The sequence below is a fragment of the Rhodamnia argentea genome, chromosome 8, assembly GCF_020921035.1.
Source record: "Rhodamnia argentea isolate NSW1041297 chromosome 8, ASM2092103v1, whole genome shotgun sequence".
Classification (NCBI taxonomy): Eukaryota; Viridiplantae; Streptophyta; class Magnoliopsida; order Myrtales; family Myrtaceae; genus Rhodamnia; species Rhodamnia argentea.
Genome location: NC_063157.1, coordinates 28,205,491 through 28,277,579, shown reverse-complemented (window position 1 = coordinate 28,277,579; position 72,089 = coordinate 28,205,491). Strand labels below are relative to the sequence as shown.

The window sequence follows — 72,089 nt, the reverse complement described above, 5'->3', positions numbered from 1 at the left end:
AAGGACTGTATTGCAAATACTTAAAATTTCGGGGATCGTATTGCAAATACTTGGAACTTCGTGGACCAGTATTGCAAATACCAAAAGAAGATGAAGAAGGGAAGATGATGAAGGGAAGATAATGAAAAGAAGATGAAGAAGGGAAGATGATGAAGGGAAGATAATGAAGGGAAGATGAAAATGGAAGGTGAAGAAATGAAGATGAAGAAGGGAAGATGATGAAGGGAAGATAATGAAGGGAAGATGAAAATGGAAGGTGAAGAAATGAAGATGAAGAAGGGAAGATGAAAATGGAAGGTGAAGAAATGAAGATGAAGAAGAGAAGATGAAGATGGAAGGTGAAGAAATGAAGGTGAAGAATGAAGGATGAAGAACTTTGCCTATAAAAGAGAGAGCTCTTGAGAAGAGTTTTAGAAGGGGAAGTGGAAGAGAATTGAGAGAGAGAGTAGAAGAGAATTGAGAGAGTTTTTTAGGGAGGTGGAAGAGTTTTGAGAGAGTTTTTTGAGTGGAATTTTTAGAGAGGAAAAAGAGAGTTCTTGAGAAAAATTAGAAGAGAAAATTCGAGAGTGAAGAAAAGAGTTTTAGTCGAGCATCATCTTCGACGAGTCCCGACACATATTTCGCCTCTCGCCACCCAACAACGCCATTGCTTGCCATTTTCGACGACAGCCGCGTTCTTCCCGCTCCGAGATCTTGAAGGGAACTATAACGTGTATGTGAGTAAGTTTTTGTGTAATAGAAGGTAATCCTTTCCATCTCGATCTACAAAAATGTAATCGTTTGGTTTGAACATTTGTTTGTTTATTTTAGACATGCTACGTGTTCCAAATTTTAGCATTATTACATGTTAATTTATTTCTGTAAATACTCGTGCTTGGCTGCGTTTTCTTTCTTTCTAAATCATCCATGGTGTATATCGCACAAAGTTCAATGTTTTACATTCTCATAAAAAAGAAGATAAAAAACCAAAAAATTGCATCTTTGAATTTCAAGTAAAATCCATCAAAATTGCCAAATCAAATATTTTTCATGAAAATGGTACCGAAAGGGCGTTAGAGTAATCTAGCGTAACCAAATCCCCCGAATTCAAAATCTCCGGTTCGCGGAAATAAGATAGTTTTCTCCCGCTATTTTATTTAGGTTTCTAATCAACCTACCGAAAATGATTAGTGGCGACTCAAATTCAAATCACATTGCATGTTAATTATTTGAACCTTAAGTTGCGATTTGGTATGGACTTGGGAGAGTCCGAGTTAGGTTAGTTAATTAATTAACCTGATAATCCATTAGCCCGAAAATTAACTCGTTTATTTTTCTAGGTCGCGACAGCTTGGCGACTCTACTGGGGACCCAAAGAGGACTTAGGCCAGATAATTTCATGAAAAGAAATCACTTGATTTGGTAAACTTTGGTTGAATTCTCATTCTTAGGTGTTAAATGTTTTTGCAGATTGGGAGTTATAAGGGGAGGAGTGATTGGCTAACCCTTTGTTTTGCGAGGCTTGGTGAATTGGAATTGTGATTTAACTTTTGAATCATTGAAGCGGTGTTTGCCTTTAATTGTTGTGCATGATTTATCGTATTTGCACTACACTGCACACTACCCGTGATCGGACTCCGGGTCACACTAATAGTTTTAAGATGGTATTTAGATGGTTCTTTAACCTTGGCGATAAGGTTTCGCTAAAGGTTATCCCATCCGGATCCCGAAAATTTTTCCAAAAAATGGCTCAAGGGTCGTTCTCATACACGTGAGGCTACGATGCATGAGAATTGCCCTTGTCGACCGAACCAAGCCGATGTGATTGGACCCGACTAGTCATGACTATTGTACGCGAGGTTGCGACTAGTCATGATGACTGTGCGCGAGGCTGCGACATGTCGTTTCGTTCATCATTTCACTTTGCAAAAGCCTTTTGGATAGATAGAATAAGATTTAAACTCACAATTCATGCGCATGTCTTTGTGATTGGCATTTTCTTCGTATGAGAGGTAATTTCTTGTCTCTTGTACCCTGTTATCTCATTTTTATTTTGAGCCGGTCCATGGTTTAGGTTGATTGTTTAGAAGTTTCATTGTCTTATTTTCAATTTCGCACTTTGCTTCCGTAGCTTTTACAATTTCATCAGTTGTCCTCAATTTTGATTTGGCTTATTCCTGTTGTGCGATTTTTACTAAATTCTACGATCGAGCTTTGAGTAAGTGCCAAACACGAAAGTTGTAGACCTATGTTTCAACTAATATCTTGCAAAATTTCAGAATTAAATTCATAATTTAAGATGGCCCTTCGTTTTTTCAACAACATGCGGTTATAACAGTTTTCTGAACGTGATTTTTTTGGAAAGACACATTAAACTGATTTGATCCGTGCATTTCTAGTCCGATTGGCCAACATAAAAGTTGTTCATCATCTTCTCAACTACAAGCTCGTAAAATTTGGACATGTTTTGATCAACGTACGAATTAATACGAATTTTTTCGTAAAAGCGGACAAACTGAAAATTACATGTTTCAATCCTTTGGTCATAATCACTTTGTTCATTTGAGTCTAGAGGGATGCCATGGGCCGGCTCGCTATTCTTGCTCCCTGTACTAATTTTGGGTTTGTTACTGCGTACAGGTAATTTATCAAGGATCCTCCACATATTACTCGATCGATCGCGAAGAGGATGGCCGATATTAACGCCGCCGTTAGTGCTGCCCTAGATGAGAAACTTGGCTCCTTGACCGAGCGCTTTGAAGGGATGATGTCCCGAAAGATGGAAGAAATTATGGCCGCCTTCACCGCCAAACTTCAATCATCCGCCGCCATCCCGCCGCTTCTCGCTCTAGTTCCTCCTACGGACAACTTCGGTAAAGCCCCGGAAGCTACTCCCTATCCGACAATGCCGGTAGAGGATGTGATCATCACAGCGGTGAGCTCGAGCACGCCGCGGTAGTCCCAATCCCTCAAGCCAGCCCCGTGGCCCCGGGATTGAATGGTGATACGGCCAAGCTATTGGCCCAAATGGAACAGAGGATCCGAGAGGTCGAGGGGACTCACAACATACCCCGTCGACCTGTCTGTCTTTTCAAAGATCATTGTGCCGTAAAAGTTCAAGATGCCCGACTTCGAAAAGTATGATGGAACTTCCAACCCGGTTCAAGCATGTCCGGAGTTGTCACAAATGTCGATTCATGGTGACAAGATTAATGTCTCTCCGAACGAGTTGCATCGCTTATCCGAACCATGGCCGTTTTCTATGTGGGACATTGATGTTATCAGCCCTATCAATCCTAAAGCATCCAATGGGCATCGATTCATCTTGGTAGCAATTGACTATTTCTCTAAATGAATCGAAGCCGCATCTTATTTAGCGGTCACAAGACGAAATATCGTGAAATTTATCCATCGAGATATCATCGCTCGATATGGTTCACCCGAAGCCATAATCACCGACAATGGCTCAAACTTGAACAACAAGCTAATGGACGAATTGTTCAAAGAATTCAAGATCAAACATCCGAACTCTTCCCCATATCGTCCTCAGATGAATGGAGCAAGAGAAGCCGCCAATAAGAACATCAAGAAAATCTTAGCGAAGACGGCTGAAAATTATCGCGATTGGCATGAGAGGTTGCCATTTGCACTTATGGCGTATCGGACCTCAATCCGGACATCTACGGGGGCAACCCCGTATTCTCTTGTATATGGAATGGAGGCTATTCTACCGGTTGAAGTGGAAATTCCTTCCTTACGTATACCGTCTCAACCTAGGCGATGCGGAAAACCCTAAAGAAGTTAAGATCGGGGCAAACCTTTCCAAAGAGATGACCGAGCGCTTGATTAAGCTCCCGAAGGATTACCAGGACATTTTCGCCTGGTCCTATGCAGATATGCCCGGTCTTGACCGCTCCATTGTCGAACATTGTTTGCCAATCGATCCTTCGGCTAAGCCAAGAGTGCAAAAATCAAGGCGACCGGACCAAAGTTGACTGGAAGATCAATACCGGGAAAACCTATCGAGCAAAAGGTACCCGGCCACTTCCCAATCAAGAATACAGGCCATACCAACCTTCCGCTGGTGGTTCTAGCAGCAGACCAGTTGATCATCCCTACAAGTTCCCGAGCAACGGCGGAAGCTCAAGCTCAAGGAGTCAGATCGCTCATGGCGAAAACAAAGTGGGAAATCCGTCGCCAATGTTAGCAAGTAACACTACCCAATTCGAGTATCAATCAGAAGATTACTTTGATGATGAGCTCACCACCTTGATCGCCCGGTTCGGAGTCAAGGACCTCCAGAGTTGTGATCCGAAGCAAGTGATTATGGATCCTTGAACAACGATCGTTGGTGTATGATCCAACACAAAATCAGACGATCATTGGAATGGCCAAGAAGAGAGGTGGAACCAATCTCGCATGAATACTTCTTTGATTCCATGTATAGTTCCCCCGCGTGGGATATTTTTTTTACTTTCTAGCCGTCTAGAATTTGCCTAGAGTTAAAGGGCGAATTTTCTCCTCCCTTATCAAATGCGTGAGTTCCTTGTTAAGCTAGGCCTCGTAGAAAATCAATTTGTGGACGACGCCCCGAACGCCCGTAAAGAGAGATTCCGAATAGCCTTACTTGGGAGAATACGAGTAAAAGGCCAAGCGGACTCAAAGATGGGTAACTCCGTATCGTCCCAATTGGCTCTCAATCATTTCAAACTCGATTTAAGCTTATTTCATTCTCGACAGGAGATTGCCAATTGTTTTGAGAACAATATAGCAAAAAGCGAACCAACCGTGGACGCCAACATCACCACAACCCTAGTGGTTGGGGGAATGACAAGGGTCCGAGGCGTCCCAAGTTCGATCCCGGATTTGGCATCAATGTACAAAGATTAATAAAAACCTTTTGCTTCGCAGTCAATGCCGATTGAAACTCAGCCCAGATGGTTACAAGACCGAGAGATAACATCCCGACATACAATCCAATCCGGATGAGTTGATCCTTTCAATTCAAAGTTCACAAGAAATTCGTACAAGGGTAAAGCGGTATCGTTTCAACTCGTTTAGAACATGAGAACGTACATTGATGCTTTCCCTTTTGATTTTTACAGGGGGTCACCGCCTTTCCGGATACGGAAGTATCCCTTCTCCCCGAGAAATTAATGAAATGAGAAATTCCCTGAGCCTTTGACAATCTCATGTCTCGAACCGGATAATGAAGTTTTGTAACTCATTTGCATGAGCAGGGGCAACTCCCAATCCATGCCCCTAAGAAGTTTCTTATGTGCTTGCGAATTCCCATCCACCAAGATAAAAAGTTGCTGCATTTTATATGCTCAAAAACACTCATACATTGCATAGTTTGCGCATGATTGTTCCTCATGTTTAATTTACCAACTCTGAATAAGGAACATGAACTACATAAGATACATCGAATGTACGGAATGGGGCAGGGCAGGATGATGAAAGGCAATCCTTTCCCAAACACGTCCCATTTTTTCAGGAGAGTTGAATGATGGCTAAGTTCCGCATTTCACAAGGTAAAAGGTTTTCGCAAAAGGTACGATAGCCGAAATGACAGAGGCATTCGGTTCTCTATCCCAAACACTACAGTGTGATCCATTGATTACCCCTTTTGAGCGGTGGTTTCATTTCTTTACCCTCGTCAAGAATCACCCCACATCGGGGGTCCGGATTGTTAATTCCAAAGAAGAACACGAGGTAAATGGTTAGAAATTTTCTTCCTCGGACTAACATTAATCTTCGGGTGTTTCTTTGCATTTATACTCGAATTTTAATTCAAGTGCCTTAGGATGATGAAGATCATTCACTTCTCTATCCTATACACTTCATTCTTTGCATAGCCCACTTGAGCCCGCAAATTCATTTCTTAAACCCCCGTTGGTGATCATTTGCTCATTCCAAAGGCGAAGATAGCATTTTCCCAAGGATTAGAATTGGAGATGGTCGAGTCAACAGAGAATTCCCGAATGATCATTATGCTTGTTGTAATTCCCGGTTCAAAGTCATGGGATTGTAAAAAAAAGGAGAGGCAAACTCAGCTTAAAGGAGAAGGGCCCGCTCTAAAAAAAAAATAAAATAAAATAAAAAAAAAGCAAAATAAAGAGATGTCGAAGAACTCTCAAAGAAAAAGGAAAAGAAATCTCTTCTCGAAAAAAAGAAGAAAAAAAAGAAAAATGAGAGTCGGGAGTAAGAAAAGCAAAGGCCGATCTCATATGAAAATTTCAAGCATAGGAAAAGCAAAGTGCCTACCAAAAGTAAGGCCAATGCACATTCATTTGTAAAGTACTTCTGAATTTTGAATGTACATTTTTGCATGTTAAGTTGTAAATTCCATGTACATGTTTGCATTGTGACTCTTGCAAATCCTTGATGACACTTGTTGTGAAGAAGACTCCCCAAGAAACCAGTTTGCAAAGTGCAATTTTCAGTAGAAAAACTACCATCCCTCATTCAATGATGGTATTCTTTCTCAAGACATTTCCGAAGACCAAGATCGGTGACTAGTCGGCGATGATCACCAACGTCAAGCCCCTTCTCATTTAATTTCCGAGCCAAAACGAGCATTTTCGTTCCTCGCTCCCAATCCTAGCCTACGTTATAACCCTCCAAAGTCTCTTCCGATTAGGGCACTTGAGTTAACGTGGAGTTAAATGATTTTAAGCATCACTCGAAGAGGTTCGAGCAAGATTATTTCTCTCTCATTTTTGCAGGGTTCTTGACTTGTAAATCCGGAGCAGATGATGAAGAAATTCATTTCAAGCAGACCTTGACTCAATTAGAGTCCCCTTTGTAAACCTTTGACCTAGCTCTCATTACGGTCCTAATCAAGACCTCCGGATCGACTCGGTCCGTATCAATTGCGAGATTACTTGGATCCTTATCGAATGCGATGATGGAAAGATTGAGTGATTTCTCTTGAATCCTCGCAGACAGATAAATAGCTTTTCTCGAGAGTGAGAGAAAGCCCTTTCGGATCGAAGTCCCCCATTCAAATTCACATTCGAGGTATTCGTAATGTGAGAACCTCCCTGGACAAAATTGGTAATGCAAACTTGACAGAATGGTTATGCATGAACCATAGTATGAGTGATTGCATTATACTCATTGTTGAATATGTTTGTGTGTGTTACCTATGACATTCTATGATAGGTAATACATTCCCGATGTTCGAGTTCCCTCCCAAGGTCTCGAAATTCATCCAAGGATTATTGAATGAGCAAGTTTTGCTGGCAAATGCCTACCAGGTACGATACAAAGAATCCGCCGTTCCTTGATTAATCGTTTGGAGAACCCGGTAAGTTTTCCGAACCCCTTTTCAAATTAACAACTCTTCTCATGATAGTTGTTATGATTCAATTCGAGCAATATGCCCCTTTTGTACTTATCGATTCCATTCGATGGTGCTCCTATCAAATATTGTTCAATTCAGGCAATATGCCTCTTCCGTCAAGTCGTGTAGACATATGCACCGGCGATCTTGACATCTTATCAAATCATAACGACGTAACTTTTATGGTTTCAATCTCGGGACGTGAAGACATATGCACTCGGCGATCTTGACATCTTATCAAATCATAACGACGTAGCTCTTATGGTTTCAATCTCGGGACGTGAAGACATATGCACCGGGCGATCTTGACATCTCTTCAAATCATAACGACGTAGCTCTTATGATTTCAGATCGATCACGAAGACGTATGCACCGGTGATCTTGACCTTTAGTCGGCTCATAATGACATAGCTCTTATGATTTTCGGCTCCTTTATCAAATCATGAAAACATAAGCACCCATATGTTTGATCCAAACCAAATCATAACGACGTAGCTCTTATGATTTTGGTTCCCCTTTATCGAATCGTGAAGACATATGCACTGGCGATTTCGACATTTAATCAACTCACAACGACGTAGCTCTTGTGAACTTGATCCCACTTCTTTCGACTCACAACGACGTAGCTCTTGTGATCTCAAACGACACACATATCTTGCGCTGTCTTGCATTAGGGAGAAGTCTCCGATAACGGATAGGCCAAATACCTTAAAATCCTTGCATCCGCAAAAAGAAACTTGGAAATTAAGAGAACCATTAGCTTACGAGAAATTTGGTAAAACAGGTATTCTTGTATGCGATCCATGTGCATGTTTCTCTAACATGGAAAAGAGGAATTATGACACATGTTATTTACAGTCTTGCATATCATGCATCACTTCATTACATTAAAAAAAATGGGATTAAAACTCCCGCCAAAAAAGTTCATCCATAATTTGCACTATCAAAATTTAGGATTCAATTTTGTCTTTGAGCGGAACCTCTACGAGCCTCCACTCAAAGAGGGGCAAACTAGTTGACGCCTAAATTTTGATTAATCTATTTTTTGCATAAAAATTATAAAAAAATCATCTCACATATTTATTTTTAGCGTACATTGCATTGGCATATAATCGGGCAAGCGTAACACTTAATTTAGCATGCGTCTAGACTAGGCACGGGATGGAAAAATACACCGAGAAGATTTGAAACTTCAAGGACTGTATTGCAAATACTTAAAATTTCGGGGACCGTATTGCAAATACTTGGAACTTCAGGGACCGTATTGCAAATACCAAAAGAAGATGAAGAAGGGAAGATGATGAAGGGAAGATAATGAAAAGAAGATGAAGAAGGGAAGATGATGAAGGGAAGATAATGAAGGGAAGATGAAAATGGAAGGTGAAGAAATGAAGATGAAGAAGGGAAGATGATGAAGGGAAGATAATGAAGGGAAGATGAAAATGGAAGGTGAAGAAATGAAGATGAAGAAGGGAAGATGAAAATGGAAGGTGAAGAAATGAAGATGAAGAAGAGAAGATGAAGATGGAAGGTGAAGAAATGAAGGTGAAGAATGAAGGATGAAGAACTTTGCCTATAAAAGAGAGAGCTCTTGAGAAGAGTTTTAGAAGGGGGAAGTGGAAGAGAATTGAGAGAGAGAGTAGAAGAGAATTGAGAGAGTTTTTTAGGGAGGTGGAAGAGTTTTGAGAGAGTTTTTTGAGTGGAATTTTTAGAGAGGAAAAAGAGAGTTCTTGAGAAAAATTAGAAGAGAAAATTCGAGAGTGAAGAAAGAGTTTTAGTCGAGCATCATCTTCGACGAGTCCCGACACATATTTCGCCTCTCGCCACCCAACAACGCCATTGCTTGCCATTTTCGACGACAGCCAAGCGTTCTTCCCGCTCCGAGATCTTGAAGGGAACTATAACGTGTATGTGAGTAAGTTTTTGTGTAATAGAAGGTAATCCTTTCCATCTCGATCTACAAAAATGTAATCGTTTGGTTTGAACATTTGTTTGTTTATTTTAGACATGCTACGTGTTCCAAATTTTAGCATTATTACATGTTAATTTATTTCTGTAAATACTCGTGCTTGGCTGCGTTTTCTTTCTTTCTAAATCATCCATGGTGTATATCGCACAAAGTTCAATGTTTTACATTCTCATAAAAAAGAAGATAAAAAACCAAAAAATTGCATCTTTGAATTTCAAGTAAAATCCATCAAAATTGCCAAATCAAATATTTTTCATGAAAATGGTACCGAAAGGGCGTTAGAGTAATCTAGCGTAACCAAATCCCCGAATTCAAAATCTCCGGTTCGCGGAAATAAGATAGTTTTCTCCCGCTATTTTATTTAGGTTTCTAATCAACCTACCGAAAATGATTAGTGGCGACTCCAAATTCAAATCACATTGCATGTTAATTATTTGAACCTTAAGTTGCGATTTGGTATGGACTTGGGAGAGTCCGAGTTAGGTTAGTTAATTAATTAACCTGATAATCCATTAGCCCGAAAATTAACTCGTTTATTTTTCTAGGTCGCGACAAACCTATTTATAGAACGGGCTTCGGGAAGTTAAAGTTCACCTTACCTATCCAAAGAAGGTTAGCTCAAATAAATAGTTATACTAGTGAAGAGAGAGTGTTACTCTAGGCTGAACTTACACTTCGGCCTCCGGAGTACATTCTCCGGATTGCACGGGACAAGCTCTCGACCTCGGCGCTTGCATGTCGATCAGAACTTGCTGAATGAAGTGAAAATATTGTCGACGAACTCTGTCACCGCGAATGACACTTACGTGACTTGGCTCTTGCTAAGCACTTGGCATCATATCTGTCCAAACAAGGTTAGCTCGAACAAATACTAACACCAATGAATATCCGTGATATGTTTGCTCACAATCGAAACCCGCCGTGATAATCGAATCAAGCTCAACTCCGGGTCCCCGCATAACCGAGGACTTATGAAACATATTTGGAATGATGAGTATATGTCATTAAATGCATGAGCAGATGAGTTAAGTCTACTCGCCGAGGAAGCTACTTGGTATAATATGGTACCGAAAACTTCTCACTCGGTTAGCCGATATCGCCGGCCTTTAAACTCCATGGGGAAAATTAATTAATGGGAGAGATGTTGTTCCCGAAAATAATAATTATTTTTTTTACCTTGATTCAGGAAAGACAACAATTTTGCTTCATGAAAAGGATTTATTGAGCAAGCTAGGCAAAAATCCTTAACTTGAAAGGGCTTCTCACGCACTCTCGTTGGGGGATATTCCGTTGATCCCAATCGCTCACTTGGAGGTTTCTGGAACAAATACTCTCGAGACCTCGCAATATGTTCATGTCTAAGGTTTCGGACATATTCGCAATGCATACATTATTGATCAATCTGAAAGGTCTTTCAAGGACCGTAATGTTGGCTTGGTCATGGGCTTACACAAAGGGTTTCTTCCTTTTTTTTTTTTAGGTCACACTCGGGAAATATTTGAAATTACTATCTTCACCGGGTTTACAAGTCAAGAACCCGGAAGATAAAACAAGAAATGATTGACTCCACTCCTTCAAGCGGTAGCTTCTTTGTAAAGTCTTCATGTCAACTCGAAACATCCCAATCGGAAGAGTCTTCGGATGGGTTGTAATGTCGATTTGGGAAGGCTTATAGGCTCTGATGATTTTTGATTTTTTTTTTTTTTTTTTTTTTTTCAATGGGGTTTATGAGTTGGTGACCATCCTGGTGTTTTTACCAATCTCGCTCAATCTGGGGAAAGCATTTGACTCCGGGGTTTACAACCCGCCTCGAGAGTCCAATGAGCTGTTTGTTTTTGCTTGGCAAGAAAAGAGTTTTTCTCTATTTTCTGCATTTGTTTCTGTTCAAGGTAAGCTCAATGCTTTTCTGCATTTGGCCTTTTCCTCTCCGGGCTTTGGCCTTGCTTTTACTAGGCACTTTGCTTTTTTAGCCCTTTGATTTTCATTTTCCTTTTCTTCTCTTCTTTGCTATTTTCATGAGCTCCCCGAACTCTCAAGACATTTGACATCGATACCGATTTTTTGGTAAATCACATGTCTTGCCCCAATTTGGGGAAATGATCACCACTCCGGTTTAGAAATGAATGATTTCGTGCTCAACTTGGCTAGCAAAGGATATTGGTGTTTGGGTAGAGAAAGAAATGCTCTTCTTCATTTTGGGACGCTTCAAGCCTCCATAAAGATTCACCCGAAGTTACACACAAAGGTTAATGCAAGTGAAGGCAATTAAATCTTTCTTACCTTTCTTCAACTGATTTTCAACTATAATCTCCCGCATTTGCCCCGATGTGGGGTGGTTCTTGACAGGGGTATTTTGAATTTCTCCTTTCTCAAGCTCAAAGTGGCTAGCAAGGGATATATTGTGTATGGGGAAAAAAAGGAATTGCCTTTCATCACTTCGACCCATGTATACATTGCGAATGGATCCTCTGTCCCAAGACACGAATTTCGTTCTCACTTCACTCGGTCTCGTAATGTATCGGGGGTGTGTTTAGGTGGGGCTTGCCTTTCATCCTAAGCACTATCACTTGGCAAGCTCAATACCTCCGCTTCATTCGGTAAAAATCATCTCATCAGATGAACCTGCAGGAAATTTCAATGCAAGATGCGTGTATGCATGAATGGATGCACCAGTTCAATGAACGTGGATGGTGTTTTTTTTTTTTTTTGGAATGAGCTGAAGCATGAACTCCAACTGTACTAAAGATGAGATTTTTTTTTTTTTTTTTTTTTTAATGCTTTACGGATTGAACATTTATTACGGCCTAGCTAGGGACGAAACATTTGAGCAAATATGCGTCCCGCAAAAGCTTTAGGAAAGGGATACTTACCCGATCTACTCTGGCAGGCTGATCCCTTTGTGTCCGCTTTTCGGGGATTGATGATGATAGCACATCCTATACATGGAGATAGAAGTCATTATTGTGAGGATGATAAAACTTTTTGTCTCTGACGCTTGCTGGAGATGTATTCCCTCCGGACCGAGGATATACATCCTTCTTCAGGAATCCCTAGGGAAAATTTGCACGATGGTCCTGCTGGGGATAAATCTACATGACGATTTTCCTAAGCAACAAATTACTACTATTCCGGGAATCTCCTCCTTTCGGGGAACATAATCTAATTCCACATCCGAGATTCGCATGAATTGAGAAACTTGCTAACTTCGTCTCTCCAACGGGGTCACGATCAAATTGGATGCTGGATTTGATCACTTCTCATTCCGCATTGTCATTCAAAATAAGACGCCTATGTCCTTACCTAGGAATTGGCGTAATGCCCAGATTCCTCATCTAGGACTTTGCTGAATGCCTAGATTTCGTATCTAGGACTTTACAGGAAGCACGACATTTAGGGAAGCTTTCTTCTTGGAGGGCTTCAGTGAGAAGGATACTTACCCGATCCATGCCTGAAGGTTGATCCTACAATCTGTAAAGGAAATCACGTTAGTGAGTATCCTTTTTGGAAATGACAACTTGGAACGATACAACGTTACGCTTTTGTCTACACTTTTTGGGATTGATGGTTCCCCGCTCGTCCGAGCTCGTCTCACCATCCTTCTAGCAAACCCCTTTTTCACCTTTCCGCTTGTAGCTCTCTCCTTGTGAGGGAGTTTCTCATATGATTTCTGTTTTCCTTTAAGGGACCTACCCGTGGCGATGCGATCCGGTAACCCCGTCATGAATAGAAAGAAACATATCATTGCCTGAATTTTCATGAATTGAAGACTGGAAACGATACAAGATTACCCTTCATTTGGGTCAATTTTCATACGGCTGAAACCGCATCTTAGCTTGACCTCAAAGGTCACAATAATGCATGAACGGCTTAGAGGAGCACGGAGCTGCTAACATCATCCTGCAGCTTTATCATCTTAAGGGATAACTTTGAGGATATGCGATGTCTTCGCTGTATTCTCGCCTTTGATGAAATGCTCGATCATCTACTGGAGAATTGACTTCACCCCCAATATATAGTGGTGAGCGGATCCAGTTGTTCCAATCATCTTCACATGTGCACAGTGTTAGAAATCCTGGTTGCACGGGTGAAAGTTGCACTTTATGGTCTCATGAACTAGAGATTGCCTCTGTTTAGGGGGTCTACAACCTTTGTTGCCATGGTCTAATTCAGTGTTTAAGACCTACATGAGCTGGAACTCACCGATTTTGCTTCTCTATTCCGTTGTGACGAATAGTCCAACCCTTTATCTTTGTTAGCTTAGCTAACTTCTTGTTGTTGAAGTTCCAACTCTCATTGTTAGGAAAGGAAACTTCTCGGGTAGACTGGATGTTGATTCGTCTTGGGCTCGGCTACACAGGATGTTGATCCGCGTCGACTAGCCGATTCTTCATGTTTGCTCTTGTAATGGCTTCATTTGAGCTTCTTGGGTAATTCTTCAAGTTGCTTGAGGAATGAAAAATCATCCGGGATGCCTTGATTCCCTTTTTTTTTTTTTTTTTTTTTTTTTTTTTTGCCGAAGTATCATCCGAGACCCGAGCGAAGGCGTTCGAGCAAACCTATTGACTTCGAGCGTCCACATTTCCTTGCTAATCGTAGGCTTGTTTTTCCAATGTTTGCATCTCCCGTCAGAGAGTCAAAAGCATGTCAGATGTGTGATTAAAAGGGATAAACCGGAATCGATACCGAGCTACCCTTCGCTTTGATTTCGTCCTTTAAGGTGCTTTGCACCTCCCCTTTTGTTAGCTTTTCCATTTAGATGTTTGGCACTTTTCCTTTACCGGTTTCACCACTTGGCGGTAATGGTTGAATGGATCAATAGCGCCCAAGGTTCAAGTATTGTCCGAGATTCCGCACCCATCCAGGTTAACTTCTTTAAACTTCGTTGAGAACTGGACTGTTGAAGCCATCATTATGAGGGAACATTGATTTGGGTCGTATTCTCGTCTGTTTCTGCAAAATAAGGGAAGTGCAAAAAGGTTTTTATTAATCTTTATACAATATATACATTGATGCCAACCGCGGGGATCGAACCCGGGGCGCTCGGACCATTGTCACTCCCCATGCCACCAGGCCACGGCGCTGTTGGCGTCGTTGAGTTGCCTTGCTTTTTATTTAAACGCTAACTCTCGGATGACACGACTCTTGATGCTACGTCGGACGGCCACGCATTGTACTAATCTCGAGTCGGTTGACAATTCCCTATCAAGAATAAAATAAACTCATGTTATAATTGAAATAATTAAGGGTAAATTGGAAACGATACAAAGTTACCCTTCTTCGAACTCGCTTGAGCTTTGCCATTCCCGACTTGAAGTTACTCAAAAATCCCTTTTGTGGCGCTTGGGGGGGGTATTGCTTCCTAGTTGAACTGCCGCATATTTGTTTGATGAGGAATCCATGCACTCGACGAACGGATAGGGAGAAAACTACCCTCATGCCTGGATTTCCACCTTTCCATCGTTGGGAGAAAAGGCTCGTCAGCTACTTTGCCACATTGTGATATGACCTTTTGATTGTAGCTCTTTTCAATAGATTGGGTGACTCTGACATTCTAGTACCAAACTTGATTGGTCAAGAAATGCGTCTTTTGAATCCACACGTCCGCCGACGGAGACCCGCTTTGCCCTCAAGGATTGACCGCATCTTGGGCATTTGCCCCGCTTAGATGCACTCTAGAAGAGGCGTAAATATGCTTGACGGCTTTCCATGCTTCCCGGGCTCTCTACTACGCGGCTCCGGCATTCTTTAGGGGCTTCATCACCTCCTACTCGATCTCCTTGGACAACTCAGGCTTTGTCCTTCTCAACCGATGCTTCTTTAGTATCATATATTGATTGGTTGCCAAAGCACCGCATAATGCCCGGGTTCAGCCTTGGCGTGTTGGTGTAAGACCGGGCGATCGCATCTTAGATTCCTTGAAGAAGATTGACCAATCTAGCGGCTTCTGTTTTCTTGCAATTCGGCCCCGATCTTGGCCTCTCTGACATTGTCTGCATTACCCGGACTTATCGCCACTGTCAACTCTGCTGTCGATGGTTTCGACTCCTCATGGTAGTTTCATTTGAACTTTATCTCATTTGGATTCTCGCTGTCACTATCCGAATTTGAAAAACTCCACTCTCACAAATCCGAGTCACAGGTGCTCTCATCACGATCATACATGATGTCATGGTTGATTTTATATGCTCATCGCTTGGGCCATTCTTTGTTTTCACCTGCGTGGGCAAAAATAATGTGTTAGCTTGCATTTCGGATGAATTCAACTTTGGGAGCGAAATACTCCTTTCTATCTTGAGTAGACGGCTCAGCTCGATCGTCTCTTCCATGTAGGATGCATTGTCACTATGATTGAGCATACTCATTTATCTGCAAATTGAGAGATAGAACTAGTCATTTCATATTCTCAATTGAGCTAAGTTTGAAACGATACACCTTGCTACCGAAATTGAATGATTCTTTCTGATCCAGATTTGTTGGCGAGAGTCATCGCATCTAGAATAGGCTCTTCACTTTTGGTGAATGTCTTATGGCTGAGTATCCTCATTCTAAAACTCTCCGCAGATGTCGTAGCACACGGGATGGGTTTCTGGACCTTTGGCCGTGCAAAACTACGGTTGCGTTGGATCGTCGTCGAGGTCTTCGTTCTTGAGGGCATTGATGCTGGATTATTTTTACCAATGGGATGTGGTTCGCGGCATGACAACCGCATACTTCATCTTGAAATCGGGAAGTCCAAGGAACTTGAACGAGATGACATCGGTCCAATTATCCTTGAACAACGCGATCCCCTTGGTGGGGACTATGGATGGACTACTTCAGCTCCTCCAGAATCTTCCTCTTGGGATTCAAGAAATCAGCAACGTCATTGGTCATTTCCTTGGAGAAGGCTAAGGACCGAGGAGGGAACTTCTACGGCTCGACTCGTTGCTCCAGCTCCTTGGTGGTATCAACAGAGATAATGACCTCATTGTGGATTGGTGCCAATTTCTCAAACATTTCGGACTCCACTATCGTGGCCGTTATCATGACTTTTCCATTTGTCATCCGCAAGGAAAGATATATAACATGTCATTCTGAAAATGAATTTAGATGATCATTTGGAACGATACATCTTTTTCTCCGCATCAAATGATCTTGTCACGTTAGGCGTCCGGGGGTTGCCTCAATAACCGGGTCCATTGCCCCATTTGACTTTTGAAACGGTCTTGGGTGATTGCATCCCGTCAAGCTCTTTTAACAAGGAGGATTGATATTATTCACATGGATAAATGCGCATGGTGTCATCCATCGGATCATTTGGTTTATGTTAAACCTTTCTTCGTTTGAGTTGGGTGACCATGACATTTCATGTTCATGACCTATTGTGCGCTTTCTTCTAATTAAGAACTTCCCGCATGGTAAATACAAAACAGATCAACTGTTTGCAATGATTCGGACTAAGAACAGGAACGAGATATATCATTTTTATCCTCTTTCGTCCTTTGTCTAAAAGGTCTTAACACCAGGTGCTCCATTGAGTCCATCTAGCGATCCTTTTTGAGTTTGAGCAATCTTCGAATATTTTTTTTTTTTTTTTTTTTGCTCGGCGGTTGAGGTCACTTTTCCTCAGTAGGAGGGCTAGCCATCACATTTGAATCCATGTTCATCACCTCCAGGCAGGTGATCATCTGATATCGCTATCTTGTCCACGTTTAGTTCGTTTTACTGCACATGCAAAAAGGGGACGATATCTAGCATATAATTTAGAATGAGAGAGATCAGGAACGACTTCCCTTTTATTCACACATTGGCACGATTGCTCCTCCATAGTGACTATCCTCTACTATCATCATAATAGGTCTGTCTTTCGAGGAGCTACTCCAGATTGGTTCCTCTTGTCCATTTCAACGCATCTTTCGGTAATCGACTTTGGCTTGAAAAGCAACGGGGAATGAGACTTTCCCTTCTCGCCGAACTAGATGATAAGTCATCGACTCGTTTGGAAGTGTGGCCTTCACGCTCTCCGCCCAATTACGTAATGAACAGAGGTTTAACATTTCAGGCGTCACTTTGCGACACAATCTTTGCATAGTCAGTCAAGAGAATCTCAAAGAATGATCTTTATTCATATCCTACGAGGGAAAGACAATAATGTTAGCACTTGGAAAGAGAACTGATCTTTCAATGATATCGCCTCTTATATGAAAATGAGGTGACGATACCCGCCCCGCAATCTCAATCTAAAGGCATTCGGTACTTCGCTACAATTTCATTGCAAGAGGAGATATCATTAAAAGATCGTTCACGATTATCGATAGGATGCCCATTCAATTTCAAAAATTTAACGCACACAAGATGACACCAATTTTTGAAAATTTGCTTCAGGACAATCTTTTTGCAAAAACGATATGAAAATTATAACAAAATGATTTGTTCATTTGAAATTTACTCTTCAAACTCACTACAAAAAGTGATCGCCAAAATTTTTCAATTGCGTACTTATATCATGCAAGACACTCAATTGATTTTCGCGAACTATCGGAAATAAAATTTTGAGTGGACCAAGGAAATCTGAAATCAACTCACAAGGGTCGGTGAACGGTACTGCTAATGGCATTGACATGCACATGCTAACAGTGAGGTTCGACACATAAAGGGTAGAGTAGACTAATGGCTAAAGGCTCCCACCACAACGAAATGATGTACCGCCCCCAAAAATGCCGACAGCATAATCGGGTCGGGGCACATATTCCGAGATGATGAGCGGGATCACAAATGATCGTGCCAATTGCGGACTTGCGTATGGCCCAATCTATTTCTGACCCCTCCTAAGGATTTCCTAAGATCGCAGTCCGGGTTTAACCACTGGATGTGTGTGCAAAAAGTGTAGTGTATGAAAAGCATGCATAGCGGGGTATATCAAACACCGCTTCTATATACATATAGAAAGCATACATTCCTACGACTCCCCGCAATACGTATATGTCAACAATCACTCTGCCCCTTATGACTCCCAAACCCGCAAGAACATCTAATCACAAAATTAGCAAATTAACCTGATTTTTCTACTAAAACAGCAAAATTGTGATCAAGTTAGGAAATAATCAACTGGTTATTACGGCCTAAGTCTACATAGATTTTTCACCTATTTGTCCCCAGCGGAGTCGCTAAGTCGCCGCGACCTCGCCTTCGGCCTCCCGCGGAGGGTCCGGCGGGGTTTAGAGGTATTGCCATAAATCAATGGCGTGGACTCTCCCAAGTCCTACCTCGCGTGACATTGGATTTCTTTTACCGATTAGCAAACTAAAATGCTATTAAGAGTCGCCACTAGCCTATTGGGGTCGGCTAGAAACCAATCGAGACATGGGAAGGTTATCTCGATTCCTACGCAACCGGAGCTTCTAGGTTCGGGGGACTTGTTTACGTTAACTAGATAATTAACGCCCTTTCGGTACCTAACCACTTGGTATTCCCTAAGGTGACCACACATTCTCGCATATCATTTTAAATTTATCGTGATCTAACCAGGTACTAAATGATCATGCATAATGTTTTTCCATTATTTCATGCAATTACCTATTTATCCTTAACCTAGCATATAGGGAAAGTGATTAACAGCAATTTTTCAAAAGACAAGTTGTTTTTAAACACTCAATCGGTAAATATGCCAAATAAAGATCGGGATAAGCACATGCGCAATCAAATCTATAATGGCGATATTTAAACAAACAATTTCGACTCGAAAGTCGAATTACAACGAAAGATCGATCGATTGGACATCGGGCCTTCAATCAACGCCAATTTCAAAGCTTAAAACTCATAATAGGGGTAAAAAAGGTTGAAGAAAACATTTTTCTAATTTTCTGAAATTTTTATGATTTTTTTTTTAATTTGAATTTTTATTTATTTTTTGAATTTTTTATTTTTTATTTAATATTTAATATTTTTAAATATATATATTTTTAATTAAAATAGACCGGTCCGGCCGGGTTCTCGGACCGGACTGGATCAGTCGTCGGGCCCGGTCCCGGCCTCATGGGGAGAGACCCAAACCTAGGCCTGGTGGACACAAAAGGGCTCAGCCCAATTTCTTTTATTTTAACCGAACCGGGCTCCATATTTCTCCTAGCCCAACTTTCCTTTTCTTTTTCTTTCATGCCAGCCCATTCTCCCCTCTTCAGCCCAACTCCTCTTCTTCTTTTATTTTTTTCACGCCGGCCCAATCCTCCTTCTTTTCCCCACGCCAGCCCAATCTCCCTCATTTTTTATTTTACTAGCCCACACGACAACCAATGTAAGAAGAAGCGTAGAGGGACTTGCTGGTGCTGTTCACCATCTTCTTCATGCGACGTCTTCTCTTCTTTTCAGCAACCGGGACGGCGACTTTGCGCTTCCGGCACCGACGGCGACGCCGCTCTTCAACACCTACGACCGTCGCCCTCGCCTTGTACCGCACCGCCTGATTTACTTGTCGTTGCAAGATCGGGATCCGATCACCGCCGCTACTAGACCATCGACATGGACCTTCTCGCCAAAACGTTGGGTTTGTGTATACGTAACCAAGATCATGATGCCAGGATCTACCAGCCACGCCACCGCCTCGGATCCGAGTCGCCACTTGCACCGCCACCGGTTCGAGCTCGTGTGCCGCCTTCACTCCGTCGACTACCGTCTTCCGCTTAGCCGCTGCATCGCCGGGATTCGATCAACGACCCGCCACCCCGCCGGACTTCCCCGGGCGCCAACCGGTTCTACTCGAGTCGGCGTCACCATACGTTGACAATTGCGTCGCCTCCGCCCGAGCTCATATCGTTTCCGTTCAACGTCGCATTACCTCAGCCCGAGCTCGCGGTTCGGAACTCGTACGCCTCAGCTCGAGCTCAAGTCAATCCCGTTTACCCTCGCGTCGCCATCGTTCGGACTCGCGTCGCCTTCGTTCGGACTCGCGTCGCCGAAGGTTCGGACTCGCGTCGCCGGAGTTCGGACTCGCGTCGCCGGAGTTTCGGACTCGCGTCGCCTTCGTTCGGACTCGCGTCGCCCCTCGGTTCACGCTTGCGTCATTTCAGCCTAGGCTTGCATCACCTCGGCACCTATCTTCCACCGGCGCTTGAGCTCGCGTCACCTTCGGGAACCTTCGACCGCAGCTAAGATCGTCCAAGGTGGGTCACAATCGTCGTCGGACCTCTAGCCCTCAACAAGTCATCGCGAACATGTAGGACGCCCGCCACCATCTCCGATCGCCCGGACTCGCAAACCACGCCACCTCGCCGGTCCCGCTTCCATTTTCATGAACCTTTATTTCCACAGAACAATGTTCCAAAGAGCCTCCGCAATGTGGTGTTCGAACCAGCCCGACCCCGTTGGGGAATATTTTGCAGGTTGGAAGTCTTCACCAGCGATCTCCCAAACACGATTCCTATACCAACCTAGTGGCTCGCGCACCCGACACGGATCGCGGGACCGACATCGTCCGAGCTTCAGCGACCTACGCTCAAAATATCGCTTCTCCCAAGTAGACCTCAACCTATTGTTTATATGCGTTTCACCCGGACCTCAAGAACGAGACCCGCAATGGATGATCGTCCACCAAAGGCGTGTCGAAACCACTCCAGTTATCAACAGCGCGAGAAAAACGGAATCGCCACTAGACCAACCTCTCGGCCAACCGTATGCACGAAAGCGCGCACAAACACGAGGAAGGCAACAAGATCTGGTCGCGGACATGCTATGCGAAGAGGGGTGCATTGACGAGTGAGGACGTGGGTTCTTTGTAATACATCCATACTTAAAGGAAAACAAACCGGACCATTCATCATATGAGAACAAGAGGCCTAGCTAGACAAAAAAGTGCCAACTTTACGTGAGATAAAAACAACACAAAGAAGTGAACTTACCCGGTTGGCGAGCTAAGGAGAAGTGAACTCCACGGGACTTCTTGAAGCCTTTTCCGAGTGCTCCCCTTTTCTTTCCCCGACCGAACCCGCAACTCCAACTCTCTCTCCCTTTCTCTATTTCCTCTCCATTGTTTTTTTGAACCGAACCCGCCAACCTCTAGCCTCGCCCTCCTCTCCTTCTTTTTATGTTAGTCTTGCCTCCTTCCCCAAGTTTCATTATGTGGACAAAGCGTGAATTCCGGTTGATGTAGACAGGGTTTAATGAGAGACCACGTGAGGCATACGGTGATAATGTGAGTGACGTGAGTGTGTGCAGGAAGAAGTGATGTAGGGGGGGTGAATCAATGATAGAAAAGCAAATGAGAGATGTGGGCATGTGGGAATAAAAAGGGGAGATGGGTCGACCGAAAATAGCAGGGGAAGGTGGGTCGGCGAAAAATAAAAATGGGGAGATGGGCTATCCATTTGGGGGAAAAGAGAGACCAAATGGGCTACCCGCGTGGGCCTACTCCGCGAGAGAGGAAAAGAAAACGTGGGCCGAGTCTATCACGGGCAAGCTTGACCGGCCCGATCCGATTTTATTTCTTTTTTTTTTTCTCTTTTTTTTTATTTAAAAAAACGAAATAAAATAATAAAATAAAATTTGATTTTTGATTTTATTTTGATTTTTTTATAGTGCAGCAAGAAAATATGCATATTCAATAGCTTATCATTTCATTCATTTTTTTTTCATTTCATTTTTTTTTCTCTTTCTTTCTTTCTCTTTTTTTTTTTATATATAAAAAAATAGTTATAAATATTTTTTATTTTTCTATTTTGCAATAAGATGAAAATAAATTAGAAGTATTCTTATTTAATAATAATAATAATAATAATAATAATAATAATAATAATAACAATAATAATATGGAATCGCCCAAAATTAGGTGTCAACAATAGTCACTCAAGCTAATTGCTACCGGAAATCGCTAAGGTGGTGATCCACAAGTTATCCATGCCAGTGTGCCTTGTAGGATAGCCGGTGATGAGTGGACGCCATGTCAGCGACTTCCAGCAGTAATTGGCTGCAAGGACTACATTGACATTCCGCGCAAATCGATTTAGTACTACATTAACAAAATTGAAAAGTTTAGGATTGAATTGATATCCTCATAATAAGTTTATGATTTATTGGGTAGTTATTCACGTGGAAAAAGTGAAGAACCTTCTTGTGTTACGTAAGACTTATTTCCGAGGGACATGTCAAATAATTTGTGAGAATTATAGAACTTAAAAAGCACAAAAAGGAAGAAGGAAAAGACACCTTCGTCTTTGTGATAGAAGAGGCGAAACCCTCGTACAACTAAAACACCTAAAATGAGTTGGTGCTGCTTCATCACCTCCTAGCTCACAAATCGACTCAAGAGGAAAATGAAAGAACAGCATCCGATTTCGATCCGCTGCCGTAGTTCGCGAGTCGATCGCGGCTACTTGATTTCTATCTCCCGCTCGTCACGGAGAAGTCGAGTGACGCCTCTGAGCTAAGTCCAGTTTTACGTGCTTGTCATCACCAATGGCTTCATTTGGAGTTTCCGCAACGCTCTCGGAATCCGAAGCCGGACGATTATCGTTCTGTTTGGCCTCCGGCAGCGCATGTTAAGGCCATGCTAAAGCGGGCAAAAGTCCGACGGGATAGAAGATGCGAATTCTCACGAGGGAACATGAGGCACACTCTTCCGATTGTAAGCGATTGAACGCAAACTTTATTTAGAAATTCAATCATAGACGGATTTCCGATCTTTATGATTTTTACAATCAATAAGAATAAAAACGTACCTTTGTCCATAGCAATTCTTGAAGAACGATCAATGCAGAAGACAAAGACGATCAATAATCCGATTTCTCTCCCTTGACCCTCTATACTTTACGTTAACTATTTGATGGAGGTTAGAAGACACAAACCGACGTCTATTTATTAAACGTCATCTTACAATGGGTTGAAGAAAAGACCGGATTCAATTTAAATAAAGCTATCAATAGGCACCTCTTCAACAGACGTCATCCATCAAAACATGTGAAGAGTTGTGTCTATTTATTTATGCCTTTAATAACCAACACAATTAATTATAACATGAAATAATTATTAAACCGTTATTATAAAATCATATGAGCCACATTTATTTTACATTCTCCCACTTGGCCAATATGAGTTTCCTTTCATGGTTTAATATATACCTTAATGTGCACAATAACATCATGTTAAAACTTTCTTTAATTGGCTATCACATAATAACCACAATAAAATAAAGAAAACTAATGCGAGTCATAGCGGTTGTGTGTCATTAATCGATACAGTCCCTTCTATGTACTACGACTATAGCTCTCTACTCATCATAATTTATAAATAAGAAATATATCAATGGTCCAACTATAATGTCTCCGTTAGAGACTATTCCGTCAAACATTCATTTACTTCCATCATGTATACTAAGTAGAAAACAGGATAAATCAAAAACATACATAAATGAGTTCAGAGTGTCAGATACATAAAATAAATAGAGTCATAATACAACATCATTAGTGACGTCTAATAATGTTCATCCTTTCAACATGTTCATTAAATAATTTGGGCGGCAATCCTTTTGTTAATGGATTTGCAATCATAAGATTGGTGCTAATATGCTCAATTGACACTCTTTGTTTCTGAACTTTTTCTTTAACAGACAAGTATTTGATTTCCATATGCTTAGCACCCTTAGAATATTTGTCATTCTTAGAGAAGAAAACCGTTGCGCAATTATCACAGCAAATTTTCAGCGGCCCGGCAATATTGTCGATAATCACAAGCCCCGAAATAAAGTTTCACCGCCATAATCCATGAATAGTGGCCTCAAAGCATGCCACGAACTCAACCTCCATAGTGGATGCAGCAATAACCGATCGCTTCGCACTTTTCCATGAAATTGCACCTCCAACCAAAAGGAACAAATAGCCAAACGTTGATTTCCTTGTATCGGCGCATCTAGTTAAATCTAAATCTGAATATCCAACCACCTCAAGATGATTGGATATTTTATAAGTGTGCATGTAATCCTTCGTTCCTTGCAAGTATCCGATAACTTTCTTTGCAGCTTTCCAGTGATTCAAACCTAGATTACTTCGATACTTGCCCAGCATTCCGACAAGAAAAATGATGTCCGGTCCGGTGCAAGTGTGAGCATACATTAAACTCTCAACAACAGATGCATAAGGAATACTTTTCATTTGCTCTTGTTCCAATTCACTTCTCGCACATTGCATAAGGCTAAATTTGTCCCCTTTCTGAATTGGAACTATTCTTGCTGAACATTTGTTCATATTAAATCTCTCTAGAATTTTATTAATATAGGGCTTTTGAGATAACCCTAACAATCCTTATGATCTATCACGGAATATTTCTATTCCTATCACATACGTTGCCTCACCCATATCTTTCATCTCAAAATTCTTGGAGAGAAATTTCTTGGTTTTATTTAATAAACCAAGATCATTAGCAGCAAGCAAAATGTTATCAACATACAAAACTAGAAAGATAAACTTGCTCCCACTGACATTCATTTATATACATCGATCAACGATATTTTCCTTGAACCCAAAAGAGGTTATAGTATCATTGAACTTGAGATACCATTGTCGGGAAGCTTGTTTAAGTCCATATATTGACTTCTTTAATTTACACACCATGTGTTCTTTTCCTTTAACTGAAAAGCCTTCAGGTTGGTCCACATAAACATCTTCCTCTAAATTTCCATTAAGAAAGGTAGTTTTCACATCCATTTGATGTAACTCTAAATTGTAACGAGCTACCAAAACCAAAATAATTCTAAGTGAGTCTTTCTTAGAGACATGTGAAAAAGTCTCCTTATAATCAATGCATTCTTTCCGAGTAAAACCTTTAGCAACAAGTCTGGCCTTATCATTCAACATTAACTTTTGAGTCGCGATTGGTCTTAAAAACCCATTTACAGCCGACCTTTTGACATCCTTTAGGCAATTTAACAATATCTCAGACTTGATTCCGATCCATAGATTTTAACTCTTCTTTCATAGTATCAAACCACTTTGTAGAATCACTACATTCCATGACTTGTGAAAATGAACCTGAATCGTTACCAATTCCTAAGTCAATTTCTGACTCTTGTAGATAAGCCGACTTCCTATCCCTTTGAGATCTTCTTAATGCTATTTCTTGTGGCTTGACTACTGTGGGTTCATTGTTGACATGGTCATTATAGAGTGATTGGCTATTTATTTGTTGTCCTTGATTATTGTTTGGTTGAACAATAAAATCCGGAACAACTTTAGAAGTTTTGGATAAAGGAACCTCCACTCTAACTTCTTGAATGCAAGCATTATGCATTCTTTCACTCCCACCGATGTCGCCACTCTCAATGAACCTAGCGTTTTCAGATTCAACAATTCTCGTATCGTGATTAGGACAAGAAAATCTATACCCCTTGGATTTTTCTACATAACTAATGAAATAACCACTAGTCGTTCTAAAATCTAATTTCTTTTCATGTGGATTGTAAATATGTACTTCCGCTAGACAACCCAAAACATGTAGGTGTCGTAAACTAGGTTTTATACCCGTCCACAGTTCAAAAGGAGTTTTTGAAACTGCCTTACTAGGAACCCTGTTTAATAAGTACACAGAAATCTTTAATGCAATCATCTATATAGATAAGGGTAAAGATGAGTAACTCATCATACTCCTAACCATTTTCATTAGAGTACGATTACGCCTTTCTGCTACACCATTTTGTTGTAGTGTACCTGGCATTGTGTATTGAGCACAATTGCCATGTCTTTCAAGGAATTTAGCAAATGGACCCGGACATTATCCCGATTCATCATACTTTCCATAATATTCACCACATTTATCCGACCTTACTATTTTCACCTTTTTATTTAATTGTCTCTCAACCTCTTTAATATACACTTCAAGCGCATTCACGAATTGAGATTTATCATGCAATAGATAAACGTAACCATAACGTGAAAAATTATCAATAAAAGTGATAAAATAATTTTCTCCACAAAAAAATGGAACATAAAAAGGACCACATTTATCAATGTGTATAATTTCAAGAAGCTCTATGCTTTTTGTGGCGCTTTTCTTAGTGTGTTTTATTTGTTTATCTTTAATACAATCAATACACACTCCAATGTCAGTAAAATTCAAATTTGGAAGAATTTTATTCTTCACCAATCTTTGCATCCTTTCTTTGAATATGTGACCTAAACGTTTATGCCACAAGTAAGCAGAATTCTCATCCACTAAACTACGTTTAGTGCCGACATTATGATGCAAGGTCATTATGGTCTCAATGAACACATTATCAAATTTAAACTTGTAAAGATCATCACATAAGATTCCAATTCCAATAATATTCTCATTCTTGAATAAACTAAAAAATCCACAACTAAACTTGAAAGAAAAACCCGCTACATCAAGTTTTGGCAAAGAGACTAAATTGCGAGACAATATAGGTACATAAAGGGTTCAAAACAAATCCAAATAGTGTCTAGTATCTAAGACTAAATGATAAGTGTCAATACCTTCAATTGGAGCTTTGTTTCTGTTTCCCGTGTACACATAGTTCTCATTTGGCTTTAGGGCTTGGATCGTAAAGAATCCCTGCATTGTATTGGAAACATGGGTGGTAGCACCTGAATCAATCCACCAAGTATTATGAGGAACTTCATTAAAGTTTGATTCAAAACATACTAAATCATAAGGCTTACTTTTTTTTTTCGAACCAAGCTTTACGCTTCAAACAATCTTTCTTCAAGTGCCCAATTTTATTACAAAAGTGATACTTAATAAGATTGTGTTCTTTCTTGTGGATTTGAAAAGCCTTAGAAGAGTCATTTAGGATGTGTAATCCTTTCTTCTTGCTTTTCTACCTTTCCCACTTTTGAGGAACTTCATTAAAGTTTGATTCAAAATATACTAAATCATAAGGCTTACTTTTTTTTTTTGAACCAAGCTTTATGCTTCAAACAATCTTTCTTCAAGTGTCCAATTTTATTACAAAAGTGACACTTAATAAGATTGTGTTCTTTCTTGTGGATTTGAAAAGCCTTAGAAGAGTCATTTAGGATGTGTAATCATTTCTTCTTGCTTTTTCTACCTTTCCCACTTTTCCACTTGGAATTCTTTTCAAGCTCTTGATGACTTAAGAGATGAACTGAATGAGTCTTTTGATTCTTTATCCTTGTTTCCTCTTGAACAAGCATACTAGCCAATTTATTTACATTCCACTTATCTTTTATAGTGTTGTAATTCATCCGAAATGACCCATATTGCTCATGAGGCAAGGAATTAAAAATGAATTGCACTAAAAAATACTCGTCCATGTTCATTCCCAAAGTCCTTAACTTTGATGCTAAGTTCGTCATCTCAAGTACAAGCTCATGCATGGTACGTAAACCATTATATTTCATGGTGGTCAAAGTGCTCATCGGTGTACCAGCAAGTGACTTGTCGGCAGTTTGAGAACGCTATTATACAAATTTCATAAATTCCTTAGCGTTGTCGGTTTTGGGAAGAGAGGTTTTTAAGTTGTTTGCTACTGTCATTCGTATGAACATCAAGCTGAGTCTGTTCTATCTTTCCCAAGTTCGATGGAAAGATATTTCATCATTACTACTTTCATCAATAATAGCAGCTGGTTTCTCAACTTGAAGTGCTAAATCAAGATCCAAGACACCTAAGTGAAATTGGACTTGTTCATTCCAACCAGAAAAATTCATTCCATTGAATAATGGAACAGACGAAGCGTGCGAATGCGGAGAAACAGGTACAGATATTGCAAATATGCAAGAAATACTCATACATTAATGCTTTGAGAATTTCACATTATCATATTCAAATTAAAACAATCCATGTATATCGTAGTTCTCCTTTGGGAGGTCCTATGATACACAAACATATTAACCATTATGATGCTAATAGCTTTTATTTGGCAATTACGAATATATATCATTAAAATTTATTTGCTATCTTTGGATATACAAATAAATCTAATAAGACATTTGAATTACCAACCATTACGTTCATAAATTATAAGAAATTAATTGACCTTTGGGTTAATTCTGAAGTTTTTATAATAAATGAACTTCAATATATCCACGATACTCATAAAGATATTTAACATATCAATTTTTTTTTATCATAGCATCAAATAATCATGGATAATTGAATAAAATAAATATGAATTTGAAAAACTCAAGAAATTTAAGGTTTGGCCACTTTGGTGACTAACAAACCACTTAATTCTCAAGTTTTATTAAATTCACGTGCCCAAAGGCAAAATCGTAAATTTAACATTTAAGGGCAAAATAGTAAATTTACGTGTCAAGGGCAATATAGTGATTTTTTTTGTCGCTAAAAGGGAAAATAGGGACAAAACAGTAATTTTTCGCAAAAGGACAAAACTGGAGCAAAACTTTAATTTTCGCATCCAAGGAGAAATAGTAAATCCAAGTGGCCAGGAGTAGAGATATAATTTAGATGCAGTAAAAGAAGACAAAAAACTGCGCCTGTGGCCTAATGGATAAGGCGTCTGACTGTAAATCCCATGTTGTGGGTTTGAGTCCCGCAAGCGTGCTTTATGGCCTTCCCAGCAATTTTTTTATTTAAATGAGTCCCTCGTGGGCACGTGCCATGCATGTGTCCATCTTCTTCCCCAACACGAACAGAAACGTTCGCGCAAGGAACAGTGAAGAAACTCCTTGTTTTGCATCACCACGCCGCTAAGCCTTCGATTGCTCGATTCTCTTCCGAAAACCCATTATAAGCCGAATTAATGGGTGGGTTTTATCTAACATGCCGGCGCGACCACATAGGTTCCAGAATCAACGAAAAAGACGGAGTATTTTGCCAGGAATCAAGCAAAAACACTTCTCGAACGTAAACCCTAATCCGAAATTTCGACCACCAAATTCGTCTTCGGAGAACGTCCAAATGCCGAGACATCTTAGGGCTTTTGTTCCTCATGACTAGGCGACTCTATTGGTCGAAATCCGAGCCTTTATTCACATCAATTTGGCCGAAATCGGCGATTTTCAAATCAGCCCGGAAAGCCCCAATTTATAATTTATCCGAAAATTCCCCAATTCATAATATGCCCACAAAATTCATCCATGAATATCAATGCAAAATTCATCAAGCCTCCATCCATACACATATATACATAACTCATATAATCGGGAAATCATGAGATCCTAAACTATCGCTCTAATACCAACCGTAAGCGATTGAACATAAACTTCATGCGGAAATTTAATCATAGACGGATCCCGATCTTCATGATTTTCACAATCAATAAGAATAAAGACATACATTTGTCCATAGCAATTCTTGAAGAAAGATCAATGCGGAAGACAAAGACGATGAAGGATCCGATTTCTCTCCCTTGACCCTTTGTATTTTACGTTAACTATTTGATGGAGAATAGAAAACACAAACCGACGTCTGTTTATTAAACGTCGTCTTACAATGGATTGGAGAGAGGACCAGATTCAATTTAAATAAAGCTATCAATAGGCACCTCTTTAACGTACGCCATCCATCAAAGCATGTGAAGAGTTGTGTCTATTCATTTATGCCTTTAATAACCAACACAATTAATTATAACATGAAATAATTATTAAACGGTTATTATAAAATCATATGGGCCACATTTATTTTACACCAATCCCCTCATCCATGTCTAAGTATTCTCCATTGTGCTGGCCATCCCGGAGTTTCTTAAAGAGAGAACACCCAAAGTCGTTTCTACGTTAAGCTAATCACATGACATCTTCATACTTCCTTTACTAAGATAATTCCTAAATTGGAAAAATTACCAAAAAAGTCCTAAACCTCTATTGCAATTGTGTCAATTTAATCCATTCGGCCAATTTTGATTGAAAATCGCTGATGTAACAATTTTTTTTATAATATTTTAATATTTTGAGTTATTTATTATTGTTCCAACAAAAAAAAGAACTATTTACTATTGTTATTATTATTATTTTTTTTGCTTTTTTGGCTAAGGGTCAATGGAGTCGCCAGCCGATCCTCATAGGCACTAGGTGAGGGCGTCTCGGCACTCGCTATTTTTGGATGAGGGCCATGACTCCCTTGTTGCCAAGGGCAAAGGCGTTGTGGCCCTCACCCGCAGTTGGCAAGGGACAAGCGGCGACCCTGGCTAGCCCTTAGTAAAAAAAAAAAAAAAAATTGGAAAAAATGATCAAAATAAATAACTAAAAATTACCACCTCAGCGCCGCCTACGCTACGTTAACGATTTATAGTCAAAATTAATCGGGTGGACTGAATTGGTAAAAATGCAAAAGATTTAGAACCGAATTGACACGATTGCAATAGATTTAGGACTCTTTTAGTAATCCCCCTAAAGGTGATTGGTTCCTAATCTGGTCCGATTCTCGGACAATCCAATGGAACCAGTATATTTGTAAAGACGGTTCTACGGTGGGCAACCCACGACAACAACTCGAGTAGAATTGGAGGATGACTGCCTGACGAGAGAAAGCAGAGAAAGCGACGCAACCCCAGCACCGGCGATGGTAGCTAAGAACTTGATGGAGATGATCGTGAGCGACCTCATTGACTCGGGAGCGTGAATATTTTGAAGAAACTCTGTGGGTACGGACATCTAGAAGAGAAGAGTCGCGAAGAAGCCACAAGTGGCGTGCCTGGATATTCCTAGCGACGGGAAGTGGGTGGAGATTTCTCTGTTTTGTCAACTGCAATGTGGGAGTCGTCGTTTACGCTTCTGTTTCATCGGCGTGAAAATGCTGCCGTTTGGCGTGGGACGGAGGATATGCCCGGGACTCGGAATGGCCACGGTTCACGTTAATCTGATGCTCGCCCGGATGGTTCAAGAGTTCGAGTGGAGTGGTTATCCTCCGAATGGCAAGATCGACTTCACGGGAAAACTGGAGTTCACAGTGGTCATGAAGAACCCTCTCCGGGCCATGATCAAGCCTAGGGCTTGAGCTGAGAGGCCGGGAGGTTGCGCGTTCGATCTCTCGCACTTTATGTAATCCATTTTGTTTTTTCGTGGTGTTGTTCGATTTAACTAAACTACAGTGGCTTCGATAAAACTGGAGGATGGACCTTTACATTTGGGTTAATTCTATCAGTTATATGTCAATTTACAAAAGAAATTATTAAGCGTGTCATAAAAAGTATAAATTTTTGCGTGAAATTCCACTATAGCCATTTCAATCAATTTTTATCGGAAATCGTTGATGTGATGGTCCAGCCATCCTACATGGTGCACCTCCATGTCAGCAATTTCCGATGAAAATTATCTGAAAATGCTACATTGGAATTTTACGCAAAAGGTATAGGACTAAATTGAAAAAAATTAGAAAGTTTAGGATTGAATTGACAACCATACAATAGATTCACAATCCAAAGGAATACATAGTTTGTTTGTTTGTTTTTGTTTTGCTCTGAAATATAATGTGCAATTGTTATCATTTTCCTTATTGCTGATTCGGATTAATTGTGCATACATCACTCTATATATCCCTAATTTAGGAAATTAATTTTCATGATTAAGACCTATGGATGAGAAATTGAAGGGTGTTCTTCCATATAAAGGCTGTGAGCCATAGTTAGGGTGCGCATGATAATTATTTTATTTATATAATCAATTTTTGGCTAGAAATAGATTTTTCTTTTTCTAATTTCTAGATGAGTTTTTGAGCGTACAATTTATGGCTAGAAATAGATTTTTCTATTTCTAGTTTCTAGATGAGTTTTTGAGAAAAAATGCGTTTGATAACGACATAAAATTTCTATTCATGGAATAGAAATTCGTTTGATAACGGCTGAAAATTTTTACTTCTAGAATATTATTAATATAAAATCTTCTACAAAAAATTTCTACTTTATTTTATTTTTTAAAATTTCTTTAGAAAAATTATTTCTATTATTAGAAAATATTATTTACTATTAAAAATAATAAAAATATTATTTATATTTTATTCCGGTGGTTGCGAGCAGCCGGCAGAGGTCGGCAGTGGTTGGCGGCATTCAAGTTCCCATGGGGTAGAATGAAGCCCAAAATTGTCTTCAAATCACGCTGCTTCACCAAAGCAAATTGTGCACATTCAAGTTCCCTAGCGATTAATTAAATTTCATGGACTCGAGCGTGGAGTCTTTTAGCCCAAATAAACAAAGGGTCGGGTCCAAGAAAGATGAGTTTCCATATTTTATTTACTAAAGTTCCACCAATCTTTTCAAAATAAAATGTATTCACAAAAAAAAAGGGCTAGATGCCGACTTTCGGACCATGTCATCAGCCGATGTGGCAAACATTTTTTCTCACAACCACTAAACAATTTACAAGTCGACGCGGACTTGGAATCTTTTGAAAAAATACAATTGCTCGGAGTACAACCAGTGAAAGTTCAACCATGGAAGCCTGAAACAGATCTGGACGAGCATGACTACAAATCGAGATCTACATCTTGAGTCGTGGCTCTGTAGTTGGCGGTTGCGAGCGGCGCGGACGTTGTCTTGCTATAGATAGAGGACAGAGAAGGACCATGAGAGAAAAGGGAGCTTTTTAATTTTTATCCCAAGTTAGCTACTGATGTTGCACTGTGATGTGGCACTTTGGACAAGTGTAATAATTTTAGTGGCCGTGAGAGCAGGAAAAAAAAAAAAAACACCCACTATAGATGATGTGGTGGTTGTTAACCACGGAATATTTTCTAAAACTTTTCGCAACGTATAAATTGGACATTTCATGCGTAAGAACGACATAACATGAAGTTGCATTTTCAACCGAATAAGTTGCTTAGACTTTCTATCTAGTGATTCAGCTTGACATCCCTAAAGATTTGAGCCCAACATGGATATTGTCTTACCTTTTACGTTGATATGGTCAACGTTAAAGAGAAAGAAACAGACTTTTAGCCAAACAAAATGGATAATATGGTAAAAAAAAAAAAAAAATTAAACATCCACTTTCCACCAAAAACTACAGTCAGTGAAATTCCTTATTTGTCCTTACGAAGCAACAATCAAATTCGTCCTTGCTCTCATTTCCTCTTTCTAAATGTGGAATGAATGTTTGCTTTTCATTAGTGAAAGAACAACAACGTTTACATTTGGAATATGCTTACTTGATAGTTTTTTTTTTTACTGTGAGATTGACGGTATGTTGTGAGCCACAAAAAATAGATAACAAATAATTAAATATTATTACGGCTTCCATTTATTCAAGAATTTGTAGCCCACATCATGCCGTTATTCTCACTGTCATAAAAAAAAACTGTTATGTTAGCAAAGTCTTTTATATTTTTCACCAAAATTTATACGATGGTGGAAAAAAGAAGATTATGTTGAGTACTATAGTTCTCCCTCCAATTGAAATCATTAACTTTGTTATCTACTCATATGATATTGCATGAGAAGCAAAAATTGATCATGCTTATGTGTGGCCAGAAAAATGGTTCTAATTAGAAGCGAGAAATGAACGTGTCTAGAATGCGCAAATTATTATCCTCAAGTTAGTCGAGATGTTTGCGCGACAAAATAAAGGGACAAGTGCATTCACGCGGTGCTTCCCGACGCTCATTCACTCGGCAGGTGCTAGAATAGAAGGATCACAAATTGGGCTGCTCAAGCGTGAAGTTTCCTGGATTCATTTTGATTTTCGAAATTAATGCTCCGGACAAATTCGTAAATTCATATCGACAGGCCCAAGGCCCACCAATCAATAGGCCCAAGGCCCACCTATAAAGTTATTTCCAGAAGCCAAAAGGTACTTTGCAGGAAAATAATTAGTAGATGTAGATCTTGAAACCTGTGGGTGATAACAAATCCGGGGCTTGGAATCATGTGGTTTCCAAAAACGTAAAAGAGAAAAATTACCAATTCAGGCCCAAACCAATTGTGCACATATCGATTTAATTTTAAGCTTTTCAATTTACCAATATAGTCACTCCGGCTAATCGTTGTCAGAAATCATTGACGTGGTGATCCACAAGTTATTCATGCCAGTGTGCCTTGTAGGACAGCTGGTGATGAATGGATGCCATGTTAGTGACTTCCGGCGGTAATTGGCTGCAAGGATTATATTGACATTCCGCGCAAAATTTAGTACTACATTGACAAAATTGAAAAGTTTAGGATTGAATTGATATCCTTATAGTAAGATTAAGATTTATTGGGTAGTTATTCATGTGGAAAAAGTGAAGAACCTTCTTGTGTTACAGAAGACTTATTTCCGAGAGACATGTCAAATAATTTGTGAGAATTATAGAACTTAAAAAGCACAAAAAGGAAGAAGGAAAAGACACCTTCGTCTTTGTGATAAAAGAAGCGAAACCCTCGTACAACTAAAACACCTAAAATGAATTGGTGCTACTTCATCACCTCCTAGCTCACAAATCGACTCAAGAGGAAAATGAAAGAACAGCATCCGATTTAGATCCGATGCCACGGTTCGCGAGCCGATCGCGGCCAATTGATTTCATCCCGCGCTTGTCACGGAGAAGTCGAGTGACGTCTTCGAGCGAAGTCGAGTTTTACGTGCTTGTCATCACCAATGGCTTCATTTGGAGTTTCCGCAACGCTCTCGGAATCCGAAACTAGATGATTATCGTTCTATTTGGCCTTCGGCAGCACATGTTAAGGCCATGCTAAAGCGGGCGAAAGTCTGCCGGGATAGAAGGTGCGAATTCTCATGAGGGAACATGAGGGACACTCTTCCGATCCGCTCCTCCATGTCTAAGTATTCTCCCTTGTGCCGACCATCCCGGAGTTTCTTAAAGAGAGAACACCCAAAGTCGTTTCTACGTTAAGCCGATCACATGACATCTTCATACTTCCTTTACTAAGATAATTCCTAAATTGGAAAAGTTACCAAAAAAGTCATAAACCTCTATTGCAATTGTGTCAATTCAGTCGTAAACCATTTGTATTTGTGTCAACTTAATCCATTCAATCAATTTTGATCGAAAATTGCCGACGTAGCAATTTTTTTAATAATATTTTAATATTTTGAGTTATTTATTATTGTTAAAAAAAAAAGAACCATTTACTATTGTTATTATTATTTTTTTCTTTTTTGGCTAAGGGTCGGACGGAGTCGCCAGCCGACCCTCATCGACATTGTGTGAGGGCGTCTCGGCGCTCGCTAGTTTTGGACAAGGGCTGTGACTCCCTTGTTGCCAAGGGCGAGGGCATTGTGGCTCTCACCTAGAGTCGGCAAGGGTCGGGCGGCGGCCCTGGCCGATCCTTAGTAAAAAAAAGCAATTTTTTTTTTTTTTAAAAATGATCAAAATAAATAACTAAAAATTGCCATGTCGGTGCCGCTAGTGCTATTTCAGCAATTTCTAGTCAAAATTGACCGGGTAGATTGAGTTGATAAAAATGTAAAATGTTTATGATTGAATTAGCACGATTGTAATAGGTTTATGACTTTTTTAATAATCCCCAGAAGGGTGATTGGTTCCTAATCGGATCCGGTTCTTAGGCAATCCAATAGAACCGATGTACTTGTAAAGACGGTTCTACGGTGGGTGACAGGCCGCGACAACAACTCGAGTGGGATTGGAGGATGGCTGCCTGACGAGAGGAAGCAGAGAAAGCGACGCGACCCCAGCACAATTGACGGTAGCTAAGACTCGATGGAGATGATCGTGAACGACCTCATTGACTCCGGAGCGTGAATATTTTCAAGGAACTCTGTGGGTACGGACATCTAGAAGAGAAGACTCGCGAAGAAGCCATGAGTGGCGTGCCTGGATATTCCTAGCGACGGGAAGTGGGTGGAGATTTCTCTGTTTCGTCAAATGCAATGTGGGAGTCGCCGTTTACGCTTCTGCTGTTCGTCAATGGAACCTCCAGGAAGTTGCATGGAGATGTTGACGAGGGAAGAGAAAGTTTGGTGGTCTGATTTCGACATGTATCATTTCCCGAGCAGGCCTTGAATTAAGAAATGTATTGTCCCTGTCTAAATCAGATCAACATCCAGAAACCCATTGGAAATTTTTGGAAAAATTTTTCGGTCCTATTAGGGGTTTCCTTAGAACTGGAAACCGGATCGAAAATCATCGGTTCCAATGGGGGCTGGACCCAACTGGCCGATTCGGTCCAATTTAGGCGATTTCCGATTCGATCGATCCGTCTTGCTTCGTATGCTTCTCAAGTTAGTTGTGCCCGTTCTAAGCACAGGCAGGAAATATTCTATTTAAATTTGTATCTGAGATGGGCCTGGGCTCGTAATAGTCAACTCTGTCGTTGACTGCAGCTCATCCTCCCATGTCGATTTTTTCCGAAGCGCGGTAAAGAGTGACATCATATTTAAAATGTTCACGGTAGAATGATTGGATACATTAAAAGTGCACAAACAGTAAAGCGTAAAACCTTGGAAGTAGCCTAAAAGTACCTTGAGGAACATTTTGGAGAAAGCCTTCGGATAAATGTAAAGGATTATAGATGAAAGGGTTTTTCCAAAATACAAATAGTATTTGTTAAAATATAATTTAGAAACATATTAGAGGGCAACTTTGATTCAAATATTATTTAAGAAAAAAAAAACTACACTTCATAAAGAATTTGGCTATTTTTTTTTTCAAATTCTCAAATGTTTGCCGGCCGAACTTAGCCACCGATGAACCAAATCGGCCACCGGCCGACTACAAGTAGGACAGATCTGGCTGCCAGCCACCCTTGCCTGTGGTCGCGAGACGCCCGGCATTGCTTGAGTACTCTTGACCTAGGCGCCGACGCCCGAGGTTCGAGGTTGGCAATGCCATATTGGCTTGCTGGTAGCCGGATCTGGCTTCGCCCGCCCCTCATCAAGGATGTCGCATGAGGTGGGGACATTTTTGAAGTTATAAAAGTTTAGCGAGGAAAAGTCGAAGGAACAAATGTATTTGCATTCCGAAAATGCCCAAAGCTCAAAGCACCTTTGGATCCGTGTTGGGTTAGAGGCCATTGGAGGATTTTGAAATTGTAGTTGCATCTTTCAAAGCGCTCCAAAAAAATTTGCTTGCCATTTGATGTGTGATTTTTGTCGTCGGAGATTTGATCATAATTTGTTTCCAATTCTTTCAATTTAGCTTGAGGATATGATAACGGCATCTTGTTAAACTCAAAAAATTTCACAGCTCGAGTTCTCAAACACGGTAGGCATCTCATTTCATCACACACACGCCCCTATTTCTTCTGGATTTGTATAGACCTCAGAAGTACCCCGGCCATCGTCCTGTCGATTTACTGAGGCACCAGATTGAAGAAATGAAGAAGTTCATTGTGATTGAAAAGTCAATAAGAACCACAACAAGCTAATCGACGTAAGACTCTTCTAAATTTAGGAGTGAAAAAAAAATTTCATTTAAAATTTACCTCCTTTGGCTAATAAATTGACTATTCAAATCAACCCATCTATCTGACAAAAAAAAAAAAAAAAATCAACCTATCTCACCAAAATGTTGATGGAATACATTTGATTTTTTTACCTTTTTATTTTGTACTTCAATTATATGGACGATGAATCATGCGTTCTATACTCATACCACTTTTTCATATTTAAAGAACAATATTCTTTCTTTGTATATAATTCACATTGAAGACAAGAATTATTTTGAACTCAGTATATTTACTGAAAATGATGGACCATGTAATGAGACCAAGTACAAATAATTGTTTCACAAGACAACGTTGTTTCAACGGAAATAATGTTAATAAACATTAATTATGAGGCATGATTAAACATTGCTTTACGAAAGAAAACATTTACTTAAACTAAAAAAAACGACGGAAGGACGCTTCAAGTGGTAATATTTATGTACGGTACTCACTTTGGTGCCAAAATTTTTCACCGGCTAACTTAAGTGCCGGATTGAAGAAAAAATGATCACTTAAGTGCCTATGAGGAGAGATTCCGGTCAAAAGAAGCATGCGGCATTCTTTTTTATTTAAAAAAATTTAGTGACACAGATATTTTTATTTCAAACAATTTAGTAACATGGCTTTTTAAATAAAAAAATCAATTCCATGTGTGCAAAGATGCAAAGAGAACAACGTCACTCAGTCAACATGGCGGGGATGTCTTAAACTCATAGCACTTAAGTGATCACATTCTACAACTTGTGGCACTTAAATGATCACTTGCAGAAAAAATTGACACTCAAACAATCATAATTTATAGCTTATGGCACTGAAAGTCACTCTATGAATTGGGGTAAATGACCTTGTTTGTGCTTTGAAAGTTGACCAAGATCTCCGGCAAGCTACGTAGGATTAGCTAATTAATAAAAAATTGCCATGTGTGATTTTCGGCCGGGTTCATTGGAGTTGGTACTAAAATAACCATTTTTCAAAAAAATTGCCACTTAAGTGATCGGGAAAAAAATTTTGGCTCCAAAGTGATGGCCGTACACAAATATTATCATTTGACATGTCATTCTGCCTAAAAAAAAAAAGCTAAAAATGATTATTATCATTTAGAAAAAATTACCAAAAAAGTCTTAAACCTATTAATTCAGTCATAATTTTTTTTTCCAATTCAGTCATAAACCTTTTAAGATTGTGCCAATTTAGTTCATTTAGCCGCCTGGAGCCGGCATGGCGCCTCCGGTGCTAATGTGACAAAATTTTAATGATATTTTAATTTTTTTAATAATTTCTTTCTATATTTTTTTATTTTCATTTTATCTTGGGTTCGGGCCTATAGCCTCATGATGGCCATTGGCCCCTTGGTGGAGGCTTGTGAGCCCTCGCAGGTCCTCGCCCAACCAACAAAAGAAAAAGACATAGAAAGAAATTATTAAAAAATAAAAAAATAAAAAAATATTATTAAAAAATTGTCACGTCACTACGACCAGACCAAATGGACTGAATTGGCAAATTACAAGAGATTTATGATTGAATTGGCATAACTACAATAGATTTATGACTTTTTTGGTAATTCTCCGTTCATTTAGTATGCTTATTTTGATAGAAAAACGTTCTCCTTGCCAAAAAGAAGGATATGCATCCATTTATATCACATAAATTGTGACATTTCTGAAAAATCCAGGAAGTCATTTTTCAGAAAATGACAGTATTTTTGGGTATTTAGCTCAAACTTGAAAATAAATCAAAAAATATTTTGATTTAATTTTACTAAATAGGCATACGCTCCTGAGCACATGCACAGATACGGGTACCTAGTCCAAGGTTTACAGAAGTTGGGCTCGAGAATTGGGTGCTTATGCTGTGCTTGAGACCCTAGCTCCCGTGCCTGGGACCATGGCGGCCGAGTCCACTGAGGTCAGTTCGGTCCTTGAACCCCAACATCGATGGACCTAGTCCCAGGTGTTGACCATTGAGGTTAGTGGACGTGTACTCGACCTTCAGCAACACGAGCACGAGTGCCGAAATTCGGGCTCGACCTTGATGGACCTGGGCCTAGACATCGGGGTTTTGGGCCCTACCTTGATGATCCCGAGTCCGACCATGATTGATCTCAGTGCAAGCGTCGTTGACCCTGTCTCGGGTGCTGGATCTCAAGGTCGGCCTCGACCCTAGTTTGACCACGATGAACCGTTCCTGGGCGCTGGGGCCTTGGGCTTGAATTTGATGGACTCGGGAACAATTGCTGGGGTGTTGGGCTCGGGCACCGGGGACTCGAGCACAGGCACAGGATTCTCGAGTCCGCCTCGATGGACTTGGGCTTGGACTTCTTGTGAAAAATACATATTTTTTTAGATTTCAATGACGTAAGAAACCGTTTGTGTAAACGTGGCTTCTGTAGAATATCCATGAGGAAGGAAGTAAATGTGGGCGCGGCTGAGAAGCCTGAAGGCCGCAAATTTTCTTGTGGGCGTTCATTGATGCAGAGCATGGGGTAACTAGTAACGAGAAACAACCCCAGAAGTCATTGATGATCTTCCCACTCTTTAAACCCTTTTCTTTTTAGGGTTTCTCTTGGGACCGCAAACCCGATGAGCCGCTCGCCGAGCCCCACAGACTTTGCTCTCATCCTCTCATTCCATCTCCCCCTCTGAATTCATCTACTCGTTTTGGCATTTCATTGCACCTATTAAAGACACCCGTAGCTGTCACCGCCACCATTTAAGTACCTCCTCACTCGCATCACTTCAAATTCGGTTTAATTCCCGTTGACAACCCCGACTTTGTGTCGGATCTCAATTCTGGCTTAAACCTTTTTTTTTTGTTTCATAAAAAAACACCAACTTTTAGTCAGTATTCAAATCCGATTGCAATCAAGTTTTCATCAAATGATGCCCTGGTAAAGATTGGACGTGTCATTCCACTTGTACTCGGCAAATTCTTGACAGGAACTCAATGGGAATCATATTTGGCCACCAACATAAAGATGGTACAAAAAAAAGGTTCGAGTCAGAATTGAGACACAAGTTAAAGTTGATGGTTTTTTAATGAGACAAAAAAAATTTGGGCTAGATACGAGACCTGACATAAAGGGCATGTTTGGTTTGATTTTGGGGGAATATCTTTGGGAAAATGCAAATGCTTTAGTGTTAAAGTGGTTTTCCTACAATACAAATAGTGTTTGGTAGAGTGTATTTTAGAAACACATTGGGAAGTAATTTTGACCTAAAATAGAGTTTGGTAAAAACTACGCTTTGTAAAGAACTAATAGTTTTTTAAATAAATATCTCAAATTATTTGCCGGAGGAACTCAAGAACCGGCGAGCCAAATCGGCTATCGGCCAACCGCCGAAGTCTAGATCTAGCCGCCGGCCAACCACCGATTGCCAGATCTTGTTGCTGGCTAGCCTTGCTTGAGGTGGTGCGACCTCAAGCGGCGGCATTAGGCGAGGTTGGCTGGCCGCCGATTTGGCTCGTCGATCACTTGCCGGTAGCTGAGGCATTTTAGGGATATTTCTAGAATTATGAAAGTTGAACTAGGTCAAAGTTAGAAGGAAAAAAAGTCGATTTGCATTCCGAGGATGCTACTTTCCAAAATAGCCCCAAACCTGCTTTGAGCCAATGGCCTGGAAATGCAATTTCATTTTCCCAAAATTTCAAAAAAAAAAAAAAAAAAAAGAACCAAACACCATTTGTATATGGCTAAAGGACTTTTATAGCCCCAAAGCCCATTCCAAATACTACGAAAAAACAAAAGTTTAGAGGAATTGGGCCCTTCTAGTTCCTCAAGAGTCTCAACCAACCCTCCTCATCATCTCTATATAGTCTCCATCCACTTCGCCTTTGTACCCACCATACGCGACACCTTTTTCCCAAGTGGTAGCTCAACCTCTTCAGCTTTTATTGAACCCTCACCTGCAATTTCATGCTCTCTCTTCTTTAAAATCCTTCCTCCATTCCTCTTGAACTCTCTGTCTCTCAAGAGCCCAATCCATGGCAATGGATCCGTCCTCGTACAACCATCTCGCTCTCACTCTCCTGGCAGTCTTTGTTTCCGGGGTCATTTACTTCTTCTCGCGTAAGGCGGGAGGGAAGGGCCTCAACCTCCCTCCCGGACCTCCCGGTTGGCCCGTTGTCGGCAACCTCTTCCAGGTCGCCCGCTCGGGGAAGCCGTTCTTCCAGTACGTGGAAGATCTCAGGCCCAAGTACGGCCCGATCTTCACGTTGAGGATGGGGACTCGGACCATGATCATCCTGTGCGACGCGAAGCTCGTCCGCGAGGCCCTCATCGAGCGGGGGCAGCTGTTCGCGACCCGCCCCAGGGAAAACCCCACCCGGGCCGTCTTCAGCTGCAACAAGTTCACGGTCAACGCCGCCCTCTACGGCCCGGTGTGGAGGTCCCTGCGGCGGAACATGGTGCAGAACATGCTCAGCTCGAGCCGGCTCAAGGAGTTTAAAGGTGTCCGCAACGACGGGATGGACAAGCTCATTCGCCGGCTCCGTACCGAGGCCGAGGCCAACGGCGGCGCCGTCTGGGTGCTCAAGAGCGCGCGGTACGCCGTGTTCTGCATCCTCCTGGCCATGACTTTTGGCCTCGAGATGGACGAGGAAACCATCGGACTGATGGACGATATGATGAAGACGGTGCTCATCACACTCGACCCTCGGATCGACGACTACCTCCCGGCGCTGAGCCCCTTCTTCTCGAAGGAGAGGAGGCGGGCGCAGGAAGTGCGGCAAGCGCAGCTCGACTTCGTGATTCCGTTCATCGAGAAACGGCGGAGGGCGCTAAAGAACCCAGGGTCGGACAAGTCGGCGACATCCTTCTCGTACCTCGACACGCTGTTCGACCTCAAGATCGAAGGGCGCGAGTCCGGACCCACGAGCGCCGAGCTTGTGACGCTGTGCTCGGAGTTTGTGAACGGGGGGACCGACACGACGGGGACGGCGATTGAGTGGGGGATCGCGCAGCTGATTGTGAACCCGGACGTGCAAAGCAAGCTCTACGAGGAGATCCGATCGACCGTCGGTGACCGGAAGGTGGACGAGAAAGACGTGGAGAAGATGGTGTATTTGAATGCCGTAGTGAAAGAGCTGCTGCGAAAGCACCCGCCCACCTACTTCTCTTTAACTCATGCGGTTACCGAGCCGACCAAACTAGCAGGTACGTAACTGAGGTTGCCATTTACTTCGACAAATGCTGCACGATTTCGAATTTGAGAACGAAATTTTAGGGTTTGTGAGTTTATGTGGGATCCGCAACGATGTTACCTGGTTTCATCGTCTTCGATTGATGCGTAGTTTGATGAAATGTTTTGTAAGTTCGAGATTCAGCTAACTTGCTTGTTGTTTAAAAATGACTTACCTTATCATATTGACGCGCACGAGCGACACGAGTTATGGATATAATGTCATCTCAGTTCAGATTTAGAAATAGGTCAGGGTAAAATAGTTATGACATGGTAAATGCCTCTAAGGCAAAGTCGGCTCATTGAATATATGGACAGGATATACTAATTATTTTTCTCAATAATTCGTAGATCATGGTTATAATTAGATGAGCCTAGTGTGTGCACCGACAGGGCATGCATTTTTCTGTGTCCTAAACCAGCAAATTTCGTTTTAAGATAGAAAATTTGGGATGGTCATATAATTAGATGAATAAACTCCGGCTATATTAGGCTTAAGAAATGTAAACATATATAATAGACGTGAACTGGTCCGACTTAAAAATAGGAACATTAGGGCGTACGTCTTAATTACTCAATTAACACATTTTTGGTGAACAAGTTCGTTGTTTAATAGAAGGAAAGAAAACTTTCGTGCGGTAATTATCCTAAGGCTAGTACGGCATATGGATGGAGCGCTATACTGATGTGATTATGACATGTTAATGCCGATTAACGTCGTGATTTTCCTTGCAGGCTATGACATACCCACAGATGCAAATGTGGAGATCTACTTGCCCGCCATCGGAGAGGACCCGAAGCTGTGGAAGAACCCGGAAAAGTTCGACCCGGATCGGTACATCTCGGGTGATGAAGATGCCGACATCACCGGCGTCACCGGCGTGAAAATGCTGCCGTTTGGCGTGGGACGGAGGATATGCCCGGGACTCGGAATGGCCACGGTTCATGTTAATCTGATGCTCGCCCGGATGGTTCAAGAGTTCGAGTGGAGTGCTTATCCTCCGAATGGCAAGATCGACTTCACCGGAAAACTGGAGTTCACGGTGGTCATGAAGAACACTCTCCGGGCCATGATCAAGCCTAGGGCTTGAGCCGAGAGGCCGGGGGGTCGTGCGTTTGATCTCTCGCACTTTATGTAATCCATTTTGTTTTTTCGTGGTGTTGTTCGATTTAACTAAACTACAGTGGCTTCGATAAAACTGGAGGATGGACCTTTACATTTCTGTTAATTCTATCGGTTATATGTCAATTTACAAAAGAAAATTACTAAGCGTGTCATAAAAATTATAAATTTTTGCGTGAAATTCCATTATAGTCATTTCAATCAATTTTTGTCGAAAATAGTTGATGTGATGGTCCGGCCATCCTACATGGTGTATCTCAACGCCAGCAATTTCCAATGAAAATTCTTTGAAAATGCTATATTGGAATTTTACGCAAAAGGTATAGGACTAAATTGAAAAAAATTAGAAAGTTTAGGACTGAATCGACAACCGTACAATAGATTCACAATCCAGAAGAGTACAAAGTTTTTTTTTTTTTTTTTGCTCTGAAATATAATGTGCAATTGTCATCATTTTCCTTATTGCTGATTCGGATTAATTGAGCATACATCACTCTATATATCCCTAATTTAGGAAATTAATTTTCATGATTAAGACCTATGGATGAGAAATTGAAGGGTATTCTTCCATATAAAGGCTATGAGCCATAGTCAAGTCGCGCATGATAATTATTTTATTTATGTAATCAATTTTTGACTAGAAATAGATTTTTCTTTTTCTAATTTATAGATGAATTTTTGAGCGTACAATTTATGGCTAGAAATAGATTTTTCTATTTCTAGTTTCTAGATGAGTTTTTGAGAAAAAAAGCGTTTGATAACGATATAAAATTTCTGTTCCTGAAATAGAAGTTCGTTTGATAATGATTGAAAATTTCTACTTCTGGAATATTATTAATATAAAATCGTCTACAAAAAATTTCTACTTTATTTTATTTTTTAAAATTTCTTTAGAAAAATTATTTCTATTATTAGACAATATTATTTACTATTAAAAATACTAAAACTATTGTTTATATTTTATTTCGGTGGTTGTGGCGGCCGGCGGAGGTCGGCGGTGGTCGGCGGCAGCCGGCTGTGGTTGCGGTGGCCCACGAAGGGTGGCGTTGGGCGACAAAGTTTGGCGGGCGTGGGCGGTGGTCGGCAGCGACGGGGTTGGCGGTTGATGGTTGCTGGCGGTGGGTGGCTGCAATAACGGGCGACAGCGGCCGATAGTGTTTGCTGCGGAGGTCGGCGGCTGGTGGCGGGGGTCGGCGACGATCGATAGTGGGCGAGGGCGATGGTTGGCGATGACCAACAAAGGAAGGATGACAGGGAGAGTGCAACAAGGACTTGAGAAAAGATGAAGGGCATTGTTAGGTTATTTCTCATTTTTGTTTCTGGAACAAAGAGCTATAATTTTTAGCTTCTTATTTCTCTTTCAAAACTTTTTTTGGAACAAAGGAATAGAATTGTTATAATGTGCGCCCTCGTTATCAATGAAGGAAAGAGAGAGAGAGCATCAAAATCATCACTGGCCAAGGATGACCGGTTCACTGGCTTCCATGAAAAAGCTCATTTAATTGTGGCACGGCATCAATGCATTGAATTGGTCTTGAGGCGATTAAAAAGCCAATTTTTCTAGATGAGCTAATCAGCTACGTTCATTTAAGGCTGTCCCCCTATAAGTCCTTTGACTCCTCAACAACCACTAGATAATTTGCGAAAAAACAATAACAAAAACAACAACAACAGCAAATTAGGCTCTTGTTAGGGTTTACGAATTGCGCTTTAGAAATATGAATATTTTCTTTTCTAAACATGCTACCCTTTTGAAATATGTTCCTTTTCGATTTTCAAAACGTATTGATTCGTGGTTTTTACTAGCTTTTAATAGCATCGACTAGTGCCCTTGGGGCATTTTTCGTAACAAGTCCCTTAAGAAAAATTTGCAGATTTCGATGTTCTGCAAGTCATATATTTTTGAGTTACACGTAACAGGTACCTCGAATAATAACGTGTCTTGTACGCTTAACAACTATTAACGAGCTTTAACAAATATGCAAATGCATTGATTTAGCAACTTAAATATGTGCAAAAATAGCTTTTACATTTCCCACGGTGAAAATGGATTTCCTAGGTAGGAATTTATCGTGATAATTTTTTTTTCTTGCAAGATGAATGTCATTGGAACTACTCAAAAGGAAAAGCAAAGAGCATTAATTGGGACAACACAACAGAGAGCTCGTTACAGATATGGTGAGGGTGGATTTGGTTCAGCATTCTCAAGAGGCTTTCAATCTCCAAAGCCCATTGACAAAGTGTTGAAGCATTTGGTTCAGCTTTAAACCAGCATTTGGGCAAATGTTAAGAGCTTTTTTTCTTTTCAAAACTAACCTCATCAATTCTCTATATTTTTTTTTTGCCCTTATTTTTACTCTTTATTTTCTTTGCCAGTCCAGTAATGGATTATTTTTTTAATCAAAAATTAAAAAATTACATTCAAAATCCCATTGGAATGTTATTTTTACCAAACACCATTCAACCCAAATCTCATTTTCAAATGAGATTTTACCAAATGCAATTAACATTTTCCTAAATCCCTTTAGATTGAAGGCATTTGCATTTTCCTAAAACTCATTTCAAATGCTGAACCAAACTCACCCATAATGTTTTCCACGGGCATGCCCTGTTTAAATTCTGCTATTGTCTTGAAAAGTAGCATCTTCTTTTAATTAAATCAAATTGGGGCTTGTGCAGTCTACATTCAGAGTCAGTCATCATGACAACATTTCTAGACTATTGAAAAGTCAAGTCAAGTACAATCAGGTAAATAAATGATAATGCCGACTCGATGAATTTTATTACCCACTTCTTCGAGAAAATTACCAATGAAGTTATAAACCTATTATAATTATATTAATTCAATTTTAAATATATATTTTTTTCAATTGAGCACTAAACCTTTTGTATTTATGGCTATTTAGTCAATTTTGCTAATTTTAGCCGAAAATCGCTGACATGAACACTAGTCGCCAATTTGTAATAATATTCTAATTTTTGTTTGATTTTTTCCCTTCCCTTTTGCCTTCTAATTTGTAATAATATTCTAATTGGTAGTTGGTTGCCAAGGTCCAGTGACTGGCAAGAGGAAGAAGGAAGAAGTGAAGAAGAAAAAAAAGAAAGAGAAAGAAAAGAAAAATGAAAATAAAATTAATTAAAAAATACAGAAAAAATCAAAATACTATTAAAATTTGTTCATGTGAGTGGTAGCTGCACCATGCCGGCATTGACCACGCCACGTTAGTGATTTCCATTGAAAATTGGTTGATGGACTGAATTGGGCTTAAGTACACTACAAGTGTCAAAACTTGTGTACAACACTCATTTTAATGTCAAAACTTTCAAAACGATCACTTAAGTGCCATTTTTTTTTTAAAAACAATCACTTCAGTGCCAAAAATTTTAAAACGATCACTTAAGTGCTGACTTTTTTATAAAAAAAATCATTTAAGTGCCAATTTTTTAAAAAAGGATCACTTCGAGTGTCAACTCCACCAATCCACGTCGGCTCAAATATTAATAAAAAATAGCACGTGTCAGATTTCCGACAAGCTACGTCGGCTCAAATTGGAGTTGGCACTGAAGCGATCATTTTTAAAAGAAGTTAGCACTTAAGTGATCGGTTTTTAAAAAAGTTGACACTTAAGTGATTGTTTTGAAAGTTTTGGCACTAAAGTGAGCGCCGTACACAAGTTTTGGCACTTCTTGTGTACTTTAGCTGACTGAATTGGCACAAATGCTAGAGGTGTACGACTCAATTGACCAAAAAAATAAAATTTACGAATGGATTAGCACAATTTGAATAAGTTTAGCACTTTTTAAAGTGATTCTCTCTACATTCTTTCTCTAATTAGAAAACAAACATTGTGTTTATGAGTTTGATGTGATACTGACGGTTTTTGTACACACAAATGAAAACGTACATATGACATGATTTGACCGCATGGTTAATTCGAAACAAACTAGAACATTCTTAACTAAGCATAATGCTGTAACTTTTTATTTGAGTATTATTCGTTTTGGAGTAAGTGTGTACTTACGCATGGCTAGCAAAACCAACAGGATTGCAAGCAAGCAAGCAAGCAACCAACCAATACTTCGGAAGTCAAAACCCCTCTTATTAGGTATACCTGAAGAGAATCTTGGACGAAAAGTAAGCCATCAATTGACCCGGTTTCAGTCACTTTCGGGCCACACAAAAAAAAATAAATAAATAAATAAAATAAAAATAAAAATTGCTGTGGGATCCATTTTTTTGAAAAATTTGTGACTTACAATATGCTATTATTCTAGTAACCTAAAGACTGTTATGCCAGCAAAGCCAATATTGCTTTATGAAAGAGGAACACTATTTTCTTTTGGAAAGAGAGACCACTATCTAGCAATATTCATTTATAAAAGGGCTCTTTTTTACCGAGTGTCCTTAGAATATCCATGAAATGCGCATTTGTGTTAGACAGGGAGTCTAGTTAATAAGTATCCTAGGGACATAAGTTCAAACCACTCATAAAGTTGTTAATATATATATATATATATATATATATATATATATATATATATGAAAAATTCGAAAATCAACTTATTTCGCGAACCTAGATTACTTCTGATAGAAATGTCCAAATAGCCAGAGCATAACTTACGACTCTTAACAAGTGCCTTGGAGTCACTCTCCGGAACTTGCCCTTAACATAATTCATCTTTGAAGTATTGACTTAGCATGACACGAGAAAGTTCGCCTAATTGGTGCAATAGAAGAGAGAGAGAGAGAGAGAGAGAGAGAGAGAGAGTCATAAAGAGGTAGGTGGGCGGTGAGACCAGAGATGGGAGAGGCAGCATTCCTCTTTCGAGCGCCTCCCCGTGAGTTGAATGTGGATTCAGAAAAGTCTCCTGCAATTCAAAGCTGCATTGATGGCGCCTGTCCAACGAAGTGAAAGAAGCTCATGCTGAATGGTTCTGTGGTGTCATTTATGCGCCCCCCTTCTTAGGCTCCTGAAGTTTCGAACGGGTCCCAAAGAACTGAAAGAATTTGAGATATAGAAGAAAAGGAAGAATGTAAATAGCAGGGAATGACCTCGAGTTTCCATTCATCATCTTCGCAGAATACTCGTCTGGCCTTTTCTTCATCTGAGAGCACGCCTTCTCTCTTGTGCCTTTACAATTTATATTACACGTTTAGATCTCAATCAACCAATCTTGGAGTGACAGCTCACGTACAGGGAGAAAGCGAGGACAAATGAAAAAAATAATAGAAAGTGGAATCTTGGCCGCGTCTTTGTTTCCCCTGGCTTATAACAGAAGGCCATTATGCAGAGTTCCACTCAATAGTTGACACGTATTGGAGAATGCAGCTGCAGATTTTCTCCTTCTCTATCCTTGGTTGAAGTCGTGGCACCAGGGGTCATATTCTCAACATCCCCCTGCAAACTGGATACGGGTTTGAACCCCAGACCCAGTTTGGTTCTGAGAGCCCAATGGTCGAGCCGCGACAGAGCCTTGGTAAAAATGTCAGCAATCTGCCGATGACTAGGAACATACTGGACTCTTAAGGATCCCAAGGAGACCTTTTCCCTGACAAAGTGAAAGTTAATTTCAATATGTTTAGTTTGACCATGTAAGACAGGATTGGCAATAAGGGAGATGGCAGATTGGTTATCACAAAACAGAGTTGTAGGAGAGTGAAGAGAGATGCCAATATCACGTAGGACAAAACTAATCCATGTAAGATCAGCAGTAGCAGATGCAAGGGCTCGATACTCTACTTCAAGAGTGAACGAGAGATAGTCGATTGTTTCTTCTTCGACTGCCTTATGCCTCTGTGTAAACAGAGCCTTAGTTTCTTGCTGATCCACTCAGCAGAGCCCCCCAACTTTCCTCCCGAGCATCACTGTGGTGTTGGTGCGATTGTCCTTTACGTAGACACCATTTTTGTCAAACACAAAGGCACAGGGAAAGTCATCGGTCAGTTTCGAAACTAAAAGAAGGTTCTTCTTGATTGCGGGAACCACCAGTACATCGCTTAAAGGTAACGCATCGAGCTCATAATGTAAGAACGCATTACCAGTGTAAGTAATAGAAGACATGATCCATTTCCTATCATGACTATATCATTTCCAGTATACTTTGAGGGGTTATGAATTATACCAGGATTGGCAGTGATGTGAGTTGTGGCTCTTGTGTCAGGATACCATTCACCGCTTGTAGGATCCTCAAGATGCATTGCTGCTAGAGCTTGAGGAATAGCTTCGTCTTGATAAGAGTTGTCGAACCGATACCAGCATCGAAGTGCACCATGCCCTAGTCGTTTGCAGATTTGACAAGCTACGGGAATTCCATCCGTCGCTTTCTCAACCTGCAAGTTCTTATAAGTTGCTGAGTTTTGAGAGGGGTAAGATGTGGTCTCTTGATGCCTCCGTGATGAACCAGCATGAGGTCGAAAACCGGGGCCTCCACTATAGGTGTTAGTCTGTGGTTTAAAATGCTGAACCTCCCGATCCTGGTTCGGACTAAATGGTCTATAATTCTGACTTCTTCCTTGATAACCATAACCACGACCTCGATTGTTGAAGGAACGACCTCTGCCATAGTTACGTTCTCCCTTGATACCACATCTCTATCCCATGAAAGCCAGATTAGGCTGATTAAGTTCTCTGCTAATCACTACCTTCGGTTCCATCTCTACATTTCTTTCTCCGTAATATGCCAAGTTAGGATTAAACTGGCTCGAGGAGTAGTTTTGTAGCCTTGTTTCAAATCTTTCTAGCTGTGATATCACCTCATCATAAATCAGGTTGAGGTTTTAAACAACACATGGTTGTTTTGAAGTTTTCTTACTCTGATCCTAGTCCTTCCAAGACGCCAAAAACTTTAGTTATTTCATCCACAGGTTTTCCTATTGCATTTAACCGATCGCAAATCAGTTTGTACTCCCTAAGATAATCGGATAGTTGTCTATTTCGTTTTTGACATGCCTAACGTTTCCCACTAAGCTCAAACTCCCTAGCTATTGATTTTTGTGTGAATCGATTTAGCAAAGTCTGCCATACCTCGTAGGATGTTTCCAGGATGATGATTAGCCCCAAGATATTCTCGAAACTGTACCACTCGATCCATGAAGACACTAGTTGGTCGGTTTTCACCCAATCGATGTAATCGGGATTGACTGCTTCGATCTCTTGCCCGTCGACTTCAACTTGTAACTTCGAGAGGGGTGGTGGAATTTCTCCATTGATGAAGCCAAATAGCTCTTGACTGCGAAGAAATCTATAAAACTGAGCTTGCCGGAGAAGGAAGTTGTCTTCAGCAAGTTTGATTGTAACGAAGTTAGCAATGTTGACGTGAATAGGAAAAGGATATCTCGGTGTTCTTGTTGCCATTGTTGTGTTCTCAGAGAATAAGACCAGAATTCACAGCTTTGCTCTCAGAGAAAGGCTCTGATACCATGAAAGAATTTGAGATATAGAAGGAAAGGAAGAATGTAAACAGCAGGGAATGAACTCGAGTTTCCATTCATCATCTTCGCAGAATACTCGTCTGGCCTTTTCTTCATCTGAGAGCACACCTTCTCTCTTGTGCCTTTACAATTTATATTACATGTTTAGATCTCAATCAACCAATCTTGGAGTGACAGCTCACGTACAAGGAGAAAGCGAGGACAAATGAAAAAAATAATAGAAAGTGGAATCTTGGCCGCGTCTTTGTTTCCCCTCGCTCATAACAGAAGGCTGTTATGCAGAGTTCCACTCAGCAGTTGACACGTATTGGAGGCTGCAGCTGCAGATTTTCTCCTTTTCTCTCCTTGGTTGAAGTTGTGGCACCAGGGGTCATATTCTCAACAAGAACTGCATGCAGTTGCAGCTGCAGGCAGGTCCTTTCTCGTCGGTCAAGGAAGTTTTTAAGACGAGCAGTTCTTTCCTCGCCGACCAAACAAGCAAAGGAAGGAAACAATCTCACATGCTTATGTTGGAATGATAAATTTCCTTATCATCTGTTCTTCTTCTTCTTCTTGGTTGGGCCAAAAACTGGGGAGCAGCGGTTGGCAGAGAGCAGACCGAGAGCACTTGCTCGCTTCATACGTCGCAAGTTTTCTGGTTGACGAGGCAGTTTTTGCAGTGGCTTTGGCATCTAGTCAAATTTATTTCGAAAAGCTAGGTGGTGGAGAGAGAATTTATGATGAATTTGCTCATGATGTATGACGATCGTATTGGACATGATTGCTTGCTTTAGATCCTCTCACATGTAAAACATCAGTGGGTGAATGTTTTAGATTGCGTTTTTTCCTTCGCAACCTTTTTGGATAGCCGGAAGGCGACGGAAGCTCAGCTGAGACTTTGATTTTCGTTTTCCCGTTTTGGCCCGCTTAAACAGTATGGATATCCGCAGATATGAGCACGCGGCCTTAGATTTGAGGTCACGGGCTCTTATCTGAGGTTGTATTGTGTGACCTCAAAGAAGGTGGTAGTGGTGACCTCTATTGTACTAGGATGTAGTTCGTACTCCATATCGATTGAAAGACACGAAGGTTTGGTGAGCCGCCCCAGCGGGAGTTGCGGGAGCAATGTCTTTGGGACACTAGATGACTTTTATAGTTTGAATTTGTATTTTATTGGTAGTTTGGATTCGTGCCCATGAATAACTTATGTTATATATAATTTATTGCTCTTGGAATTGAGAGGTGAGAGATGTTAATTATAGTGAAATATTCTGCTGTATGTAGCACAATTTTAGAGTGAACCGGGATAAATCTCACCTCTATTTCTCTTTTCTCGCATTTAGTCTTCATTTCGTTGTGTTTGTGCGTCTAATTCTAACATCGGAGGTTGACCGACCAGAGTTAGCAAGCATCGAAGGTGGTGGTGGAGAGTAGAAATCGCCGACAGAGTTGAGCGTGGGCAGTTTTTTTTTTTTTTTGGTCCAATAGCGTGGGCAGTTATGCAACAATGATGGGGAGTTTTGGCAGCGGCCGAAAACTCTGTCAATGACCAAATGGAACCAGGTGTAGGGCTGTGGAGGCGGCGGTGAGCACGGGTTGACGATAGCACTAGGTGTGTCCAAAGGCGGCATCAATCTTACGCAGTAGTGGGGATTAGATGCTTAATTGCATGATATGAAAGTTTATGGCTTGATTGCATGCATAATTTTTTTTTTTTTATGCACCATGTCTTTCCCATTGTTCAATTATGTCTACATTTTGTGTTTCACGTGTAAGACCCGACTTACATGCAATAGAAATTGCTAGAGAATACGAGGTATGTACATTATTTATGCATCTTTTAAAAGTAGTGACAATTATCGAAAAAGTTTTATATCTATTTTACTTTGGTCAATTCAGTCCTAAATATTTTCACGTATTGCCAAATTGAATGAATCTAGCCAATTTTGGCTGAAAATTGCTCACGTGGATGTTGGCCATCCTATGTGACACAGCCCACGTTGATGTGGACATTTTTAATAATACTTTATTATTTTTTGAATTTTATTTATTTATTTATTAATTTTCCTTTCTTTTTTTTCGTTTTTACTTTTGTGTTCGGCAAGGTCGCCGGTTGCAAGCTAGGGCCAGTAGCCCTCGACCAGATCTAGGCTAGGGACAACACCCCTTTGAGGGCATGATTGCCTTCACCACTTGGCTGGCAGTAGTTGTTTTGCGACCTCGCTGGCTACGACTGTTAAAAAAATGAGAAAAATAAAATAAAATATCAATAAAAAATGTTCATGTTAGTGCCGGCCGTGTCGGGTCATACGTCTAGTGTCCATGTAAGCAATTTTCAGTTAAAATGGTTGGATGGATTTAATTGGCAAAACGTGAGACGATTCATGATTCAATTAACACAATTTAAAGATTTTGGATTACATTCGCAAGCAATAAGTTAGGTTTAGGATTTTCTGGATAGTTTTCCTTATAATGCGTCATCATCGTGTGAGTCCGTGATCACAGCTTCTTTTAAACACGAGATTCACTCAACTAGTGAATCGTTCTTGGAATCATGGGCCATTAAAAAAAAACAAGATGGGATTGTCAAATGAAAGAACTCAATGAAAACGGGCTGGGGTGACCCCAAGGGGGAATGAAAAAAAATCAACTCATAGTCTCAAACTCCACATGTAAATTGTCTTTTCAGTATATAGACTTTGAATCTGTTGGAAAACATCTCTAAATGGACCTCGATGGTAACAAAAGGTATTTGAGTATTTAATAAAATTGATTAAGTGCTATGTTATATTAAGAGAAAATGATATATATAGTCTCTAAATTTGGCCTAATGTGCAATGTAATTCTTGGACTTTATTCAATTTGGTCCCTCAACTTTCCATAGGAAAAGTAAAAAATTTGCATAATCACCCTATTATTCGGATTTTAGAATATTTCTCATTTTAATCCATTTCCTTAACCAACATGAAATATGCCTATCCCTTTTTTTTTTAGCTTCTTTACATATTTTTGTCTTTGTAGATATGGCAATAGTTCCATCTAAGTGTACTTTAGCTTACAATCTTCATAATAGTAAATGTAGATACTCATTTTAAGTTGTATTGGATTGCTATTCCTACTATTAGTATATCCTAATTCACATATTCCAAATTTAATTAGAAAAAAAATTGAAAATTTTATCCGTTGATCAAATTATGAACAATAACAGGATTAATTTAAGTATGAGAAATCTATTGACAAATTAATATTAAATATTATGACTTAAAATAAGTCCTATTGGAACTATAGCACGAGTTATAAAGAACTAAAAGGCAATAAAAATAGCATTTCTTTTTGTTGATTTAGGAAAATGGATTAAAATGAAGAGATAGTCTATAATCTAGGTAACCATGTAGTCATGAAAACTTTGAATACTATTGAAAAAAGTAATTTGACTTTCTTATGGAAAGTTGAGGAATTATACTTGAACAAATTAAAAGTTTGGGACTTGACTGCATTTTTTGAAAGTTTTAGGACTCAATTGTACATTTGTGACAAGTTTAAGGACTTACTTGCAATTTTCGAAAGTTTTCAGATTCAATTGCACTTTCTGACAAGTTTTAGGAAATAATTGCATTTTTTGAAAGTTTATGACTCAATTGCTGACAAGTTTTAAGACTTTCAACACACTTATCCCTTCCATTTAAAGATTGATTGTAAAAACAGAAGACACAATTCACAGAATCATAAAAATTGAAGACTTGCTCATGTCATAAAACATGGATATCCAAGTATATTTTGGCAGAAACTCACAAGTTAATTCCTTATGGAGAATGATCCAGTGGATGGCCACAAAACCTACCTTATATAGAAGATATTCCCTACTCTCCAAATTGATTGAAGGTTTTACATGTGATTGCCAAGGAATTTCCAAGAGAGTTTTTACCATTAGACATAAAGACTAATAGATTCAAGGTGAACGTTTGAATTTGGTGGAAATAAAAAGACCGAATGATGAGCAGAACACTGTCTGTCGACAAGTGCTTTGAACCAAGAAACTTAAGCAATTAGAATTCTTAAGTTTATCTCTACATTGCTGCTTCATAGTAGATTAAGAACTTATCCAAAGAGTTAGCAAGAGTATCAAACATTTCGAAACACTTGGGCGGTGTACTTTATAATTTAAGGAGTGAGTCTATTGTGTTGTGTGTACAAGGTGCAAGAACAACACTTGGAGGGTTACAATAATTTTGTTGCCTGTAGCGGGACAGTTGCAGAAGAAGTAGATCGCTGCGCGGCAGGATTTTCTGAACTCGTAACACGGCGGCAATTGCACTCTTGACTAAACTAGCGGATCTCAGCTTATTTGGGCTGTTAGAATTGCAAGAGAGGAGTAGGCAAATTTAAACCGAACCTCTATAAATCTCACTCGTGATTTCTCTTTCTCTAAACTCCTTAACTTCCGCTTATATTGTTAGTCACTTGCACCTAGAAGCGAAGTTTTTTCAAAGGGATTGGCTATATCCAAATAAGCTTTAGTTTACTCGAAAAACCAACTTGTCTCCTTAATTGTTTATTTGGACCAAGGAGATTTAGCTAAGAATTGCTCAATAACTCTCAAAGACTTTGGTCAACAATAATGTAGATAAGACTAATGAACATTGGCTTATGGAACAACAAATTGGTATCCATTTGGTGTAAGTATTGGGAAATTTGTCTAAAAAAAATCTTAAATTTATTGAACTTTTGCCAATTCAGTTATAATTTTTTTAATTTTGCCAATTGAGTCCACATGGCCAATTTTGGACGGAAATTACTGACGTGGACGCCTTCCGTCCTACATTGTACGGTCAGCACTGACGTAGATAAATGTTTCAAATTTATTATTATTATTTTCCTTTTTCCTTCTTTTTGTTTCATTACCTTTTCTTTTTCCCTTTTTCCCCCCGTCGGCCACCGTCGTGCCTTGTCGATGGCTAGGTGTGGTTGCCGGCCTTCAGTGAGGGTTGCCCAAGGCTGCTCAGGCGAGAGCACCCTCGGGTGAGGATTGCCCTTGCCTTGGTTGGTTGGCAAGGGCCGCCCTTGCCCGAGGCTAGTGGTTGCCGACGGAGGGATAATGGGAAAAAAGGAAAAAAGAAAAAAATAAACGGAAAAATAAAAATAGGAAAACATGAAAAAAAGAAAAGGAAAATTAATGAAAAATTTGAAAAAATATTAAAAAAATTATCCACGTCCACGTTTGCCGTGAACATATGATAGACAATGTCCATGTCAATGATTTTCTGTTAAAATTGGCTGGATGAATTTAATTGGTGAAATGTGAAAATACTTAAAATTTAATTGATAAAATTAAAAAAGGTTTATGATCAAATAAATATAAATGTAAAAAATTTGCGAGCTTTTTGGATAATTTTTTTTGTCCGGACGCATCACAAGAAGAAAGACTTTCTTCACAAACTCGGGGTCGATGAGTCGACCCTGGCCTTTGATATGGCGGCCTCTGATTTCGTGTCGAATCCACCTCGTAAATGCTTACAAAATCCTTTCGAAGCTCCAATGAAATGCTTTAAATAAGTCGTCTGGGGTCATTTGATTGGTATGGTGTCAATTCACGATAATACCACGTTTTGTGCAGAAACGTACCGCAACTGGTGATGGACAGAACTAATCCGCGATGTTATTATCATGAACAAGTCAAACCATAATCCCGCACGAAATTTTTTTTTTTTGGGTCACATTTTATTATTGAAAGAATAAAAGAACAAACCTATTTCACAGTGAATATTCCACCGAAATGCCAAAACATGCTTTGTCTCAAAATAATACATGTCCGAATAAAATCTTCTCCATCGATTCAAAATAACCAAAAAAAAAAAAAAATTGAGAACAAAATAAAAGTCACTTGGCTTTGGATCCACCGGAAGACTTCGTACCACCCTTTCCTCCTTGCCCACCGCCTTGACCTCCACCGCCGCCCCCTGCTGTTGGAGCATCGTCGTCATCTAAATCCACCGTCCTCACTTTGAACCTCTCGAGCTTCAAGGGCAAATCACCGCCTCCTATCTCTCTAGAAGTCGTTCTCGGCGATCCGACGCTCAGGCTCCGCCTCAGTCGATCTGCTAGCCTTTCCTTCTCCTCGCGAAACAACAAATCCTCGAGCCTCTTGGAGAACTCGGCGAACTCGTCGTGAAGCTTCGGAAACAGCTCCTTGAACAAGTCCCTCCTCCGAGCGTATAGCTCCCTGAAGAACTCCAACACAGCTAGCAACTGCGGATCGACGGACTTCCCGGCCTTTGCTCGATACTTGAAATTGTCGTTTCCACCACCCATATTGCTGACGCGATTCCTTCTGCGAAGGCCGCTCTCGAGGAGGGAGAAATCATCGAACGTGCGAGGGAACGACAAATCTCCGGCGCCTGACGATTCGGCCTTGCCGACGACCCGTGCGTCGTTGGGCTTCATCTGCCACGGTGTGCGGTGGCGATCCATGGACATGGTGATGTGTGTGATGGAGTATGGAACAATATAAGAAGGTAAAATGGATGGTATTGGTTATAGGATGTCTTGGAAGAAATTCTATGTCTCTGTGTTGGGAAGGTTGAGCTAGGGATAGGTTGGCTAAGGTTTTATATGTGTAATATATGTACTTAAGAATGTTGGGTGGCTTGTGGAATAATTAAGGATCAAAGAACAAGACAATGAAGGCACGACTTGGTCGTTTATTCAACTAAGCTACGCGTTGCTGATTCGCACGTTTTCTTTGTCCGGATTAACATGATGCCAACTAGGAAATGTGAGGGTCGACCAATTTCATGAGATAATGTCCAATCATGAGACCAATTGGATCTGAAGTTCTAGAGAAAAGTAGTTGCAAGGCGTTGGAAAGATCAGGGAAACCACATAGGAAACAACAGGAAGGAATCGTTCCAAAACCTGTGCTGACAATTACATTATCCATTTGCTTTGTCGTGACCGACATATTAACAATGCAAAAAATTGAGTCCTCTCAAGAAAGATCAAGATCCTCTAAATTTAAATTTACGGGGTAAATTTATTCTTAAGAAGTTGACACCTCATCACAAATATAATGAATAGTTCAGATGTATTTCCCATTTTTGTTTTTTGTTTTGTTTTGTTTTGTTTTTTCTCTTTTCTCCTTTCCAACCCAACCTCTCTTCTCCGTTCTTTGCATGGCGCTGTCCGCCACCGAGCAGCTCGACCCGCCTTGTTGTCGCTAGGCTCCGTCACTCGCCCCATCTTTGCTTTGGCCCTCACTACAGCGAAGGTCGTTGGACTCGGACTACCCAAATCTGGGGTTGCCTGAGGGCAGACAAATGTCCAATCTGAGGAAATTGGCGTGGTGGTTCATCATTTTTAGGTTGTTTTATCCACCATTTCCTCCGTGGGATTACTCGCTTGCCCTCTCGAAAAGCTAAATCTTTATCCCATAGAGTACATTGGACCTGCCATAAATTTAGATACTTTATAGCAGGAAAGCTCGCGCCACCATATTCTAAATCAATAGTACAAATTCATCATGAAAAATGAACTTTGCTCCCAAATTCATCGGAAAAAGTACACTAGAAGTGCCATAACTTTTGTACGGCGTTCACTTGAGTGCCATAACTTTCAAAACGTTCACTTAAGTGTCATAACTTTCAAAAATCGTTCAAATTGAATGCCATGTTGACGTGGACGCTGAAAAAGTTGACGTGGCACGCCGGAAAAATACTTGTAGCACACGGGAAAGCTGATGTGGCACGTCGGAAAAGTTATTGTAGCACTCAAGTGAACGATTTTGCTCCGATGTAACACTCAAGTGAACAATTTTTGAAAGTTATGGCACTTAAGTGAACGCCGTATACAAGTTATGGCACTTTTAGTGTACTTTTCATCAAATTCATCCGTGTTTGTCCAATGGGTCACTGAGACTCATCCATGCAATATATTGAAAGAATCACAAATACGTAAAGATCACATTATAAACGAATTCTATATTAACGCCGAGAATGAAAACAAGAGGCGGTCGGTGGTCATAAAAAATCAGGGCATGCAAGTAATTGCAAGGATAAGCATGAAGAAAAAAATACCACTTATTGAATGGATGTGCATGAAAAAAAAAAAAACAAATTAATTCATGAACTTGATCTGAAAATTGAAAACAAGACAAAAAAGAGGAAAATAACTGGAGGTTTTCATTGGTCAATGAGGACATTCCTTTCTTTGCCTAACAAATAACGACTGAACATTAGATTTCGGCATATATCATCTGTTAAACCTTTAGATAAATCAAACGAGGCGTCTTGACTTATTATGGAAAAAGCTTAAATATATAGGGGGAAAAAAACCCTTAAAACGTGGGTTTAGTTGCATTCTTTATTGAAAGACTTACCAAAAAAGTCCTAAATCTATTGTATTTGTGTCGATTTAGTCCTAATTTTTTTTCAATTTTTCTGGTGAGAATTTTCTCTCAATTGAATCATAAAATTTTTGCTTTAGAGCAAATTCAATCCATTTAGCCGGCCGGAGCTAATGTGGATAATTTTTAACGATATTTTAACATTATTTATTTATTGTTTTCTTTCTGTCTTTTTCTTTTCTTTTCCCCTATGGCCAACGAGGGTTGTCGGAGCTCGCCAACTACTACGCGAGGCCGCGAAGCCCTAGCCAACTACCAGCGAGGGCTCGCAGCCCTCGATCTGCCTTGCTCGTGATTGGCGACGCCATGGCCACCATCACTTAGATCCGGGTGAGGGGGCCTCGCCCAGGGCCGCAATGGCCTTCCTAGTGGCTAGCGGGCTATGGCAAATCTCGCCGTCCACAAGGGGGAAAATGAAAAAAAAAAAAAAGATAGAGAAAGAAAAGAAAACTAAAAAATAGATAAACAATTAAAATATAATTAAGGATTATCCACGTTAGCGTTGACCTGCCAAATGGATTAAACCGGCACAAATCCAAAAGGCACATGACTCAATTGATAAAAAAAAAAGAGTTTATGGTTGAATTGGTACAATTGTAATACATTTAGGACTTTTTTTATAATAATTTTCCCTCTCTTCAGCCTATTGCAAATTTGTGTAGAATTAGACGAAAATTTAGATGGAACATCACATCATAATGTAAACCTTACAACTCACCCAACGTAGTGAATTACATGTAGTCAGAGATAGAATCGTGCGCAGTCGATTCTCGCAATTCCAATCTAGACAACATATTCTAGATTGTCACTAAAATCAACTCATGGGGTAGAAAGTTTCATGCCCACAGTATAAGCCTATCTACTAGTTCTGTCTAGATTGTGTGGAAAGGCATTTATAAAACATTGGAAAAATTATCCAAAAATCATAAACCTATTGCACTTTTACCAATTCAGTCCAAACATTTTAATTTTGTCAATTAAGCTCTAAATATTTTCACAAAATTGACTATATCTAGCCAATTTTGGCAAAAAGTTGTTGATATAGATGCATGTCGTCTTACATGGCACGGTCGGCACTGATATGAGCAATCTTTATTAATATTTTATAATATTTTTGAATTCTATTTATTTATTTATTTTCTTACTTTTTTTTTTCCCTTCTTCCTCTAGCGGGTCGTTGGTCCTCGGCGATGGCCGACGATCGGCCAAAGGTGAGGGCGGGCGGGCTCCACTCGGGCAAGGCTCAACTTAGCTAGCTCGACGATGGCAAGCATCGCCCGCCCTTGGCGAGGCTCAATCTCGCTGTCGCTAAGAGAGGTCGGCCTTGCCGGTGGCCGGGCAAGGCTCGCCCTAGCGGGATATGTCAAGACCGACCTCGCCTAGTGACGTCAAGCCTTGCCGGTCCTCTCCTCCGGCTGGTCGACGACTCGAAGAGGGGACAAGAGAGAGAGAGAGAGAGAGAGAGAGAGAGAGAGAGAGAGAGAGAGAGAGAAGGAAAAGGAAAAAGAAAATTAAAATAAATTGAAAAAATATTAATTCATAATTAAAATTTGTCAATGCCAGCAATTTCTTGCCAAAATTGGTCGGATAGAGTCAATTGACAAAAATTGAGGCTGACAAAATGTAAGAAGGTTTAAAATTCAATTGATAAAAATAAAAGGTTTATAGCTGAATTGGGAAAAGTGCAATATGTTTAGGACTTGTTTGGATAATTTTCCCACAAAACTTTTACACAAAGAGGATCTTATTCAACCTCCATTCGGTCAAGGATGAATTGGTGTTACAGACTTTTGTGTAGTTATACTTTGCTGTCTTTCGCTTTTTTTGGTCGAAGTGTAGTTATGCTTTGCTATTGAAAAAGAGTATTGCTTTCAAGTTTCAAAAAACTTTCTAAGGCGGTCTTCGGGTTGAACACTCGTAGCGGAGATCTTAGCCGCCACGTCTTCTGTTCGACAAAAGGCCAATGTGAGGGAGTCTTCGTTTGGGCCCATCTTATCCAGAGAAGCCGCCTCTATTTTCCGTCATTTTCTATTTTGGTTTCGTTGAGTCATTGCCTGCTTAACTATTAGAGATTCAATTTCATTATTAAAGAATAATGCCTCGTTTTGTAATTCAACAGATATTGCCGTTACATAGCAATTGACTAGGTAGTAATTTTCAGGGGTTCTATCTTTTTCTATTTGCGGTTATAATCTAAAGCACGGATATAAGAACCTAAAAAGATGGAGGCTCGTAAAACACTCTGCAAGCCTTATGAACATGTTGAGGTCAAATCTTCAGTTTGCACAGATAGCCCAAATCTAGAGTAATTTGCATGCGTAGTGAAATTTGTGCCGACAACCTCCAACTGTTAATATGGTAATCTTCTAATGCTTCAAGCAACCGCGCCAACTTGAGAATTTGACTTCCAGAGGTTTAGGTAATACTTTATTTCTTGCCACTTTTTTTGCGATACTAGTTTCGCCTAATCCTGCTCAAACAGTCCGCCACTTTGCTATTAACATCATAATTTGAATTTTGTACTTAAGTTAGGAACATGGCACGTGAATACAATAGTATCCTAACCTTGTGTTTCTTTGTAAGATATGCATGACATTTACTATTTGTTATATTTTTGACTTTCAAATTAGTGATAAGGTTATTTTGGACCATTCACTTTGTTTTAGGATTTCTTAGATGGGGCTATAAAAAATGATATCTTGAATAGCATATTGCAACGTTTGCTTTTACTTCTGTCTTGAAACCCTTTGTGTTTCACTTCTTCTTGTCAGATCTTTCGATCTTTGATTGTACGCTTGTACACATATTGAAGATAGTGAAACCTCTCTCTCTCCTCGTGGTTTTTCCCGTTTTGGGTTTTCCACGTAAATTGTGTCTCGTGCGTTCTTATTTTACTTTCATCCTTAGCTATTTTGCTCTTGAATTTGTGCATCTCTTGGCGTTTTTCCGCAACAAATTGGTATCAAAGCGAAGGAAGTTCAATCTTTTGTTCGAGATGGCATCTATCAAGTTCGAAGTGGCACCCTTCGATGGCCAAAATAATTTTGGGTTATGGAGGATCAAGATGAAGGCTTTGTTGCGTCAAGAAGGTTCGGTTAGAGCCTTGGATGGGAATTATCCCGACGATATGACGGCGGTAGAGATCGAGGAGATGGAAGAGAAGGTGAATAGCACCATCCAATTGTCGTTGTCTAACAAGGTGCTTCGTGAAGTTGCTGATGAAGAAACGGCTTCGGGATTATGGCAAAAGTTAGAGAGTCTCTATATGAAGAAATCTCTTACGACGAGATTATTCTTGAAGCAGCGTCTTTACATGCAAAAGATGCAAGAAGGTACTCCTATCCAAGAACATCTAGATGAATTTAATAAAATTGTTATGGATATGAAAAATCTAGATTTGAAGTTAGATGATGAGGATCAAGCCCTAATTGTGTTATGCTCACTACCGACCTCGTATGAGAATTTTGTGAATTCTATGTTGTATGGAAGAGAATCCATAACTCTTGAAGATGTGAAGGCTTCGCTGAATTCCGCAGAGATGCGTACAAAGTTGAATGCGAGCAGTAGTACGTATAAAGCAGATGGTTTAGTTGTTAGGGGAAGGTCGAATCATCGGGATAGACGCAGTAACAATAAAGAGCGTTCGAAATCTAGGTCGGGCCAGGATAAGAAAAAGGTTGAGTGTTACTATTGTCACAAGTTCGGACACTATAAAAACGAGTGTCCTTTGCTCAAAGCCAAGGGAAAAAAGTCAATGGAGAGTTCTGATTTGGCTAGTCCGGTTAAGGATAATGAGTCCGCTAATGCAGATAATGTTCTTACTGTTTTGTCTTCGGATTGTCGTGTAGACGATGAATGGATTTTGGATTCGGCTTGTTCATACCATATGTGCCCAAATAGTGATTGGTTCCACACATATGAGAAAGTAACTGGTGGTTCGGTTTTGATGGGTAACAATGCAGTTTGCGGGATTGTAGGTATTGGTACAGGGCGGATGAAATGTCATGACAATGTAGTAAGAACTTTGACGGATGTTAGGCACATCCCAGATTTGAAGAAAAACCTTATTTCTTTGAGCAGTTTGGATTCCACTGGTTGCATGCATATTGGTGGAGGTGGAGTTTTGAAAATTTCAAAGGGCTCTTTGATTGTGATGAGAGGTAACAAAAAAGAATGGTCTTTACGTTCTGCGGGGAAGTACCGTTGTTGGTTCTTTAAATATATAATCCTCTTCAAATTCTAATAAATCAAGGTTGTGGCATATGCGGTTGGGCTACATGAGTGAAAAAGGAATGACAATCTTGAGTAAGCGTGGTTTACTCTGTGTAGAGCAAACAATCTCACTTGACTTTTGTGAGCATTGTGTTTACGGGAAACAACACAGAGTTAGTTTCGATCTTGTGGTGCACTCGACGAAAGGCACGATTGACTACATTCACTCCGATTTGTGGGGACCTGCATAGGTTACATCTAAAGGTGGTGTAGTTTATCTTTTGAAATTTATTGATGACTTTTCTAGGAGAGTTTGGGTTTAGTTCTTGAAGCGTAAAAGTGACGTTTTTGATACGTTCAAGAAGTGGAAGATGTTGATTGAAAATCAAATTGGCAAGAAGATAAAGCGTCTCGGAACGGACAATGATCTTGAGTTTTGCGGAGGTGATTTTAACAAGTGCTGTGAAGATTCGGGGATTGTTCGACATCGAACAGTCAGGTACACACCTCAACAAAATGGGGTGGCGGAGCGCATGGATCGAACACTTTTAGAGAGAGCTAGATGTATGCTTTCTAATGTTAGACTTGATAAAGATTTCAGGGCTGAAGCCGTTAACACAACATGTTATTTGGTAAATCGATCTCCTTCTACCGCAATTGAATGTAAGACTCCAAACGAGGTATGGTCCGGTAAACCTTCTGATTATTCTATTTTGAAAATATTTGGATGTCCCGCTTATTATCATGTAAAAGATGGTAAGCTTGAACCTAGAGCCAAGAAAGGTATTTTTGTTGGTTATCCGGATGGAGTTAAGGGATATAAATTGTGGTGTTCTGACCCTCGATTACCAAAGTTTATAATCAGTAGGGATGTTACTTTTGATGAAAACTCTATGCTTGATCAAAGAAAAGTTGTTGAGTTTGTAGATATTCAAGAAGAGAATATAGCGAAGGAGATGGAGTTTAGTGTGTAGCATCCAAGGAGAACTTTTGAAGATGTTCCTATTCAGTCAGAAAATGACGATGAGCAACAAAACTCAGATTCAATAAAAGAAGAAGTAGAATAAGTTGAACAACCTCGGACTTTGGCTGCGGGGAGAGCTAAAAGGCAAATTAAGCCTCCTCGGAGATATGATTTCGCTGATTTAGTAGCATATGCTCTTACAGTTGCTAAAGAGCTTGGTATTGAAGAACCTTCTACATTCCGTGAAGCTACTATTTGTTCTAAATCTAAGAAGTGGCTTGTTGCAATGAATGAAGAGATGGAGTCTCTTCATAAGAACCAAACTTGGGATTTTGTGAAATTGCCTAAGGGCAAAAGAGCTGTTGGATGCAAGTGGATCTTTAAACAAAAAGAGGGAATTTCAGGGGTTGAAGATGAAAGATTCAAAGCACGTTTGGTAGCGAAGGGCTTTAGTCGAAAGGAAGGGATCGACTTCAATGAAGTGTTCTCTCCAGTTATGAAACAAAGTTCCATTCGTATGTTGCTCGCGTTAGTGGCCCTTTATGATCTAGAACTTGAGCAACTTGATGTCAAGACCGCTTTTTTGCATGGCGAGCTTGAGGAGACAATCTATATATCTCAACCCGAGGGATTCGTTGTTGAGGGTAAAGAAGATCACGTTTGCAAATTGAAACGCTCTTTGTATGGTCTCAAGCAATCTCCACGACAATGGTACAAGAGGTTTGATAGCTTTATGTTAAGTCATGGCTACTCGTGAAGTGCACATGACAGTTGTGTATACTATAAGAGATTGCATGATGGTTCTTTTGTTTATTTGCTATTGTATATGGATGACATGCTCATTGCAATGAAGGACATGTCAAAGATACAGTTGTTAAAGAAGCAACTTAGCGGGGAATTTGAGATGAAGGATCTTGGAGCAGCCAAGAAAATTCTAGGTATGGAGATTTGCAGAGATAGACAGGTTGGGAAGTTATACCTTTCGCAGAAGGGGTATATTAAAAAAGTGCTTGAACGTTTTGGCATGAAGAACGCTAAACCGGTAAGCACTCCTTTGGCGTCTCACTTTAGACTTTCTGCTTCTTTGTCACCTAAAACCAAAGAAGAGGAAGATTGGATGTTTCGAGTTCCATATTCTAGTGCTGTGGGTAGTCTTATGTACGCTATGGTTTGCACTAGTCCGGATATTTCCCAAGCAGTTAGTGTTGTGAGCGGGTATATGGCACATCCAGGTAAAGCTCACTAGCAAGCGGTGAAGTGGATTCTTCGGTACATCCGGGGCACCTCGGATGTTGGTTTGGTCTTTGATAGAGATGGTGATACGGGGCATTCGGTTGTTGGCTTCGTTGATTCTGACTATGCGGGTGATCTTGATAAAAGGAGATCTTTGACGGGTTATGTTTTTACGCTTGGTGGCTCCGCTGTTAGTTGGAGAGCAACTTTGCGGGACAGAGTTGCTTTATCTACTACCGAAGTAGAGTACATGGCAGCAACAGAAGTAGCAAAGGAAGCTCTTTGGTTGAAGCGTTTAGTTACGTAACTTGGGGTAAAGCGGGAGGGAGCCTTTGTTATCTTTTGCGATAACCAAAGTGCAATCCAGTTGACCATGAACGCGATGTATCATGAGAGAACGTAACACATCGACATTCGTTATCACTTTGTGCGTAATGAGGTTGCTAAGGGTATAGTTACAATGAAGAAAGTACCTATAGCAAATAATCCAGCAGATATGTTGACCAAACCAATTCCTTTGACTAAGTTCAAGTATTGTTTGGACTTGGTTGGTATTCTCACTGTTTGAGTTACTTAGGCGGAGTTGGTGGCGTTTCATCCCTTGTTTCCTACGTCGAGTACGCTCACGTAGGGTTAGGGGTGTGCGTTGTCGATTCCATCGTTTGGAGGGTGGCCTTGTGTGGTCACTCTTGATGGTGAGGGAGAGAGGTCTTGTGGCGTTTGGTAAAACACACTTCCGAAGATTTGAAGTCAAGGTGGAGATTTGTTACATTTTTGACTTTCAAATTAGTGATAAGGTTATTTTGGACCATTCACTTTGTTTTAGGGTTTCTTAGATGGGGCTATAAAAAAAGATATCTTGAATAGCATATTGTAACGTTTGCTTTTACTTTTGTCCCGAAACCCTTTGTGTTTCACTTCTTCTTGTCAGATCTTTCGATCTTTGATTGTACGCTTGTATACATTATTGAAGATAGTGAAACCCCTCTCTCTCCTCGTGGTTTTTCCCGTTTTGGATTTTTCACGTAAATTGTGTCTCGTGCGTTCTTATTTTACTTTCATCCTTAGCTATTTTGCTCTTGAATTTGTGCATTTTTTGGCGTTTTTCCGCAACACTATTCTACAAATATGTGCGATTTGCGACCTCAAATTATTTGTGAGCACTTCAGGTCCTCCACCAAAGAGATTGTGGCCACCTCTCGTGGAGGAGCAATACTTGTTAATCCTGGTGCACATGAGCCTGGTTAATCCCAGTTGTTAAATCATGTGAGATCCAAGCGAAGCCCGCATGATTAGTCGAATCAGATGAACCGGACATCTTCCCTATTTCACTCGCGCAAGGACAGACGAATATTTACTTGTTTTCAATCCTAATTCCATACGCTACCTCTTGCATCGGATCAGGACATGTGAGAATTTAATTGTGGACATGTGAAGCTGACATGATTGGTCGAATAAGGTCAACCGGACATCTTCCCTATTTCACTCGCGCAAGGACAGATGAACATCTAATTGTTTTCAATCCTAATCCCATACGATACCTCTTGCATCGGATCAGGACATGTGAAAATTTTATTCACGTCTACATCGCACTCTAGCAAATAATATGTTGAGATAATAAGTTTTTTCATTTCGTGATTACAAAACCACATTAATATAATTGATGAGGTCAATAAATGCGGTGACAGTTTTGCGAGAGATGAAAGTTTTTAAATGGGGAAATGCTTCAATGACAGTATTGTCAGAAACAGTACAATCTTAATCGTAAACTTATACACCATTATTGCATATTTTTCATAAAGCACTCACTGATTGGGAAACAGTATGGTCGGAGATAACAGATAGCGGACTGTCATACTAATAGCTTTCTTCTAAATATCATACCATGTCAAATGACTCGAATCTATTGTGACATCATATAGATATTAATGTTTTAATTGTTATGTCTATATCGTGAATACCTCAAAGAGAAAGGAAATATTTTGTGAAGCCACATATGATTGATACAAAACATACAAAATCAAAATACAGATTGTAGGAAATACTACAAGCACGAAAATATGAGTTTTTTTTTTTTATCTATCATTTCAGGTTCTTTAGATATTTAGATATCTATTAAAATACTATTCTAGATACAACTTTAGTGGAAGAGAATAATAAAAGTGTCAAAAGTTACGTACAATGCTCACTTTAGTGCCCAAAGTTTCATACGAATCACTTCAGTCCCAAGTTTTTTGAAAAACGATGACTTAAGTGCATACTCCAATTTGCTTGATCGGGAATCCAGTGTGAATTTTTATTTATTTATTAATATCTGAAGCCGACATGACACGTTTGAAGCCTAGTTAGCAATAAAAAGGCTAAATGTTGGAAAAATAGAAAAATACAAACTTAATTAGTTTAAAAAATAAAAAAAACAATTTTTTTAAAAAAAGGACATGTGCAATATTGGGTCCTAAAACTTGTCGATAAAGTGGAATCGAGTCCTAAAACTTACAAAAAGTAAAATCTGGTCCTAAAACTTGTCAAATTGAGAAAAAAATAGAAAAATACAAACCTAATTAGTTTAAAAAATAAAAAAAAATATTTTTTTTAAAAAAAGACATGTGCAATATTAGATCCTAAAACTTGTCGAGAAAGTGGAATCAAGTCCTAAAACTTACAAAAAGTATAATCGGGTCCTAAAACTTGTTAAATTGATGCAATCGATTCCTTCTATTAGTTCCGTCCATTTGGACTAACAAAAAATGATTAGGTTTTTTTTTAATATTTTCTCTCTCCTCGTGTGGTAATGACGTAGCTAAGACGATATCGTTTTGGTTTAAATTTGATTTTTACTACAACTTTTATTCTAAAAAAGAAAAATTTTAAAAAAAGAGTTGTGGAGAACCAGGGCGAGTTTTGATTAAAAAAAAAAGAGTCCGCGTCCACACATTTTTTTAAATGTTTAATTTTTTTTCAAATTCATTTTAAATGAAATTCACATTTAAAAAATTATTTTTAGCTTATTTTTAAATATGATTTTAATTTATTTTAATTTTTTTAAGTTTAGAAGTCCAAGCAATTTTTTTTTTTAAAATATCACTTCATAAAAAATTAATTAATTATATTTACGACGTATTAATTTTGGCCGGAATATTTCACCCGAGGTACTTAAATGATTGTTTTTTTTTATTTGATACTTAAGTGATTCGTCAAAAATTTTGATGTTAAAATGAATGTCGTATATAAATTTTGATATTTCTAATATTCTTCTCCCGATATTTGGCGCTCGTAAACCATTTGATAATAGAAGGTGGCGTGGCACAAGGGCCCGATGTGGGTAGAAGACTTATCACGAGAATGTCGCCATCGGATGGAATCCACCGGAAGCATCTTCTCCAGCTTCTCCAATTTGCCTTTGTCTTGTGACTACTACTTGTCAAAACCAAAGAAAGCAAAGAACATCTCATCTTCTGATAGCCATTTCTACTCTGCCACGCCACCAACTTCTCCTAAGCTCACCTCCTTAACGGGCCACGTCGCAGACCTCTCTCCTAAATTAGGTCTCTCTGCCGGCACTATATATTTGCCCCACCGCCGTAGTGAGGGGCGGTCCATCAGATAAGTGAGAGCTGGAGGAGAGGGAGAGATCATGAGCAGAGAGAACAAGACTGTTCATGTTCTGATGCTGCCATGGCTTGCTCATGGTCACATATCGCCATTCCTAGAGCTAGGGAAGAGGCTTTCCAAGAGGAACTTCCATATTTACTTGTGTTCCACTCCTGTCAACCTCAGCTCCATCAAACCAAAGATCTCTGAGAAGTATTCATCCTCCATTGAACTTGTTGAGCTTCATCTCCCATCTCTGCCTGACCTCCCTCCTCACTACCACACAACCAAAGGCTTACCGCCCCACCTCATGAACACCCTCAAAGTGGCCTTCGACATGGCGAGTCCCGGCTTCTCCAACATCACCAAGGACTTGAGCCCGGATTTGATAGTGTACGACTTTCTTCAACCGTGGGCACCGGAAATCGCGAGATTGCACAACATCCCCGCGGTCAACTTCTGGAGCGCTGGCGCTGGAATTGCTTCTTTCTTTTTCCATGCGATCAAGAACATAGACGGAGAGTTCCCATTAGAGGCGATTAGCCTTCATGATCAAGAGCGAAGAAAAATCGACCGGATGTATGAGAACTCGGCGGGTGGCATCAAGGACAGAGACAGGGCTCTGCAATGTGTAGGAAAGTCTTCCGGAATCATCTTGGTGAAGACATTTCGAGAGCTGGAGGGGAAGTACATGGACTACCTCTCCAGTCATGTGGGCAAAAGGGTGGTCCCCGTTGGGCCACTCGTTCAAGACCCTAGTCAAGAGGACGGCGATGATAACATCATTGGGTGGCTTGACAGAAAAGAAAAATGTTCCAGTGTCTTCGTATCGTGTGGCACAGAATATTTTCTCACCGAGAGAGAAAGAGAAGAGATTGCTTATGGATTGGAGCTTAGTAGCGTCAACTTCATCTGGGTCATTAGGTTTCCTGTAGGAGAGAGCATGGAGCTCGAAGAGGCATTGCCTGTGGGGTTCCTGGAAAGAGTTGGGGATAGAGGATTGGTGCGGGAAGGATGGGCGCCGCAAGTGAAAATACTGGAGCATCGAAGCATCAGCGGGTTCGTGAGTCACTGCGGATGGAGCTCCATCATGGAAAGCATGAAGTTGGGGGTCCCGATCATCGCGGTGCCAATGCAACTCGATCAGCCGCTGAACGCCCAGATCGTAGAGAAGGTTGGGGTTGGATTGGAGGTCAAGAGGAGCAAGAGTGGAGAGCTCGAGAGGGGGGAGATAGCGAAGGCGATCAGAAGTGTGGTGGTGGAGAAAGATGGAGAGGGGGTGAGGAAGAAGGCCAGAGAAATGAGTGCAAGCATTAGGAATAAAGGGGAGAGAGAATTAGATGAAGTGGTAGATGCCTTGGTCGATGTTTTGCATGCAGCATGAAGAACGATTGTCAAAGAATTAATCAGAAGGTTATTTTTTTTCCCAGAAGTTAAATAGTTATTGTTCAGCTTTATTTTCTCATGTCTATATTTTTAGAATTTTGATTGATTTTATTCAAATAAGGCAATAGTTATCAAGTTAGTTAGAATTTCCAAGTTAAGTTTTGATTTTTTTTTTCTAGTTTATGTTTTTACGCATATCAACATGTGGCAGGAGTGTTAGAACCGAATCGAACCGAAATTTCGTACTTTTTTAATTCAAGTAACAAAAAAATAATCATTCTTTTTCAATTCTGATAGTTTCAATTTGGTTAACGGAACGGAAAAACAACCCAATTTGCTTAGTAAATGAACAGAAAAAAGGCGTTCTCGGAATTCATGGCAAAGAAAAAAAATAGAAAAATCGAACCGAATTGAATCTCGTATTCGGTTCGGTTTATATTTGGTTGGAATTGTGGTTCGGTTTAAAGCTAATGTACAACCAAACAATTCAGTTTGGACTTCCTGAAAAACCAAATTGGATCGAATCATTAATACCCCGGGTGCGAGCATGTTGAAATTACTTTATCTGTGCTTATGGCCCATTTTCATAAAATTCCAATAGTCTTTTTTTTTTCCATTTTTTCTGCGTAATAGAAGTCTTCGGTCAATGACCTACTGGTCCTGAGGCCTCCCTCATCAAGAGGACACGTAGGTTTGGCTAACAATAAAAATCGGATTGGTCCTGGTACCTGAGGATGCAATTCACAGGATTTTGTTTTCTCGTGCTTGCTCGAGGCCACTCCTTGTCCTCCTTCCTCTTCATGAGCTTTCAATAGCTAATTGAAGTTAGGCTGGATTTGTTTTGTAGAAAATAAATGATCTGAAAATGATTTTCTTAGAAATAATTATTATATCGCTAGAAATAATTAATTATGAAAAATATTTTTCATTACAGATAACAAGTTGAGTCAAAATATTGGCATAAATAATAAAAATATTTTTTGCTTATTTATTATTATAAATAATATAAATGAATT

General features: G+C 40.0%; 3 protein-coding genes across 3 annotated transcripts; 2 read left to right on the top strand and 1 right to left on the bottom strand.

The window, feature by feature from the left end:
- The first annotated feature begins 41,361 nt into the window (after positions 1-41,361).
- LOC115731668 (cytochrome P450 77A3-like) lies at positions 41,362-44,016 on the top strand. Its single transcript, XM_030662349.2, has 2 exons — positions 41,362-42,730; positions 43,491-44,016. The coding sequence occupies exons 1-2, from the start codon at positions 41,560-41,562 to the stop codon at positions 43,844-43,846; spliced, it is 1,527 nt and encodes a 508-aa protein (XP_030518209.2). The 5' UTR covers positions 41,362-41,559; the 3' UTR covers positions 43,847-44,016.
- Positions 44,017-52,526: 8,510 nt separating this feature from the next.
- On the top strand, positions 52,527-71,116 carry LOC115738307 (UDP-glucosyltransferase 29-like). Its single transcript, XM_030670912.1, has 2 exons — positions 52,527-52,540; positions 69,700-71,116. The coding sequence occupies exon 2, from the start codon at positions 69,731-69,733 to the stop codon at positions 71,069-71,071; it is 1,341 nt and encodes a 446-aa protein (XP_030526772.1). The 5' UTR covers positions 52,527-52,540; positions 69,700-69,730; the 3' UTR covers positions 71,072-71,116.
- Positions 57,093-57,866, bottom strand: LOC115738147 (inhibitor of growth protein 1 homolog). The gene has a single exon (XM_030670678.2). The coding sequence runs from the start codon at positions 57,761-57,763 to the stop codon at positions 57,167-57,169; it is 597 nt and encodes a 198-aa protein (XP_030526538.1). The 5' UTR covers positions 57,764-57,866; the 3' UTR covers positions 57,093-57,166.
- Positions 71,117-72,089: the final 973 nt, after the last annotated feature.

Coding starts and splice junctions, on each gene's coding strand:
- LOC115731668 (XM_030662349.2), top strand. CDS start 41,560: ATGGCAATGGATCCGTCCTCGTACAACCATCTCGCTCTCACTCTCCTG. Junction 42,731..43,490: donor CGAGCCGACCAAACTAGCAG/GTACGTAACTGA, acceptor TTTTCCTTGCAG/GCTATGACATACCCACAGAT.
- LOC115738147 (XM_030670678.2), bottom strand. CDS start 57,763: ATGTCCATGGATCGCCACCGCACACCGTGGCAGATGAAGCCCAACGAC.
- LOC115738307 (XM_030670912.1), top strand. CDS start 69,731: ATGAGCAGAGAGAACAAGACTGTTCATGTTCTGATGCTGCCATGGCTT.